The sequence below is a fragment of the Cyprinodon tularosa genome, unplaced genomic scaffold, assembly GCF_016077235.1.
Source record: "Cyprinodon tularosa strain WSP-4 unplaced genomic scaffold, ASM1607723v1 ctg353, whole genome shotgun sequence".
Classification (NCBI taxonomy): domain Eukaryota; kingdom Metazoa; phylum Chordata; class Actinopteri; order Cyprinodontiformes; family Cyprinodontidae; genus Cyprinodon; species Cyprinodon tularosa.
Window position 1 is genome coordinate 31294 of NW_024039067.1, and position 68584 is coordinate 99877.

The window sequence follows — 68584 nt, forward strand, 5'->3', positions numbered from 1 at the left end:
GACACTGGGGTTTTTTTTTTTTTTTTTGTGGGGAAACAAGGAGGAGGTGCACCAACATAAGGCTTTCCTTCTCTCCGGTGCTAAATTATTATTATTTTTTTTTTATTAGTGAATAATTTTTTTTTTGTTTGAGAAGTGGCTGACCTTTTTGACTGAGGTGGTGGAGCTCCAGGACTGAAACCGCCTGTTGGCAGCAATCAGTAAAGGGTAAAGTGATCGATTATATATTTTCTTTTCTTTCCTTTTATTTTATTTCATTTTCCATTTCCATAGACTTCCAACTATTCAAGAAAAGTTTGATAACTTTCTCTTATTAGATTCCTTTCTGCACCTTGCAATGAAGAAAATGCTTGCTGACAGACTTTCTGACTGACATGACTTTATCTATGGGAAAATGTCTAATGAGGGTGATAATGAACGGCTTGATTGCTTTCACTAAACCATGATTCTTTTAGTGTAATTTCTGATCAAATTAGAACCAACCTTAAATATCTAAACCAAAAATTATTTTTTAAAAGAGAAAAACTCAGCAGCAACTGTCTTTTCCTATGTCGGCTTCAGGACTGGAAAACAAAACGGTTTATTATCAGGCCTGTGGTTGTTTAAAAACAGGACGGGTCTCGTTTTGTTCATTTCCTGCTGTCACCATGTTCCATAATGTTATGGACGGACCTGGAGATGAAAACTTAGGCAAATCCAGAGAGAGAAAAGGGTCCAAACATGGTCTGACACAGTAGTTGTGAAATGCGCACAGGTGTTAGTCACAAACCAAATTCTCTATTTCCACAGCAGCCACTCGGAGAGATTAGCTTCATCTCTTCATGATTTTGTGGTTGTTGCTTTGTCCCTGTGCCATGAATGTCTGAGGTTCTGACTAAGACAGAGAAAAGCTGATTGTTGCTCTGACTTATGAAAATGTAAACAAAACAGCAACTTATACTGTAGATGTCCTTTATGTGTCAGTTTAATCTGAATTAGATTTCACTAAATGAAAAACTAAGAGAAATTGATTTTCCTTTCCTCCAAAAATATTATTATTTACTTATATCATTTAAAACATAAACAATGAAATCAGCTATTTTCATCCCTTAAGTGTTTAAATTAAATAAACCTTATAGTTAACCAAATATATGGGATGTAGTTTGGGGAATTGCAACTAAAATATATAAAAGCTATGAGTTTATTAACTAAAATTATAGATTTGCAAAAATAAATAAATAATTCCTGAAAGATTTGAATCAAAGTGGCATATTTTCCTGAGAGAGTGAAATAATAATCATTTTTGGCACATTTAAAACAAGTATGTTTAAAATAAATAAAACCTAAACCTGCTTAATGGATTTAAATCTAGGATGATAAAAAATTAAAAAAATCCTAACTTTCAGAATTAGAACTGAAATAGCTCCTGACATAAAGTTATAAATGGTTGGCTTACAGCAGAATAGTAACTGATTCGCTGTTTATTGACTAGAGTTAAAGTACCTGCGTATAAATAGACAGAAAAGCGTCCATTTTACCGTTGACCCAGTTACAGGAGGTTCGGTAAAGATGGGCAGGCTAAGGGCCCCCCCGTGAGAGAAAAGGGCCTGATACACATGAAGGTTTGCATGCAACAACAATTACGTTTAATCATTTATGTTATGGCCATTTGTTTGTGTTTTGTTTGTCTTATCTGTTTGTCTTATATGTTGTCTGTAGTGTCTGTGGATCCACTCTAACTATTGTATGTTGTCCATTTGTGAAATGATAGTTTAGCTATTTTTTTTTGTCTTGGTAAAATAGAAATGAGGGAATAATTAAGGTTAAACTGTAAAATAAGGACAGTTTCTAGTTTCTGTGGCTCATTCTTCCCCCTCACCTGTTTTCAAAACAAAGCAGGAGTTAAATGTGTTAAAGATAATGCACAGCTGTTTAAATTTGTAATTAAGGGGATTGACATAATGGTTCAAATATCACAACAAATAAAGTTTAATGAGACAGATTTTAAAAAATTAAATCAAATAAACAGATTATGCTTGTTTAACAATAATTGGGCATTTCTTCAAATAATCAAGGACCTGAGTCATTATTTAAATGCTAAATGCTAAAGTTTAATTTGTTAACCTTAATTCTTTAAGATTTAGATTAAACTTTAAGGGTAAATAAATCTATATGTGTGTAGCACAAATAGCTTGTATAAAAATAAATTAGGCTGATTGAATTTGCTTTTACAATATTTACAATTCTTTAAGAAGTAAATCTATCTTAAGCTGATCTGGAATAAATATGCAAATTTATTTAACATAATTATTGGTTAATAATTATACAGTGTTCAAATGACTCAATTGGAAATAATGATGATAATAGCATTATTTAATAATAATAATAATGATAACATTAATAATAATGATTACAATGATAGAGGATATAAATAACAGGATTTAATTCCTACATTAAGATGAATGGTGGAGACCTTAAAATGATCTATTCTCAATGGATCCATAGCTCAGATATATCTGGAGGTTAAATTGACTGAAAATTTATAGGTTTTTCTTCAACAGAACATATTTTATTTGTTCTGATGAAGAAAAGGGTGGAAAGAAGATAAAACAAGAGAAAAACAGCAAAGCCAAACTAATAAGGATCCATATAGATGCTGTTTATTTTTCCATCTGGAACAGTCCATGTGGAATTTGGGTTGATAATTGAGAGCAGAATAAATAAACAACCTAAAGAAACGACTGCTAGACTTCTGGATGAAGTTTGAACACCTCAGCCTGACTGTCTGATGAGCGTTTGGGAAAAACCAGCTTTGTTGATGTTTGTTGATGGTTCAGCTTCTTGCACCCCTGGTTTGGTGTTTCTTCACCTCATGAAACTCTTGTTTCTGGTTCTTTGATTTTGCTTCGCCTTGGAAACATCGTTCTTGAAATCGGATGGAAAGCCTATATTCTTCTTCCACACACATCATGTCTGGTGGAAGCAACAGAGAAGGCTGTGCTTGTTTACATTGCTGCAGCCCACTGACACAGACACTGTCCCCCTCCCCTCCCTCCTCTGCTGAGGAGAAGTTTGTTTGGATTTCTGCAGGTGCAGAAGTGATAAGGGTACCGAACACTAAGGAAGTACATTTACTGGGTAAGTTTGAAATTATGGAATAATTCAATGATTTGTGACAAAGTTTAAAGTTCAAATTTAAATCTAAAGTTCTTTAGGCTACATTAAATTATTTTGATCTCCTATTGTTTGTGAAAGGGTAAGATAACATCTGATCTTTCCTTCCCTCAGCTCCTTTAATTCAGCATGTTGGTAACTTTGACTCCCACTTTTCCTCCCCATGAGCTCATGACGGGTCGACCCGTTCCTGGACCACAGAACGAGCCAGACCACTGACCTCTGACCTCTGGCCAGACTGGGACTGACAGGTGACACATTAAAATGACCTACAGGACCCTTTTTTCCCCTTAGTCAGAGAAGGCTTTACAGAGGGACCAGGGTGCCTGGAGACCCTAATGCAGGACCATCACAGCCATACTTCCATCCTTTAGCAGGAGGAGGTGTGGCTGAGAGTCAATAAAAAAAAGGTGATCAGAGCTCATCGGAGCTCATCTGGAAGGAACCAGGAAACAAATCAGAATAAAGGGGCAGAATAATCCCCTCTGATTGGTTAATTAACACATCAGTAGTCAACCTGATGTGTTGAGGACCAGCTGTTCTGTAGACAACGTTCAAAATGTCGCCTGTATAAGGGACCAACATCAACAGAAAGATAAAGACGCCCACCTGAAGATGTCTGACATCAGCTTTGGCTTTTTGATTTTTAATCATACAACATGAATGAGAAGGGAAATGTGTTGTGATGTGTTGTATTTTAATCAAAGATTAAAATTTTTAGTATCTATGTGTTTGATTTTACTTCTTGATAATAAAAATAAAGTCCAAGTGTTAGATGACCACCTGATGGCTGATGGAAAGTATTGGCAGAGATTTCTGGATTAGAGAATGAACTCTGATGATCGGGTCTCAGCTAGCATTGGGAAAGAGGAGCGCTGAGATTAAATCCTCCAACTTTTCAATGTGTGCTTCACTTAGCCTGATTCTGAAGAGCTGAACTCGTCATCTGCGTGAAACATTTTTGTGTTATGATTTTAACATTTTGCATAGAGATTGATCTTTTTTACTTTTAATTAAATTCAGATTAATAATTTGACTTACAGTTTGTAGACATGAAGGGGTCTATTGTTTTGACTAATTTGAACTTTTCTCTTTCCAGGGAAACAAAAAGGGTAACTGATAATGATAAGAACTAAAAATTAAAATTTTCAGCAAATAGATATTTTACCATAAAAGTATCATAATGGGAAAAAACAGTAAATATTTTTGCCAACTAAGGTGTGATTCCAGGGCTCTATTTATTGGCAACATATTTTAGCTATCATAATCCTTTCCATAATTTTTCCATCTATTATAATCATTTAACATTATCCACCGACTTAATGCAGTTGTGGATTTTTGATTCATTATTTTTTAATTATCATTATTTTTCTTCTTATTATTTTTTTAAATATTTTTAATGTCTCAGATTTTAGCTTTCTTTACATATATTCAGTTTCTTAGTTTTAGCTTTCTTTACATATATTCATAATTTTCAGTTTTAGCTTTCTTTACATATACTCATAATTTTAGTTTCTTAGTTTTTTATATTCATAAATTTTCCTTTTTTTATGATATCGATTACACAAGGATAAAATCCTTTTATAATCAAAAGGGTGGACTGTTGTGGGAAAATTTATATCTTTCTCTATTTATATATTAATATTCATATTTACTCACTATAAAAGTTTTCACTCAGTCTGTTTCTCTCTCAAGGCCACACCATTCCCTGCAGAATGTTGTTTGTAGACCAGACATAGCTTCTTCCCATAACAATCCAGATTCTTTCTCAAGGTTTATTCATAACATGTTACTGTTAAGCAAAGTGTGTGTAATTTGTTATGACTCTGACTGCTTTCGATTGTTGTAACTAGGGGGGAACAAACCCTGCCCAGATCAGAACAGAGCAGAATGCTGTGCCATGATGACTGTTCTCTCTTTGCAAAGATTTTAATAAATGTGCCGACTGAGTGAAATCCATCGATCTCCGTTTATTTAACTAGGATGAATAGTTGAATACTTTTTTCCCACGACACCCTTCACAGGTTGATGATTTTGTTGATGGGGTTGCTAGTTCTCTGCGTATTGCCTTAGACAACGCAGCTCCTTTGAAAATGAAAACCGTTAAAAATAGAAAGCTTGCTCCTTGGTTTAATGCAGAGCTGCGTACTTTGAAGCAAAATGCTAGGAAACTGGAGAGAAAATATCGCTCCACAGGCCTGCGAGAGTCCTTCCTAGTCTGGAAAAATGGTTTACTGCTGTATAAGAGGACCCTTTGTAAAGCAAGAGCAGCATACTTCTCCTCATTAATAGAGGAGAATAAGAATAATCCTAGATTTCTTTTTAATACAGTTGCCAAACTCACCCAGAGCCATAGCTCTGTTGAACCATCCATTCCACCTGCTCTTAGCAGCAATGATTTTATGGGATTCTTTATAAATAAGATTGATCTTATTAAAAATAAGATCATAAGCACTCCTCTATCCGCGATTGTACCTGAGGTAGTCATGGAATCTGAACCGGGTTTAGACTGCTTTGATCCAGTTGAACTCTCTGAATTAGCAAAATTATTGTCTTCATCTAAGCCTTCAACTTGTATGTTAGATCCAGTTCCAACCAGGTTATTTAAGGAGGTATTCCCTTTGATCTCCTCCTCCATTTTAGATGTGATTAATCTATCTCTGTTACAGGGATATGTACCTAAAGCTTTTAAGGTTGCTGTAATTAAACCTCTGCTTAAGAAACCGTCTCTTGACCCAGATGACTTGGTCAATTATAGACCTATATCCAATCTTCCTTTCTTATCCAAAATTCTTGAGAAAGTAGTTGCCAAACAAGTTTGCGATCACTTCCACCATAATGAACTTTTTGAAGAGTTTCAGTCTGGCTTTAGAGCTCATCATAGCACTGAAACAGCTCTGGTGAAAGTCACTAATGATATTCTCATGGCCTCAGATAATGGACTTGTATCTGTGCTCGTCCTGTTGGATCTTAGTGCTGCATTTGATACAGTTGACCATAATATTCTTTTAGAAAGACTTGAATATTTTGTTGGAATTAAAGGAACAGCACTAGACTGGTTTAAATCTTATCTATCTGATCGAATTCAGTTTGTTCATGTTAATGATAGATCTTCAACACGCTCAAAGGTTACCTGTGGAGTACCACAGGGATCAGTGCTAGGACCAATTCTCTTTACTTTATACATGCTCCCAATTGGTAGAATTATTAGACAGCATGGGATTAATTTCCACTGTTATGCTGATGATACCCAGCTATATCTGTCTATAAATCCAGATGAAGCTAACCCATTACATAGATTACAGGCATGTCTTGAAGACATAAAAACCTGGATGACTCTTAACTTTCTGCTTCTGAATGCAGACAAAACAGAAGTTATAGTCTTTGGACCAGAGTCTCTGAAAAAGAAACTGATTAGCCAGTCACTTCATTTGGATGGGATTAAACTGATTTCAGATAATAAAGTAAAAAATCTTGGTGTTATTTTTGATCAGGACCTGTCATTTAAATCCCATATCAAAGAGGTTTCTAGAATTTCCTTCTTTCATCTGAGGAACATTGCAAAAATTAGAAATATCCTGTCCAGGGGTGATGCTGAGAAACTAGTCCATGCATTTGTTACTTCAAGGCTGGACTATTGTAATTCTTTACTATCAGGAAGTCCACAAACTGTAGTTAAAAGCCTTCAGCTGATCCAAAATGCTGCAGCCAGAGTTCTAATGAAAATTAAAAAGAGAGATCATATCTCGCCTATCCTGGCTTCTCTTCATTGGCTTCCTGTTAAATCAAGAATAGAATTTAAAATCCTCCTTCTCACATATAAAGCCTTAAATGGCCAAGCTCCATCTTATATGAGAGATCTGATTGTTCGTTATGTTCCTAACAGAGCACTTCGCTCTCAATCTGCAGGTTTACTAGTGGTTCCTAGAATTTCTAAAAGTAGAATGGGAGGCAGATCTTTTAGTTATCAGGCTCCTCTCCTGTGGAACCAACTACCAGTTTTAGTCCGTGAGGCAGACACCCTGTCTACCTTTAAGGCTAGGCTTAAAACTTTCCTTTTTGATAAAGCTTATAGTTAGAGTGGCTCAGGTTATCCTGAGCTATCTCTATAGTTATGCTGCTATAGGCTTAGACTTTTGGAGGACATAGGGACCCCCATTTCATCATTCTGCTTCATTCTCTCTCTGTTCTCCTATTCTGCAGAATCTGTTAGTTCAATCTCTAACCTTCTGCTCTCTCTGCTTTTCCTCAGAGTAGCTTTGCCTCGTCTGTTCCTGTTTGGCTGTGACGTCATCCTGGAAAGAAACATCAGCTGTGCTGCTTCTATCAACACCCTTGTTTATAGATGTTGGAGATCGGCCTGTTTTCCAGTGTGGTCCTGTTTCTCTGACCGTGACTGAGTGGATGTGCTCTCTTCGTCCTCTGGCATGGGAGCTGCCTTGGAGCTCGTCTGCCTGGCTGTGTGTTTCCTGGACGGGCCGCCTTTTACAGCTGCTTTTTGTATCTCTGCTTCTGTCTCCTTGAACCCCAGTCGGCCTCGGCAGATGGCCGCTCACACTGAGCCTGGTTCTGCTGGAGGTTTCTTCCTGTTAAAAGGGAGTTTTTCCTCTCCACTGTCGCTACAAGCATGCTTAGTGTGGGGGATTGTATTTGAGTCAATGAGTCAATGCAATCAACTGGTTTTCCTTAGATAGAAAACTTTGTATCAATTTGACTGTATGATCTGATTGAACTGTAAAGTGCCTTGAGATGACATGTGTTGTGAATTTGGCGCTATATAAATAAACTGAATTGAATTGAATTAATGCTGATGGAGGAGCAACAGGAAAGACTGGAGAAGACAGAAGGTGAATGCCATTAAACTATTTATTTTAGAGCTTTAGTTCGTATGAAAACATCAGAGAAAACATGGAAGAAGATTGTAATTAATATGAAACCATATAAAGAAGCAAATTGTTTCAATCCATGAGGTTTTTATTGCTGCTAATTCATCAGTTTAGAAGTGATTACAATAATTAAAAACATCCACAGCAGAATATATAACATAAAATCAGTTGTATAAAATAGAAAATCTACAGAATCAAGAACAAAACTATTAGAATTAATTCAAAGGAAAATTATACTTTCAAAAATCTCTAAAAAGCAGAAACTTTAAACTTCTAGAGGAGAGTCAGATTTCTTTAATACATTTTTAAAACAAAGGCTTTTTACCGAGTTAAAGCAGGTTCAAACTGATCAGTAAAATAACAGCAACATCATCAATCTTGTTTATCTTTTTAAACAAACATGTTTCATCATTTTAGGACTTAATTTACCTGAACTACAGACTCCAGCCTCTAAACTGAGTTCTTTGATGTCCCGTAGTTTAACCCCATAATCCAGAGCCTTTAAAGGCGGCTGGAGCTACTTTACAACATTAATTAGCTTGTAGCTGACTAACTCTGAGACTGACACACACTTCTATATGTCCCAAATCTTCATCTGAGACTCCTCTATAGATGATCTACTTCATTCTAATATCTATTGACCATAGCTCTAACACTGAGCCAAATAAAGTTGGAGTTTTGGTGGGCCTGGTTTCAACAACACACGTAGCAGGGCTGATTGATGCATTGCTAATGAAAGCCAACAAGACACTGAATTAGCAAAACTCTGATCATTTGCAGCTGAATTCTTAAAAAATCCCCCAGAATAATCAGCAAAACTGAGCAAAGCTCATTAAATCTGTCCTACCTTTGCTTTTATTTTCATCTGAGGATATTTTCATCTGAATGTATGTTTCTGGAATATTTCCAACCAATAGATTATCATTCAGCTAAAAGGTTCTTTTAGCTGAATGATGAATACAAACACCTTTTTTTTGTCAGGGCAACTTTCTTACTAATTTACTCAGGTCCAAAATAATTAACTTTCAAATGTTCACATCCACATATTCACCCAGGACCTGAATATTTACTAGTTTACAATAGAACACCTTATCTGTTCTAGTTTCTATGTAAAAAGAGCTGTTAATTAATGGCTTTCTCAAAACTTTGCTTGAAAAAGACCATTAACCTGTGAGTTTCTCATATAGTGAGGTGAAGGAGTTTCTAGATGGACATTTTCTCACCAGTCAAACATGGAACTAGTGTTCATACCTGTGGCGTCTAACTGTGGAGGAGAATAAATGAGCAGTACGCTGCAGAGAAAGCTGCTAAAGTTGATTGAGGCGACGTGTTTAGCACTGACGAGGGACCACTAGACATCTGTCTATAATGAGAACTACCTCAGCATTAGTGTACACCTCATTGATGCCAGCTGGGAACTGCACTCCTTCACTTTAGGTAGGCCATGTTTTGTCATTTTAAATTTCATTTTACCAAGACACCGCAAATTATTACCACATTATGTTTGCTTCTTGATGATTGCTTTGGTGAATGTGGGTAAAGTTGGATGCTTTTTGAAAATGTTGCTTTCAGTAGTATTATGTGATGCATTCTGGAAACAGGAGATGAGCCCCTGGTCTAATGCACCAGTTCAAAGACTTACTTTTAATTATTATTTAGGTACCACACACATATCATCCTTATCAGATTTTATTCTTATATCTTATTTGTACTCACAATCTAATTTTTCCCCTCTTCTGTAAATTTCTTTCGCACGGCAAGAAAAAAATTTCCCTCAAGGGATTGATAAAGTTATTCTGATTCTGATTCATGAAGCCATTTGGCAGAATTCAAATCAGCCGTTTTAATCTAGATTGATCTAGATTAATTCCAAGACTACAGAAATTAATATATGCCCACCTCAAATATAAATCATTCCACATCATGAATGAATGTCATCTGAATAACCGAATAACCGTCTTGTTTAAAACCCTTGTCACAAATAATTCAGGAGAACAACTTCTCACGTGTGTGAATTCTCATGTGTTTATCAATACTAGATTTCTGAGTGAATATTTTTCCACATGACAGACATTCAAAAGGCTTCTCACGCGTGTGAATTCTCATGTGTTGAGTCAAATTACCTTTTCCAATAAAATTCTTGTTACAAATCGTGCAGGAAAAAGGCTTCTCACCCGTGTGAATTCTGATGTGATGATTAAGACGGGTCTTAGAGGTGAAGCTTTGCCCACAAGATAGACATTCAAAAGGCTTCTCACCTGTGTGAATTTTCATGTGAGAAGTCAAATGACTTTTTCGAGTAAAACTTTTGCTACAAATCGTGCAGGAAAAAGGCCTCTCACCTGTGTGAATTCTGATGTGTGAGTTAAGATTAGATTTCTCAGTGAAGCTTTTTCCACAGGACGGACATTCAAAAGGCCTCTCACCTGTGTGAATTCTCATGTGTTTAGTCAAATGACTTTTGCAAGTGAATTTCTTGTTACAAGATGTACAGGAAAAAGGCTTCTCACCCGTGTGATTTCTCATGTGATGATTAAGACGGGTCTTAGAGGTGAAGCTTTGCCCACAAGATAGACATTCAAAAGGCTTCTCACCTGTGTGAATTCTGATGTGTGAATTAAGATTAGATCTCTCAGTGAAGCTTTTTCCACAGGACGGACATTCAAAAGGCTTCTCACCAGTGTGAATTTTCATGTGAGAAGTCAAATGACTTTTGCAAGTGAATTTCTTGTTACATGTTGTACAGGAAAAAGGCTTCTCACCCGTGTGAATTCTCATATGTTCAGTCAAACCCCTCTTGCAAGTGAATTTCTTGCTACAAATAGAACAGGAAATAGGCCTCTCACCTGTGTGAATTCTGATATGATGATTAAGTATAGATTTCTGTGAGAACATTTTTCCACAGGACAAACATTCAAAAGGCTTCTCACCAGTGTGAATTTTCATGTGAGAAGTCAAATGACTTTTGCAAGTGAATTTCTTGTTACAAGTTGTACAGGAAAAAGGCTTCTCACCCGTGTGAATTCTCATGTGTAGTGTCAAATAACTTTGAGTAAAACTTTTGCTACAAATTGTGCAGGAAAAAGGCTTCTCACCTGTGTGAGTTCTGATGTGTTTATCAAGAGTTGATTTCTCAGTGAAGCTTTTTCCACAGGACAAACATTCAAAAGGCTTCTCACCAGTGTGAATTTTCATGTGACAAGTCAAATGACTTTTGCAAGTGAATTTCTTGTTACAAGTTGTACAGGAAAAAGGCTTCTCACCCGTGTGAATTCTCCTATGTTCAGTCAAACCACTCTTGTAAGTAAATTTCTTGCTACAAATCGAACAGGAAATAGGCCTCTCACCTGTGTGAATTCTGATGTGAAGATTAAGTCTAGATTTCTGTGTGAACATTTTTCCACAGGACAAACATTCATAAATCTTCTGACCAGCTTGATTTCCCATGTCAGCCATTGACTGTTCTTTTTTTAGAAAGTTTTCTCCCCGTGTCAGACATGGGGAAGGTTTCTCTTCAATCTCGTGCTTCAGAACAAGCTGCTCTTCCTGCTCACTTATGGGGAGCTCCATGGTTTCCTCTTTTGTCCAGGGATCTTCTGGCTTTTGCTGCTCTTCTTTTATCTGCAGAGCTTCTGGTTCCTTTTGATCCAAACTGGAATTGCTCTCTTGTCCACAGAGCTGCTGGTCAGAGAAATCCTCCTCTTTTCCAAGATAATCCTGGAGGCGGTCTGAAAGACAAACACAGCAGAAAAACTTTTTATTACAGACTAAAAAAGGACACTTCACTTTATTCTTTTGTTGATCTAACTACATAAAAGCATACGTCAGAGAAAACCTCTTTTCCAACATAATCCTGAAGGTGGTCTGAAAAGAGAAACACAGCAGAAAGACTTTCTATTGGTGGTTAAATAAAGGACACCTCACATAAGAGCACCACACTCTGCCCTTGAGTTTGAGGAGCGAGTGGATCCTGCCAAGAAACCTGAAGATATGAAGTTCATTCTGACCTAAAGTTGTTTCACCACAAAGAATTATTAAAGAAAGTAAAGAATTCACATCCAACACCACAGTGACTGTCTGGCAAATGAGGAAGTAATGAGACACCCTAGCCTCAGCAGCGCTTCCTGTACACCTCTGCCTGAGCTGATCTCCAGTAGAGCCAGAGGGCTGTTTTTGCTCTTGTCTGGGTTCCTCATCACAGAAGAGCAAAGTAACTCAGCCGTATCACTCAAGAGGAGGATACTTGCTGTCACTGCTGCAGAAAAAAACATTTGAGCAAACCAATTGAAGAAACTCCAACAGACAGAATAAAGGAGGGGTCAGATGGTGAAACCATATTAATATTGGTTTTTAAGTTGATATTTTAGCGCCATTGAGACCCTTATCTATGGTCGTGGCTTCTTCATGAACTGCATTGTGCCCACTTCATGCAATTCTGTTCTCTCCATCATCCTTCTCTCCAAAAACAAAGTTTAATTTATTGATTTTTTGACTTTTTAACACGTCTCTTCGTTGACTGGAGCTGTAAACGCCGCAAGGTGACTCCCATGTAGAACTTCAGCACTATGCCACAATCTGGAGACTTGAGCAAGAAACGAGAGGAGGTGGTACACGCTTTCCTGAGACCCGCCCCCTTCTTCTTCTAATTGGCTAATATTGTTCGTTTCAGAGCGCTCCTTTGCTACCATTGGCTGACAAACGCAACAGGGATTTCAATTGTCTTTTCTTATTTTTTTTTATTTACTGTCAATTTATTTTCAAATGATTTTTTTACCCAAGGTAAGGTGACCAGATTTCTGCAATCTAATCTGGGGACATTTCCAGCTCATAGATAAAAACATTTTATGAAAATTAAAATAGGGAATGGGGAAAGAGATGTTTTCATCCATTTTTACATATTTTTTAATATTTAAACTAAAATGAAGTGTGAAATCCAGGAATGTGCCTCTCCTATTTCCTCAGATAAATAATATTAATCAATCAATAGTGTTAATTAGAGACATTTAGTCTCTCCGTCTTCTTCCCTTGTTAGAAATATAACATTGTGTTCAGGAACAGGATAGTTTGCATCAATACAGAGTCTGTGGGAATTTCCCTCTTTTTCCAATTCCAAAAAATTTAAATAAACATTTTTTATATGTATAAAAATGGAAAACATATTTTTTTCTTAACAATGATCACTATAAAATGAAATGGCCTCCAGTTGTTTCTGCTGTATCCTGGACAGCTGCAGTGCATTGGGTCGCCTCCAGCAGCCTGGATTAAATCTGTGTCACTATTAAAAAAGTTACGTCAGATTTTTATATTCAGATTAAGTTACAACCATTAAAACACATCTATAAATCTAGATCATTGTCATGAGCAGCTTGAAGCAGCCACACCAAAAATACATGTTTTGTCATTACACGTATAGATGAATGAAAAATAAGCTTCAGGGCATTAAAATATTGTGTCCTTTAATAAAGTTATAGTGAAACCTAATAGGAGTATATTTTTTACAATCATAAACCTATTTTTTATTCATAGATGCAGCTGTGCTTTTTGTTTTAAATGAGCTCTTATTGTGAAAGGATGTACATTTGTCCCTGTTACAAAAATCCACAACAAAAACTAAATATTTTGGCAGAAACTGCACATGCTGGATGCTGATGGGGATTTTTTTACTATGTCATATTAAATGAAGCGTTCATTTCCACTTGTTTTGCTATGAATTTAATAATAATGTCGCGCATGCTTTCCTCGATCTGGGAGGAAGTCGGAGCGAGACGGGAGGAACAGCGGAGGCTGCAGGCTTTTCTTTGAACAGGAGGTCTGGAGCGCAGCGGAGCGCTGACAGACGGTGTGGGATATCGGGGTAACACAGGGTAGCTGCGTCCAGCCGGCTGTGATAACCAACTTCCTCGTCTATTTTCAAACTGAAGCGCTCTGCTCCTCATCTATACGTTAACAGCTGTTTCTGTTACTATAGTAACAGTTTATATGCAACATTTCCCCTTTATTCATAAAACGGTAAAATCAGGGACATTGGCGGGGACAGCTTTAGCAGGGGACAGGTGGTCCAAAACGGGGACTGTCCCTGGAAATCGGGGATGTCTGGTCACCCTAAGCCACGGGCAATCGCTACCAGCTGAAAATCTGGCTTAGGGCCAGAATACTTTAATCCCTGTACTTTTCTGCAGCTTTCACTATTATTTGGATTTTTTCAGTTTGTGGTCTGAGCGCTATAATTGATCACTTCTACCATGAAAAGTACAAAATCCTTCTTTTTTACAATGAATGAGTCTTCTGCCATTTTGGGACGCTCCTCTAGAGATTTTGCACGGCTCATTTTCACCACTGTTGATTTGGGTCTTTCTGACTGGGATGTTGATTCTTTTTGCAGCATCAGTAAAGTTATTCCGAGCTCTAATTTCACTTTTCTTCTCTCTTCAGATCTTTTGCTCTCTTCACATCCGTGATACGCAGCAGGATGTTCTCCACCACAGTTACAGCATTTCATTTTTACTCCTTTCCCTCATTTTCCATATTTGTCGAGTAATATTCCATATTACTTTGTTATCATTTTGTTTTCCTGTAGAATTTCTAGATTGTTCATCTTAATTGTTCTGTGTTGGACTCCCCCTTTTTTGTTTTTGATTCAACTTTATTCCAATCTTCTTTGTTTTCAGCATTTCCTTCTTCCATCCCACAAGAATCACTTCCTGTTTCCTCGCTACTCAGGACCCAGGACATTTCTCCACAAGGTGCTTAGAAACACTCATCCTTGTGTCGCCCAACAACGCCCCAACAACCTGCACACACATTTATTACAGAAGGCCAAAATAAAAGGGAGGTGCTCTCCAGAAAGCCAGAGCTGCATCCCATTCTGCTCTGATCCAGCTCTTTATCCAGCATTCTGTCTTCGCTGACCTCAGTACAGAGCTAGTTGTAAACCTTCTCTAACTCCTTAGACACAATAAGTAGAGAAAGATTTAAAAGGATGGTAAAAGGACACAATGCTCCTCTTCTGAAGACACAATATGGGTAATGCAGAACATCTTAGAAAAACAGGGTGAAGTTAACATAGATGACATTTTCCATCACATTATTCTCCCAAAGAAATATTGATTTCCATCACAAAACACAGTTTCAATCTTTTCCCTCCCCGGTTTATTTCTGCTTCACTTTAAAGGCTAGAGTGAAAACTAATCCACACTACATTCCTGAGACAAACTTTTTGTTATTCTCATGACAAAGATTCATGCAGTTCAAGCTCCTCCTATTTAATGACTCGGTCTGAGGTGAAGCAACTGTGCATCACTGTGATAAACCTGAAGTCTAAAGCATTTAGATATTATAGAGGATGACAATAGAAATATGATAAAGCCAATTGTTCCTTTTGAACTATTTGAAATGCAGAGACCTGGATGACGACATGTCAACCAGAGGCAGAAGGCTGAAGAAAACTAAAATGTCTGCTCCTGTTTTAGCTGGAATACCTCTATTACTTTAGAAAAATGAGCAAAAGGACACGATTTTTGCCTTTGTGGATGGAGAAGATGTTTGTGTTTTCCTCTCAACCGGATTTGGTAAGAAATTGATTTATCAGTTAACACTGAAACAAATGAAGAATGTGATTGGTCAGCTGCTACTGCTGCTGTGATTGGCTAAAAGCTGGACATGAGAGATGGATACCCAATCAGCTGGAAGAACTGTACTGAATGATCCTCCCTTTTGCTAACAGCCTCTACAGAACGATACCCAGATTCATACGGTGTAGGAACTGAATTTAACTACATGTCAATCTGGTTTATGCCAGGTTAAATATGTGGCCCAGATGCAAAAAATAAAAATAGGCCCTTCCAGGGCTCTTTATTGAATTTCACAAAGCAGAAAAAGCTTTCACAAAACCAAAAGGGAGTTTTAAAAATTCTGCTTTTATCTTGAAATAATATAAACCAGTTTTTAAGCGTCTGAATGGTTTAGATTTTAATGAAGAGCAGATAAATGACACTTAAGGCTGTAATAAAACAGGTGGAATAGCCCTTTAGCTTTTCACTGAACCGGTGTTACGAGAAGAAGAGCATGCCTGCTGAGAATGACCTCACCTGCTGCTCTCTAAGCTCTCACACATTTATGATCAAGTGTCATGAAATGGCCGCTGTTTTAGTGAAGGAGGCCGTGGAGACATTTTATTTTAATGGAGAGAAAAAAAAGAATCAATATGAAAGATAGAGAAAATGAAGCTGACAAAGGATAATGCAGAAGTGCTTTTAAGAGGTTTGTAGGAGGCTTTGATGTACCTATCAAGTCTAGATTTCTTTGTTAACATTTTTCCACAGACATTCATAAATCTTCTTACCTGTGTGAGTTCTCATGTGATCCATTAAATGTTCTTTTTTAAGAAAGTTTTCTCCACATGTCAAACATGGGAAAGGTTTCTCTTCAGTCTCCTGCTTCAGAACAAGCTGCTCTTCCTGCTCACTTATGGGGAGCTCCATGGTTTCCTCTTTAGTCCAGGGATCTTCTGCTTCTTTCTGCTCTTCTTTTATCTGCAGAGCTTCTGGTTCCTCTTGATCCAAACTGGAATTCCTCTCCTGTCCACAGAGCTGCTGGTCAGAGAAATCCTCCTCTTTTCCAATATAATCCTGCAGGCGGTCTGAAAGACAAACACAGCAGAAAGACTTTCTATTGGTGGTTAAATAAAGGACACTTCACATAAAAGCACCAAACTCTGTCCTTGATTTTGAGGAGCGAGTGGATCCTGCCAAGAAACCTGAAGATATGAAGTTCATTCTGGCCTAAAGTTGTTTCCCCACAAAGAATTATTAAAGAAAGTAAAGAATTCACATCCAACACCACAGTGACTGTCTGGCAAATGAGGAAGTAATGAGACACCCTAGCCTCAGCAGCGCTTCCTGTACACCTCTGCCTGGAAGAGACAGACCCCAGCTCAATGTGTCAGAGGCTGAGCTGATTTTAAGTGATTCATGAAATTCTCTGTTCTATCGTATCAAAAAGAAGCATTATGGTTAGAAAGAGAAAAACAGGCCTAAATGATAAAGCCGTCTGGAGCAGCTTCCTCATTTTTTGCTAAAATGTAGCAATCAGCAGGGCTGTTTTTGCTCTTGTCTGGGTTCCTCATCACAGAAGAGCAAAGTAACTCAGCCGTATCACTCAAGAGGAGGATACTTGCTGTCACTGCTGCAGAAAAAAACATTTGACCAAACCAATTGAAGAAACTCCAACAGACAGCATAAAGGAGGGGTCAGATGGTTGAACCATATTTATATTGATTTTTTATTTATATATTTAGCTTGAGTCTTGCTGCTTTCTTTGCTCTGTCAGAGTTTGCTAATAAAAGATCATTACACATTAGCATATGTGTGGAAAGAACATTTCCTGAGTGAATTTCCTGATGGTGTCCTGTAGAGAGGAAAAGCAATGCGTGTGGGTTCTAGAAAATAAAATAGGAGCTTATTAGGGTTTGTCTGAAGCTAAAACCTATTAATCACCCATGGAGCTAATATGGCCACAAAAACACTGATGACCAGTATTCCAAGAGCCATTAGGATCATTTTCATGGCCTCAGATAATGGACTTATATCTGTACTTGTCCTGTTAGATCTCAGTGCTGCATTTGATACAGTTAATAAAATTATTATTTTAGACAGACTTGAATATTTCGTAGGAATTAAAGGAACAGCACTAGACTGGTTTAAATTCTATTTATCTGACAGATTTCAGTTTGTTGGTGTTAATGATAGATCTTCCTCATGCTCAAAGGTTACCTGTGGAGTACCACAGGGATCAGTGCTAGGACCAATTCTCTTTACTTTATATATGCTCCCAATCGGTAGAATTATTAGACAGCATGGGATTAATTTCCACTGTTATGCTGATGATACCCAGCTATATCTGTCTATAATCCAGATGAAGCTAATCCATTACATAGATTACAGGCATGTCTGAAGACATAAAAACCTGGATGACTCTTAACTTTCTGCTTCTGAATGCAGACAAAACAGAAGTTATAGTCTTTGGACCAGAGTCTTTGAAAAAGAAGCTGATTAGCCAGTCACTTCATTTGGATGGGATTAAACTGATTTCAGATAATAAAGTAAAAAATCTTGGTGTTATTTTTGATCAGGACCTGTCATTTAAATCCCATATCAAAGAGGTTTCTAGAATTTCCTTCTTTCATCTGAGGAATATTGCAAAGATTAGAAATCTCCTGTCCAGGGGTGATGCTGAGAAACTAGTCCATGCATTTGTTACTTCAAGGCTGGACTATTGTAATTCTTTACTATCAGGAAGTCCACAAACTGTAGTTAAAAGCCTTCAGCTGATCCAAAATGCTGCAGCCAGAGTTCTGATGAAAATGAAAAAGAGAGATCATATCTCTCCTATCCTGGCTTCTCTTCATTGGCTTCCTGTTAAATCCAGAATAGAATTTAAAATCCTCCTTCTCACATATAAAGCCTTAAATAACCAAGCTCCATCTGATATCAGAGATCTGATTTTATTGTCGGTGAAACATGTCAAGCTGAAAATACCAAAAGGCCTTTTTCTAAAGAGAAATGGAACTAAAGATGTCTGCCATTAAGGTTTTAAGCTCAGACATCAGAAAGGGCATCTTTAAAATATCTTTCTGTTATGTTAGCAGAAAAGGCAGTGCGCATCATAAAGTCCCGCCTCCTGCGCTGTGATTGGTCCATCAAGATCTGGCTGAAGTCAACAGCGGTTTACTATAATTGATTCATAAAGTGAATGTAAAGAAAAAAAGAAAAACTTGCAAGAAGGGCTGTCAGAGTTACAAGATTAATGTGCAAAAATGCAATGTTCTTTAATCTTAATCTAATCTTAAAGCAGGATTAAAGCACTTGCTTTGGTTCTCTGTGGAATTGGTTTGGTTTCCTAAAAAGCTCTGTAGAGACCGGTCCACTGTCCACCTCATCCGCGCTCTGACCAGCTGACCAACCAGAGGTGATCACAGCTGATCTGAGAGGAGAGAAACAGGACCAACCTTTGGATCCTTTAACTGCTGGAGACTAAAGAATAAAAGAGCAATTAACAGCGTCTGTTTACTGGAATTAATAAGCAGAGGATGAACCGACTTTGAGGATGTTGGCTTCTGATAAGAGCTAATGTTTCTCTCCATTAAATTAATACAGCAGCTTCTCTTTTTTCATAGTTTCACTATAAAATACATGTATTGTCTAATAAAGCATACTTTTCATATTTGTATTCTTAAAAAAAAAAAATTTCAGTGGAACTCAATATTTTTAGTCTTGTCCTTTAAGGGCTGATGAAGCTTGATGTATTATATTCGGTGTTTAAAATGAGCCGTCTGTCATAGCGTCTGCAGCTTTACCCTCAGATTCCAGATCCTCCATCCGCTGTGAGTCTGTGTAATAGGGATAATTAGGATCATAAAAAGTTGGTTTGTTCTCTACTTCCTCAATCAGCATCTCTTCATCCATGCCTGCTATAAGAAGTTTCTTTGGAAGTTGTGAGATTCGCTCTTGGAAGTTGTTATGACTGGATTTTATGAAACTTTAAGCCTCTCAGTATAAAATAAATGTTTTGATGGAGATGAGAAATCTGCTTCCTGGTATGTTGAAGTATCAATAATTCTAATCCAACAATTTAATTAAACTGTCTTAATTTTTTGGAATATATAAGAATTGCTCTAATCAATCCATTGTTACTATATTTTAATTTGACAAACCGGATCTTTTCCACGTTCTTTTTCCTGTTTGGTGCGATTGCAAATTTGCATCTTGACCTGGCCGGCTTCCTGCAGACTGGAGGGAAGAAAAAAAATAGCTCTGCTCCGTATTTTGACAGTGAAGGATGGAGAAGACGTACATGGACGGTGACGTTCAGAGGAGTAACGGTGGATGTGGAACCCCCAGATTCCACATACTCTGTCAGCGCTGCGCTCACGTACGTCCTGAGGAGTATTTGTCTGTCATGTTAATCAATGAGAGCTGTTCCACATCCACCGCTACTCCTAAACTCGTCACCGTCTACGTGCGTCTTCTCCGTCCTTCACCATCTAAATATGGAGCCGAGCTATTTTTTGCTCCGCTCCGGCTGGTCCGTCAAGGTCAAGATCCGTAATTACAATCGCACCAAACAGGAAAAAGAACACAGAGAAGATCCAGTTTGTAACGATCGATTGTTAACGACAAATCAGAGCATAATTGTATATATTCCCCAAAACTAATAGTGTTTAAACAAATGATTGGATGCAAATTATTGGTACTTCAACATACCAGGAAGCAGATTTCTCATCTCCATCAAAATATTTATTTTATACAGAGAGGCTTAAAAGTTTCATCAAATCCAGTCACAACAACTTACAGGAGCAAATCTCACAACTTCCAAACAAACTTCTTATCTCAGGCATGGATGAAGAGATGCTGAGTTTGGAAGCAGAGAACAAACATAGTTCATCCAAACCTTGGATGATCCTAGTTATCCCTGTTAGAAAAATCCACAACAAAACGGAAATATTTGGACAGAAACTGAACATATGCTGGATGCTGATGGGGATTTTTTTTATGTCATGTTTAATTAAGCGTTCATCACCGCATATTTTGCTCCTATGAATGTATTAATAATATAGAGCATGCTCTCCTCGAGCTCAGAAGAAGTCTGAGCGGAGCAGGATGGGAGGAACAGCGGAGGCTGCAGGCTTTGCTTTGATCAGGCGGTCTGGAGCGCAGCGGAGAGGAGCGGAGTGCTGATAGAGGATGTGGGATTTCAGGGGAACAGTTCACATTGATTAACATGACAGACAGGGACCCCGCATGACGTCCCTGGGCAAAGCCGAGTTCTGAAGGAGGATGTAGAATCTGGGGGTTTATACTCTGCATGGCTTCCCCCTACACAGAGTAAATCAGTCAGTGAATTATCTTTGTCAAACCCATCTTTAAAACCCTATATTAGTGAGAGCATTGTTGCTATTTTGTAGGCTAACTGTTAAATTTAAGCTTAGCTTTCTAGAAGCTGCGAGTAGAAGCTGAGGAGTTGATCTGAAGAGGGAGAGACGATTACTGCCAGTTCATTCTCAGTGCTCTAATAATAATAATAATGATTATGTACTGATGTCACTCTCTGTTTCTCTGTTCCACATGCTGAGGCTGCACCGCATCACTAAAGTGAAAACAATCAAATTACATTTTAGTAACACAAGAAAGAAAATGTTCTAAACAATTAATTTTAAAGGATTTTACAGCATTCCCTTTACAAATGTGTAAAAACTCAGTTCTAATAAAGAATAAACCTAACAGTTTAGAATGGGTTTATTTGCCTCCAAATGTCTTAAAAGAAAAATCAGATGTTTATTCCTGTGAGGATTATTTTGGGGGGTAGGCTGTGTGGGAGCTGAATTAATCTACATTGATATTAATCTGTTGATAAAAACTTGTTTTTCTTTTCTTTCTACTAATTTACTTCCATGGCTGTTATTGATTCTTTTTTTCTCAAAATTCCCCAAAAATAAATCAAAATGAGATATTTTTATTTATTTATTTAGGAGGGGGGATTAATCCAGATTAATTTATCTATTAATCAAGTAACTATCAGTGATTTTTACACCATGTTGTTTCTGTTAAACTGATGATCAATCAGGTTGTTGTAGTTGTCTAAAAAGCTGTAATAAGCTGTTTAAAGTTCTTGTTTTTAAAGAACATTTGTGTTTGGATCACTGAGAGCAGCTGATAACACCACACTACATGAGGAAGCAGAAAACAAAGCAGCTTCTAACTTTTCATCCCGTTTTAGAGCGACAGTCATTTGTTTCCTGGAGTTTTTCTCCAATCTGTTGATAGTGGTGATATTAATGAGTTCAATCACAGGATGTCTCTAAATGTTTCCATTAGAGAAGCATCGCCAGCAGGAGCTGCTGCTGCTGCCATCATTAACACATCTCCTCTTCTTATTCTAGAAGAAGAAGGAAAACACAGAGAGTGGAAGCCCCAAATAAACCAAGCTTTAGCCAATCACACTGGAAAGGCTGCAATGACCAAACATGATGCAGATTTTAGCCTTTAGTCAACCTCCGCTTTAACCGGAAGTTAGCTTTAGCTTAGCATCTTGATCTCCTCTAAGCCGTTTTCCAATCAGATGAGGCTAATATTCACAATGTGCATCATCAGGGAATCGTTTCTATCAGGTGTTTCCTACCTATCCGGTGTAAGATGATCTGGGGGATCCTGGTGAAATCCAGCAGTAGATGTTGATCGTCCATCTTTTCCTCCGAATTGACCAAACTCCCTTTAAACTCCGTGAATGTTTCTTCAGCAGGAGTTAACTGCTCGGTAATAAACTCTCCTTGAAGCTGGACTGAAGACATTCTCACTGCAAACACTCCCAGATTATCAGCCTCTCTACAATGACTCCACACACATGCTAAGCTAATGCTTCTAGCTACCAGTTCTTCTTCTTCTTCTTCTTCTTATTGAGTTTTATTGGCGGTTGGCAAAAAACGTTAGGTGAGCATTACCGCCACTAACTGGTATATGGAGTGTGGACTACATGGCAAAAAAAAAAAAAAAAATTAAAACTATACCCTATTATACAACCTAATCTGTTTCAAAAATTCAAATATAACCTGATATCCTCTGCTTCCTGATTCCTTCTGCAATAAATCGACAATGTCAAGTTTCATTTTCATGTCACTAAGTTTCCTTATCGGTCTCCGCCAGTCACGTGACTTTTGTTTGACTTTAGTTGGAAAAGGTGTAGTGTAAACAACCGCAGCATAGCTAAACGAAGGACTAAAGGCCTGTTTACATAGCAGCCTGTCCAAGATAAGTCATTACAGTTAACATAAGCCTGAAAAAAGGGGCGGATTTAGGAAAATCGGTCTCCGCCAGTCACGTGACATTTGTTGCTAAGACGCCATTTTAAGTGGAAAAGGCATAGTGTACCGCGCCCGAGGTAAACAATTGACGTCACTTGGCGGAGACCGATTAACCTGTTTCTCTGTATCGAATATTTACTACAATTTAAAATGACATGTTCCACAGTCTCATCTTCCCCACAGTCACATTTCCCTGTCTGATGTTTCCCTATCAAAAATAACGATCTATTCAATCCAGTGTGTCCTATTCTAAGTCGAGAAATAATAATCTCTTCTCTCCTGTTCCTTTCTAATCTTCTCATTGGTCCAATTCTCTTTCTTCTTCTTCTTCTTCTTCTTTGATATTTTTGGCGGTTGGCAAACAACAGATAGATGCATTTCCGCCATCTACTGGAATGGAGTGTGGACCAGAATGACTCTCAGGAATTAAATTCTATTATATAAATGTGTTATTTTTAGATATCGAAATACTATACTGTAAATATTACTATCTGAATAACTTCTGAATAATTGAAATAAATCTAATTTAACTTTTACTTTACTCAAATTTTGAATGAATTGCTTTCTCTCCTCCTCATATTCGTTACAGTATAACATCACGTGCTCAACTGTTTCATCTACCCCACAATATTCACATTTCCCATTCCTATGTTTTCCTAAGATAAACAGAGTACCATTTAATCCGGTATGACCAAACCTCAATCTAGAAATTATTGTTTCTTCTCTTCTTGTTCTTTCTGTTCTTCTCATTTCTCCAATTTTCTTTTGAATTTTATAAAACCAACGTCCTTTATTTCCTTTCTCCCATTCGTTTTGCCATTTATCCTTTATTTTCTGTTTAATTAACATTTTAACTTCAGATTTGCTAAAATTAACAAATAAATCCACTGACACATTTTTAGCAGCTTCTTTTGCTGCCTTATCTACTTGTTCATTTCCTTTAATTCCATAATGTGCCGGTATCCATACAAAATTCATAACTAAACCCATCATATTTATTCTATATAGTGTCTGTTGAATTTCTATTAAAATATCTGGCCTGCTTTCTGAGTGACTATACTGCAAACTAATTAAAGATGAACTAGAATCTGAACATATGACTGATCTTAATGGCTTAACTTCTTCCACCCATTGAACAGCTAATAATATTGCAATCATTTCTCCCGTATGAACTGAAAGTCCATCACTTATCCTTTGCCTAATTTTAACATTAAATTCTGGTACGATAAAGGCTACTCCTATTTGATTTGTTATATTTTTAGAGGCATCTGTATAAATTTTTACATACTTATAATATTGATTAATATAATCCTGTACTATATATGAGTTTAATATGAATTTCTTACCCTTTCTTCTTTCCAACGAAGTAAAATCTACCCTAGCATCTGTAATTATCCATGGTTGTATAACTGATAATGGAACTGTTTGGCTTATACTAATCTGATCTATTTTGAATTCTGTTATTTTTTCTTGCACAGTCCAACCAAAATTTCTAATATCTTTTACTTTTTTTTCCCAACAGGGTTTTATTACTTGCAGAGTTGGGTGATCATTTCTATGACCTTTTAAATTAGCCCAATAGTTTAATGTTAATTGCTCTCTTCTAAATGCAAGTGGCATTTCTCCCATTTCTACTAACAATGCTGCTGTTGGAATAGTTTTAATTGCTAGTTGTTCTTCTTCTTCTTCTTCTGTTGTTTTATGGCGGATTGGCAGGCCAACGTAAAAGGTGCATTTCTGCCACCTACTGATCTGGAGTGTGGAGTGCACAATTTTGGAAGACTGCGCTATACCCAAAAGAAAAAAAAAGAAAAAAAAAGAATCCTATAACTTAATCCTATTAAAGCTGCAGTCTGTAACATTGAGGAGAGAGCAGACTTCGACTGAAAATTTGAAGAAAAACAGGTTTCACGCCACTCAAAGTGATCACAAAGTGATTTTTAAAAACTTACAGACTTCAGCTTTAATTGTTCCTGTATCTTTTAGATATTTGAATAATATTTCATTAACTCTTGTTTGTCTTATCTCGTTTCCTAACAGTGCTTTTATTGAATTCCCATTAATCCCTATTTTTCTCAACTCTTGTATGAACTTCATTCTCTCCCTTACATACGCAGTACACTCAAAAATAATATGTTGTACTGTTTCTGGATCTCCGCATTTGTCACAATTTCCTGTCTAATGTTTCCCTATTTTAAAAAGACTGTAGTTTAATGCTGTGTGACCTATTCTTAGCCTTGAAATAATTATATTTTTTTTCCTATTTCCATATCTTTTCCTCTCCTTTCCAATAAACTTTTGAATCTGATACAAATGTCTTCCTTTTGACTCATTATTCCATATTGTTTGCCATTTCTTTCGAGTTTCAATTGTTATCAATGTTTTCATTTCTGATTTACTTAAAAATACATTAATTTCTATTTGCTGACGATTTAATGCTTTCTTTGCTAGCTTGTCCGCTTTCTCATTTCCATCTACACCCACATGTGCTGGCACCCAGAGAAAGTATACTAGTATTTTTAACTGCCTTATTCTAAATAGACTTTGCAATACTTCAAACATTAAATCTTGCCTAGTTTTAGATTTTCCACTTAGAAGACTATTTAGCGTAGCCATTGAGTCGGTACATATTACAGTTCTTAGTGGTTGAACTTCTTCGATCCACTGTAGTGCTAATATGATAGCTAATACTTCAGTTGTAAATACTGACACATGATTAGATATTCTTTTTGCAATTTTTATTTTGAATGTCGGAATGTATACTGCTGCTGCTGTTCTTCCAGACTCTGGCTCCTTATGCTGCGTTCACACCGGGGGCAGCAAAAGCAGCAAAATCGCGTCTGCTGCTTCATTTTTGCTGCTTGTACCAGTGAATTCTGACGCGCGTCTGATGCAGCTTTGCTGCTCTCGCTGCGCGGTCCAAAAGTGTGTCTGACGTGCGTTGGGCGGAGCTTCACTATCCTTTCTCTGCCTTGCAGCTATATTTGCTGTGATCAGTGGGAATAAAGTAGTTTTAATGTTTTTAAGTGAGAAAATACACCTGAAAACTTCATCAGTGCAGTCAGTTCATCCAGATTACAATCCTGCCTCCCAATGTTATTTCTGTCGGAGCCGCTCAGACCCCCACATACCGGCGGTGCGCCGACAGAAGGAATCCATTCAACAGCAGCCTCTGGACGGGTCGCCTCCTCGTGGCGGCTGGTAGGTGTTTTTCATCTAAATAATCCGATCTGCAGGCACCAGAATAATAAAAGCGAACATATTCTGCCGGCAGATGTATATATTTTAAGTTAATTATGCTTTAATAAACTGTTTAAGAGAAGTGATCAGAGCAGTCTGTGTCATCAGCGCTGTGTCTCTCTCCCAGCCAGCTCCCAGATCAGCTTCTCTGATTGGTTGACGCGGCACGTCGAGCAGCAAAAATTCAATTTTTCCATCTCGAGCAGCAGCGCGTTTGCGGCGCGTCACGCGCGTCAGATGCCAAAACGCGCCCGACGCGCTGCTTCAGCTGCTCAGACGCGCTGCGCTTGCTGCTCGAAACGCGCCGCGGGACCTTTTGCTGCGCCTTGACGCGCGTCAACCATTGACTTTGCATGTAAACTCGCTGCTTCTGTCGCGCCAGCTGCCCACGGTGTGAACGCAGCATTATGCTGCGTTCACACCGGGGGCAGCAAAAGCAGCAAAATCGCGTCTGCTGCTTCATTTTTGCTGCTTGTACCAGTGAATTCTGACGCGCGTCTGAAGCAGCTTTGCTGCTCTGGCTGCGCGGTCCAAAAGTGTGTCTGACGCGCGTTGGGCAGAGCTTCACTATCCTTTCTCTGCCTTGCAGCTATATTTGCTGTGATCAGTGGGAATAAAGTAGTTTTAATATGTTTTTAAGTGAGAAAATACACCTGAAAACTTCATCAGTGGAGTCAGTTCATCCAGATTACAATCCTGCCTCCCAATGTTATTTCTGTCGGAGCCGCTCAGACCCCCACATACCGGCGGTGCGCCGACAGAAGGAATCCATTCAACAGCAGCCTCTGGACGGGTCGCCTCCTCGTGGCGGCTGGTAGGTGTTTTTCATCTAAATAATCCGATCTGCAGGCACCAGAATAATAAAAGCGAACATATTCTGCCGGCAGATGTATATATTTTAAGTTAATTATGCTTTAATAAACTGTTTAAGAGAAGTGATCAGAGCAGTCTGTGTCATCAGCGCTGTGTCTCTCTCCCAGCCAGCTCCCAGATCAGCTTCTCTGATTGGTTGACGCGGCACGTCGAGCAGCAAAAATTCAATTTTTCCATCTCGAGCAGCAGCGCGTTTGCGGCGCGTCACGCGCGTCAGATGCCAAAACGCGCCCGACGCGCTGCTTCAGCTGCTCAGACGCGCTGCGCTTGCTGCTCGAAACGCGCCGCGGGACCTTTTGCTGCGCCTTGACGCGCGTCAACCATTGACTTTGCATGTAAACTCGCTGCTTCTGTCGCGCCAGCTGCCCCCGGTGTGAACGCAGCATTAGACCCATCTGTATATACCTGTAGAACTGAATAATATTCTTTACTTAAATGTTCTTGTACTGATATCAGTTGGTGTATTTTTCCCCCGTTTATTCATTATTTTTTGTATTTGTAAATCGATCACTGGTGTAGAAAACATCCAAGGGGGAATTGCCGGTATTGGAACAGTTGGGGTTATTACATAATCTTTCAAATTCAAACTGCTTGCCTCTTTCTTTACTACCCATTCAAAGCTTTTTATTTCGTTATATTCATATTCCCAACAATCTTTCAGAAGAAGTCTGACCGGATGATTTTCTTTATGTCCTTTTACACTAGCCCAATATCTCATTCTCAGTTGAGTCCTTCGTTGTTCAAGTGGCATTTCTCCCAATTCAACTAGTAATGATACTACTGGAGATGATCTAAATGCTCCACAACAAATACGTAAAGCCTGATTTTGTATAACTTCTATCTTATTAAGTAAGGTTTTATTTGCAGAGCTATAAACTATACTACCATAATCTATGTTTGACCTAATCACTGCATAATAAATTCTCTTCAAAGACTAACAGCTTGCTCCCCAATCAGCTCCTGACAAGCATCTTAACACATTTATTCCTTTTTTGCATTTTTCTATTAATTTCTGAATATGAACTCCAAAACTTAATTTATAGTCCATCCACACACCTAAATATCTCACTACTTTCACTTGTTCCAGCAGGTAACGTACATTTTGATATTTAAAGTAGGATTTTGTTTTTTATTTGAAAAGCATATTGCATACATCCTCCGCTGTAGAGAGCATGCGCGAGATGAACTAGGGTTTCCGCGGATCAATAAAAATAATAAAAAATTCATTCATTTTTTTTTTAAATCAAGGCCTTAATTGGCACTAAAATTATTTAAATATGTTTATCGAAGTATTTAAAATTCTTTAATAAAAAATGCTTATAAAAACAATTTCGTCAGATATATTATATCGCTCCAGGCAGAGAAAAAGCTAGAGGATATATATATACGTTTATATATGTGTGTATGTGTGTGTGTGTTTACATACATACAGGAGTCATGGAACTCTGCTTACAGCTCCTTCATATTTCATGTACACTAATAACTTGTGTACATGGTTCTTGTTGATGGCATTAAAATCATTTCTAATAGCATTAAAATAGCATTAAATTAGAGTCACTCATTCCTGTATGAACCCTGTGAGCGCTTAATTTAATATGACATATTAAAAAAATCCCACCATCATCCAGCATATGTTCAGTTTCTGCCCAAATATATATTTATATTTTTGTAGATTTTTGTAACGGGGATAAGGATAATTCAAAACTGCTTTATTTGAATGAACTTGTTCTCTTCTCCCAAACATCTCTTTTCATTCCTGTAATAAGAAGTTTCTTTTGAATGGATTTGATTAAAGTTTAAGTCCCTCGGTATAAAATAAATATTTTGATGAAGATGAGAAATCTGCTTCCTGGTTGGTGAATAACCAATAGTTTGGATCCAATCATTTAAATAAACGGTGTTAGTTTTTTTTTTTTTTTTATATATATATATATAAGAATTGTGCAATAATTTTTAGTCACCGATCTGTTGCTGCTATATTTTAATTTGACGAACCGGAATTTGTCGATGTTCTTTTTCCTGTTTGGTGCGATTGCAATTGCGGATCTTGACCTGGCCGGACCTTATGACCACAGTGTACCAATCTTCTGATGGCTACTTCCAACAGGATAATGCGCCATGTTATAAAGTGAATCATCTCAGACTCATTTCTTGAAACTTTTCCACTTAAGTAATTGTGAATTGAGCATATTGACAGACAACATTTTATTTTTTATCTTAAATGCAATTTTTTTTTTTTTATAATTACTGCTCTAAATGTATTGCTCTGTCAGCTAAAGATCTGTTTTGGTCTCTATACTTTAATTAAATAAATCAATTCAAGCTAAAATGTAAGAGGCTATACTGAGCCTGATCTCTTTGTATCAGAGATTTTCTTACCTTTTAGAAAAATGTCACTTGGAGTAAAACCCCCCCTGCAACCCTGATTTGCATTTGTATAGCTCACAGCATGTTCATTTACATGTTAAAGCCTCCCCTAGAATTCCATGGGGGGGAGGCATGGGGGGAACACTGCCTAAGAAAGTCCACGTCAATTTCTGACAATTTACGGGAGTTTTCAGCGAAGCCTGCAAATTGCCGTAAACTGCCGCTAACCTGAAGTTCCACGACAATCTACAGTGCCGCATATTGACGAAAATCCCACTTTTCATGCAGTGAAGGTTAAGGCTCAGGTTGACAAAAAACTCAGTTTGACTCAGCAAAACTCAGCTTGGCTAGAGTACCCAAAACTGGCAAACACTCTGGCTTCGAGGTAGTGGCAGTCAGCAGCTTAAGAATCCTCCGGTAATGAGGCAACCATCTGCAGGTGTGTGAGACGGCCAATGAGAGCCAGGCGCCACCTGGTAGTGGAGGGAAAACACACAAAAACACAACCCACACAAACTTGATTCCTAACAATTCCCAGATGGATGGATGGCTTCCATTTCATCTGTATCATTGATTATTACCCCCCTTCACAAGCAGCAAAATCTAATTTAGAGTTTTTTTCCCCCACACATATCTTTGACAAATTCTGTATATTGAAGGTTTTATTTTAATTCATCGATGATTTTTACTGTATTGTTTGTGCTTTGAATCTTGTAGGTTTCATATATTTCAATTTTAAGTACTGCTGCTGCAAGTCTGGCTCTGCAGCTGAGTTGGTTGGTACAGCTATTTAATAATTGAACATTACTGATCTTAAATTGAAGAAATTTACCTCTGCATTTAGCCCATTTCCTTGGGAAGTGGTGGGCTGCCATTGTGGGGCGCCTGGGGAGCAGGGTCTTGCTCAGAGAGCCAGTCTGTAAGGGTGGGGCTCGAACTCAGAGTTCAAGCTCTATGCCCCGACCAATTTGCCGCCACTCCCCACTGAGTCCACTTTCTGAGTCTCTAATGATTTACAAAGGACAAAAGTATAACATTGCATGATTTCTGTCATCAGTTTGCAAGGAAATATGGAAACGTTTTCAGTCTTCATCTCTTTGGGGAAAGAGCTGTGATCATTAATGGATACAGACACGTGAAAGAAGCTCTTGTTGAAAAAGGAGAAGACTTCATGGATCGTCCAACCATTCCATTGTTTTCTGAGTTTTTTAAGAACAAAGGTGGTTTAATTTATGGGTGATTTTATCTACACAAGAAATTTAAATGCTGCTTTTAGAGAATATTAGTATATTAGCTGCAACTATTTTTTTAAGGTATTGTTTTCTCAAATGGTTACCTATGGAAGGTACAGAGGAGATTTGTTCTTCATACAATGAGGAACTTTGGTCTAGGAAAGACAACCATGGAGCAATTCATCCAGCAGGAATGTCAATACCTCACTGAAGCTATTGCTGATCAGCAAGGTACAAAATAATCAAATTTTACTGGATTTTCCTTTTTTTTTATTAAGTATTTAATTGTAATTGTAAATTCATCACTGCAAGCTTTCTATGTTTTTGCCATCTGTTTACTGCTTTATTTTTGACAAATTGTGTTTTGTGTGCAATCTGATTTTATTTGATAGGGAAACCTTTTTCTGGTCAGAAAATGATTAACAGCGCTGTGTCCAACATCGTCTGTTGTTTGGTCTTCGGCAGTAGATTTGAGTACAATGACAAGCAGTACTGCACAATTCTTGAGACCTTTAATGAGATAATACGCTTACAGGAAGGTATTTGGGTACAGGTTAGTCTTCTGTGAAAAAAAATCCATCTTTATATTGTGTGTGAAGTCAGCTATGGTAATTATAGTCTGCACTGCAAAAAAAATCACTATCACTAAGGCCCCAAAACACCTACAGATGGACTTTGCTGTTACTTATACAGGAACCTGTATTTATCTAATGTTGATAAATGTATCACATATTTAAATATTTGTCATTGGATAATATTTAATGTTTCCATGATTGCATGAGATGGGATATTTTGTTTCTGGGTAATTTATATAAATTATGTTAGCATCATAACTATTTATTGCCCTGCAGATGACATTTATCTTTACATTTGCAGATATACAACGCAATTCCCTCTGTGATGAAGTGGCTACCTGGACCTCATAAAAAACTATTCAACTATCTACAGAATGTAATTGATTTTATAGAAATTCGGGTCGTAGAACATAGAGAAAACCTTGACCCCTCATCTCCAAGAGATTACATTGACTCCTTCCTGATAGAAATGGGAGACGTAAGTGCCGGTTTCTTTTGTAAATTACTAGAGGTCATTTAATCATTCTTGCTTATAGTTCTGTGATAACTGAAGGAAGGAAGGAAGGAAGGAAGGAAGGAAGGAAGGAAGGAAGGAAGGAAGGAAGGAAGGAAGGAAGGAAGGAAGGAAGGAAGGAAGGAAGGAAGGAAGGAAGGAAGGAAGGAAGGAAGGAAGGAAGGAAATTTATTAATTGTAAATTAATAGTTGATGAAGTAAATCTCCACTAAAATGTAGCCAATGCTTGATTGAAAGTACATAGTGAGGGTTTGCCAGGGTTCTCTCCTGAGAACAGAACACAGATCCAGAAGTGAGTCTTCAGGTTTGGCTCGTGAGGGCAGGCGGACAGGTCTAGGAAACAAAGAGCACAGCAACAGGTTAGAACACAAAAATGTTCAGAGGCACGTAGAATCAGACTAGCGGGCTTGGCTCAGGTTCTGCTAACCATAACTTGGCAACACTCCAGCGCTGAAGACACATCTGGCTGCTGCTTATGTAGTTGGTCTCCTGATCGGCTGATGAACTTCAGGTGTGCCTGAAGCTCCTGCTCAGGAGACCCAAGGCGCTCTCTGCTGGAGACAGATGTCAGAAAACTCCAGATCCCAACACTGGGTTCACTTATGTTGGTATACATAAAACCCCCTCCCTCTCTGGTATTTATAAAGCCAATTTTGTATCTTTTATTCATAAAATTAAAGAGGATCTAGCATATTGGACTAGTCTCGCATTATCTCTTATAGGAAGGGTAAACCTTTTTTAAGATTAATGTACTTCCTTATCTGCCTTATGTGCTCCAAATGGTCCCGATTCTTCTGACTAGAAAGTCACTTTCTACCTTGAATAGTTCTTCATTCTCCTTTTTGTGGAGGAGGAAAAGGGTGAGACTGAATCAACAAAAGTTAAAAACTTTGCTTAAACCCGGTGTACACTGTGCGATCTTCGGGGCGATTTTCCAGTCGTGCAAAAATCTTTCGATCGGGCCGACTTTCAGCCTGATCGTGAGTCATGTAGTGTGCAGGGGGTTACGAGCGGCGATCAGCCTCACACATCCACCTCCAGATCAGGAATCAGGAGAATATCAGACATGTTTGATTTTCTCCCAACCGTTGTGGGCAAATCACTCAGGGCGCAAAGAAGGATTCTTCTTTTTATTCCTCCTCTCAGATGTAAACACAGCAGCGTGGCGGGGATGCAATGAGTGAAATGTAGCTCCATCTGCAAAATTGACGGACCGCAGCAGCCATGCCTGCTCAGCCACGTCCTTTTTCCAAATACGTTTTCGCCATTTCTTTCTAGGACCCTCAGCACAAAATTGCACAAATTGCCAAGGCAGCGCGGTTCACTATGGTGAGCTTTATATTCCCCTTCTATTTGTTTGGCTTCAGGATAGAGAGCTACGGAGCAGCTCCATCTCACTGCGGAGCTGAGTCCGACGTGGTTTTTAGTCGTACAGTGTGAGCAGGTAGATCGCATCAGAGCGTCGGGCCGAACATAAATCGTATGCTGTGAGCTCACACCGTACGACTAAGCCCTGTGTTTAGTCGTACGGTGTGAGCGGCAGATGCGTGCAACAATTGAAAAAAATTGCACAGTGTATGCCGGGCTTTAGCGGCGAGGGGGTTATCCTTGCCAAATATTAAATAGTATCAATTAGCTTGCCTTCGTCGCTATCTCTGGGAATGGTTTAGAAATGATCCCCAATCCACTTGGCTTGGCAGTGAGACTGCCCCTCTGGTTCAGTTCACTTTCGCAATATTTGATATGTTTCTAAAAATTGTGTGTCAAACAAAATAAAGGGTAATTTCCTCCTCCAAAACATGTTAAAGGTTTGGAGAATTTTCAATAAGATAGGAACTTAGGATGATTGACTCTCTCTTGCCATCCCCATTCATTTTAACCCAGAGTTTTCTCGTGGCCTCAAAGACGAGGCATTTGTTTTGTGGTCAGAGAAGGGTATTTGTACAATTGGAGCCCTTGTAGCTGATGGCATAGTCAAATCCTTTAACCAGCTTACTGATCAATACGTCCTCCCCTCCAGACATTTATTTAGGTATTTGCAGGTCCATAGTTTTATATCTTCAAAAGGAAGGTTATGTCCCAGTTTTTCTAAAAGACCTTACAGAAACATTTGAAATGCTGTCATGAGGTTCAATCTGCAGCTCCATTTCCATCGTGCCACCACTGGCAGTGTTTGGTTCAGCTTCCTTACTTTCACTCTCATTGTCTTTCATATCAGGCACACCAGTTGAGCAACCTTGTGCCTCAGTCAACCATTTATGAGTAGCAGCAACAAAATCATGAACATTCAACATTTTAGCTTTAAACCATACATCATGCTTCTGTGCTTCATCCACAGGCAATAAACCCAACAAAACATGGTGTACCTTTTGTGTTTCTTCAGACAAACCCAAAAACCTTTTAAATTCTCCCTTAATATCATTCACACACCCTTTTTCATTTTTCAACACTGTAATAGTTTGTCTTAACTTTGTGAGCTTATTTAACTTTGTTTTTCGTTCACTTTCTAAGTTATGAATTTTCACCAACAAAGCCTTGGCTGTTAATTTCACCTGTCTTTTTTCAGTCTCCCATTGAGGATTTTCCTCTTGACCCACAATGTTAATTTGACCCTCCTGATTCAGGTCAATGTTTTCCTCTTCTGCCATAATGGCCGACAGTTTATAAGCTTATTTATTTATTCGCAAATTGTAGATTGTTTGTTTATAGAGAGCTCTCTTTGCTTTAAGCGGTCTTCAGTCTGTTACCAATGCATTGGATTTAAGTTTGAACCTTTGTGTGCACACATAATCTAATAATAATGGCCATTCATAAATATCAGCGCTGACTCACATACCCCAATGATGCGTTGGCCGGCATTGATGATCTGCGCTCCGATTTCGGCTGCTACGAATCTCAGTAGCTCCAATAGCACAATCCATGCAGCTCTGTTCTCAAGCGTGCAGAGTCGATTGCTCCTGTGCGGCTTCGATTCTGGTTCCGACGTCAGATGTCCAGATCGCTCCTCTGCGGGTCCAGTTCCGACGTCAGGTGTCCGGTACCGACGTCAGGTGTCCCGACCGCTCCTCTGCGGGTCCGGTTCCGGCGTCAGGTGTCCGGTACCGACGTCAGGTGTCCCGACCGCTGCTCTGCGGGTCCGGTACCGACGTCAGGTGTACTGTCCGGCGGCTCCAATTGCCTGGTTCTGTGCGGCTTTACTTGTCTGCCACAAAGAATCCCAATACAGCAGGATCGGTGGATCTTCCGAACGAGGAAGTTTTCTACCTAAATGTAGCGGCTAAAATCCTATATTTTGGGCTACTGGTGGTTTCTGTTGGAAGGCATTGGTTTTACGTGCGCTAAATTAAGATTTAGAATGCCGATCTTCCATTTGACATGAAACAAAGTCATTTATTTTCAGCACAAGTCCATTATCTTACTGTTTTCCTTCAAGATCCACATAAATACGACATAAATCCAACCAAGCACAGTAGAAAACTGTTTGCCTCAGCCTATTAACCACACCTGAACAGAATTGATGGTTGACCTTAAATAACCCATCCCCTCATCAGACACTCAGAACTCAAAAATTACATATGCCCCCTCGTGGCGACAAACACCAAAGGATAATTGGCTCCTACACCCACTGTCTTGTATCCTTGGTTTACACCCTGCACTGAACTTAAATTCTTATAGGTGGGGACTGCTAGATGTTCTTCTCTTTGGTGCCAGACAGTGTGTTCTTCTTCAATGGATCTCTTACAAACCTCCTACGCTTTCACAATGGTTGCAGAGAGTGAAGGAACAAACTCCCTTAATATAATGAGCATCTACGTGGAAATATGTGAACCTGTTGTTACCTTTGTCTTTTGTGTCTTTGACAGAAGGAAGACAAAGATTCTGGGTTTGATCTGTTCAACTTGTCATCTTGCACTCTTGACCTTTTGGCTGGTGGAACTGAAACCACCACCACTACGTTACACTGGGGGCTCTTGTACATGATTTATTATCCTGACATACAAGGTGTTTGAGGAACATTTGGTACACTTTACCTGATCCATTTTGTTTCACTGTAAAATGTAATTTTCCCACTAGACATTGAGTTTCCATTGTGTTCAGAACGTGTCCAGGCTGAGATTGATTTTGTGATTGGACCATCCAGACAACCCACTGTGGCTGACAGAGAAAACATGCCTTACACTGATGCTGTTATCCATGAGATACAGAGGATGGGAAACATCATTCCTCTCAATGTGGCCCACAAGACGACCAAAGACACCACCCTGGATAAATACTCAATTCCAAAGGTGCATTATTACTGGGGTGTTTGGAGTTTCTTACATTCTTTTTACTCATCACACAGGCAAAATCCTTTTCCCTGGCTGACCAACACACTGAAGAAAACAGAAAGAGACATTTAAAATATTAACTGATTACTTTAAATAAATATATTTAATCCTTTTCTCCTCATGAAATATTTTTGAAATATTTCTTTATCGATGAAAATACTCAAAGAATACTGTATAAATACCTGGAAGGTATTGTGTGTGTATCCTTTAACTACTGAAGCTGCTCCATATGTTGGCAATAAATTGGTACAGTCTTCAAATAGATATTTATTGGCTACCAGACTTTTTTTACTCCTTGCACTGATAAGAAATGAGTAAAAAAATGCAACATGATTTTAGGTGAAACTGAACCTTGTGTCTATTTTCAATCTTCAGGGCACCTTGGTCATTCCTTCACTCCACTCTGTCCTCCATGATGAGTCGATGTGGGAGACTCCACAGTCCTTCAACCCTCAGCACTTTCTATACAAGGATGGGAAATTTAGAAGGAGAGAAGCCTTCATGCCTTTTTCTGCAGGTTAGTAGGTTGTTTCAAATCTGTATATGTAAATCCCTTTATTGTCCCACGGTGGGGAAATTCACTCTGCATATGATACGTTCTTTCTTGTAGACTCAGACTTTTTTATTTTATACAAAAACTACATTCCACTGTTGACCCTTCACATACTATTAGGAAGTTGGTAGGGAAGGTGAGAAGGAATTCCCCTAAGCTCCCTTTTGTTGGACAGCTGCAAAGAACTACAGCAGCATGCAGGGTTTGTCAGGTCTCCTTAAGGCTGATATACTCAGAAACCAGGTCTTCTGCGTGGGAGTTGCAGTGAATACAAATGTGCCTCCACCCCTGCTGCAGACACTCTGGTGCAACTCTCAAAAATTGTAGGTGACCGCAGAAAGTGCCGCAGACAGGAGACATGTGATTGGTCAAATCTACATCTGCTCTACACTATGCATATTTCCTGTTTGTTACTTTATCGGCTTGTTTTGTTTTTATGACCGCCATTGTGGAAAACGACTAATGAAGTTGGACTAGTTAGAAGTGCGATATGCGCAAGAACGCTGGGACCCTTTTTCCAACTGGATACCCGCTCTTTTTCACCCTCATGTCCCTCCGTTGTTGGACAAATTTGCCTCGAATTCCTTACCGCCTTGGCCGTATCTAAACCCATAGCTTGTTCCTGATTGTCCCTCTTGCCTTGTGGCGTGGAATAACATAATGCAGACCACGCTTCAATATTGGGCATAAATCAAAAATATATGCGACAAGACTGCGACACACTGCTGCGGGGAGTATAACCAGCCCTTTAAAACTCTTATGTAATGTAAATCCCTTTATTTGCCCAAAATGGGGAAATTCTCCATTTTGGGCCAATAGGGGAGTAGAGTGGAGGCTTTGGGGATCAAACCGAGTACTTGCAACCTTCTCAGATCACAAGTGCACTGCTCTAACCTCTAGACCAACACTCCCATTCACATTAGACTAGAAAAATTGTTTCCATTGGTATTTTTGAGAATTTCGGTTAAATTTCCACCACTATGTGGCATCAGAGAGGCTGCTGGGTGAGCGTCCGTAAGTAGTTACCATCAGACGTTATCACCAGAGGGTTAAAGGGAGCTAGCACTTCAGCACCTGAGTGTTATCTACCACTGGTAAAGCTCTCGCTCCTCTCCTGTGTATGTAACTCTGCCTACCTTGTCCTGCGCTCCCTTTTGGGAGATTCGCTTACTGGATCCTGTTCCTGTTTCATTCTCTGTCTCCTTCAAGCTTGTGTTTCAAAAGACCTCCTGGTTCTCAGTACTGGCTAGCAATGATCTGTTCCTCCATTTTGGTAAACCCTGTGTGTTGAACCTTTCTCACCCCCTTCGCTTTTGCTCCTTGCTCCTCCTCTAGCTGAAGCCAAAGCTCATACAGATAGGGTGTACTTGCCTAACTCTGGCACAGAAGCAACGTTGCAGGGATGCCAAGCACCGAATCTACAGCGGAGCTCCAGGCCTTTACGTCTTGTTCTTCCCTGTTCTGCAAAAAGACAGGGTCCATCATTTGTAAAGAGGAATGATGGAATGATCCACCCTAATCAGACCCTCACAGATTAATATTCCTGCTAATTTCCGAACCCATAACAACTATTATGTAATGTAAATCCCTTTATTGGCCCAAAATTGGGAAATTCACTCTGCATTTAACCCACCCTTTTGGTGAGCAGAGGGCTGCTACTGTGTGGCGCCCGGGGAGCAATCAGGGGTTGACGGTTTTGCTCAAGAGCCCAGAGTGGAGGCTTTGGGTATCGAACCAGGTACTTGCCAATGACTGTACCCCATGAGGGCAATACCTGTTTTTGAATTTACAGGTCTGATTCTATTTCTGTAAAACTGAGGATTGTAATTTGTGTTTTCAGGTAAACGTGTGTGTCTTGGGGGGCAGCTGGCCAGGATGGAGTTATTCCTCTTTTTCACTTCCCTCCTTCAGAGGTTTAAAATCTCACATCCCCCAGGAGAGCCGCCCAGCCTGGAGTACAAATTAGGAGCAACTCATGGTCCTAAACCTTATCGTCTCTGTGCTGTACCACGTTAAACCACAAGAGTCGTTGACAGTGTTCCTCCATCTATTGCATTGCCTCTGAAATCAAAGACCCTGTTAGTGAAAAAAAAAGTTAAGTTGTAAAGACTTTAATCAGGTACTTTGCTGTAAATCACACTGAGCACAAAAGAATCAAATGCTTTGATCACTATTGTCATAAAATGCCTTTGGTATTGTAGAAGCAGTTTTATTGTCTTATATATCCTTACACGTGGCCCTATACTTACTAATCAACAAAACAGTACATGCTGGAGGTCAATAATAAAGTCCCTAATGCCTTATTCGTACGCCATTAGATGATATATTAAGAGGTTTGGCATAAACAGAGAACATCTGTATAAACATTCCTCCGAGTGTCAAAGCAACCACTGGCGTCGTCCAGCACACGTGAATTCCAGTAAGCTTTCGACATGATATTCCTGTGCATGTGCAGTTACGTAATGCGATGTTGAGACTATAAAACAACTGAGAAGACATGAGAGTTTCGGGGGAATTATAACTGAGATGTGACGATGCAGTGCTGAATGTATGAAGTTTTTAAGACAGATGTATGAATTTGCTTTTGTAATTAAATGTTTCCCCCCTCCGGATGATAAAATGGTGTGAATCGTGGCCTTCTTTCTGTCATAAGGGAATTCTACCAATGAGCTTCCATAGTATCGTCATTGAAATCCTTTAGTTATGATGGAAAAAGTAGCAGAATAAGTCTATCTATAATAATAAGTCTAGAATAATATCTCTGAAGTTTTATTTTAAATGACCAAACATTTTCTCAAATATTAGTACAAAATTCTTTACATTAGTTGTGTGCAATGTTCGCATGTCTAACCTGCTAAAAAAAAGGTTATGTAATAAGTGTTTTAATGATTTGAGTGAAAAATATTTTACATGGGATTATTGTCTAAAGCAACCTAGGGTGAAGTGAATTTAAAACATTGTTTTTAACTAATTCCCCCTTAAGCGAGAAATAACTATTTTTTTTACGTTCCTTGTACCATAATGCTCTACAGATTAGTTGCATTTAAGAGATCATTGGATAGCATTTAAAATTTTGATCAGAAAATGACTGAATCACAAAATTGCAGAGATGGATTTTACACATGCTAATGAGAAACGGCAGCATTTCTCTACAATCAAAAGTTTTATTTCTCATCTTTGCAAATTTAGCACCCAAACTCTACAGGAAAAAAATTGATATTAAAGGAATAGTACACCCAAAACATGATTAGCCTTCATTTTCTACTCACCCCCATGCTGAACAACACTCTGGAGTAATTTTTTGATATCTCAAATGCATCTGGAGATCTGGGAGGCTTCTTGCTGTCTGCTGACATTCAAATAATGGAGGTGCCCAGCGCTCGAGGCAGAAAGGTCCATAAAAGTCCACAAAAAACGTTTCAATATTCCTCCATACTGCTCGTCCAATGTATTCCAAGTGTCCTGAGTGGGTAGCATCCAGAATTTACTCGAAACGAAGTCATTTAGAATGTTTTTAGAGCATAAACAGTAGTGTATAGGATTTCCTGAAAGCGCGCACATGCGCGATCACGACACTACGGAAGCCGGCAGACCAAACCAGCGCATTCAGCTCGGCAAAGAACTCATGCTCTTCCTCAACACTGAAGTCCTCAGACATTTTTCTTTCGTTGTTTCTTTCTTTGCACAGGTAAACGGCGCATTTCTTCTTCTACGCTTGCATTATTGGAAGAGCAGACGCTGAATGCGCACTTTCATCTGGTTTGGTCTGCCGGCTTCCGTAGCGTCGTGAACGCGCCGGCGCACGCTTTCAGGAAATCCTATACACTACTGTTTATGCTCTAAAAACATTCTAAATGACTTCGTTTCGAGTAAATTCTGGATGCTACCCACTCAGGAAACTTGGAATACATTGGACGAGCAGTATGGAGGAATATTGAAACGTTTTTTGTGGACTTTTATGGACCTTTCTGCCTCGAGCGCTGGGCACCTCCATTATTTGAATGTCAGCAGACAGCAAGAAGCCTCCCAGATCTCCAGATGCATTTGAGATATCAAAAAAGTACTCCAGAGTGTTGTTCAGCATGGGGGTGAGTAGAAAATGAAGGCTAATCATGTTTTGGGTGTACTATTCCTTTAAGACATTTCTGCAAATTTATCAAAAAAGAAAAACCCAAATATCACACTACATCATTTTGTAACATTGGCCAGATCTGTACCTTGCCACAATTCTGCCTCAAAGCTCCTTGGACAGGACTCCAACAAAGGAGTAGAGCCATCCCGAAAAAATTTAAAAACAATCCACTGGACTTGATTTCCAAGTTTTAAGACGTTTCGCTTCCTATCCAGGAAGCTTTTTCTATTCAAAATGTCAGGAATAGCATTGAGTTGGAGGTTTTATACAGTAGCCCAACAAAGGCTTGTTTTTGTTTTGAAAACATGCAAATTGGAACCGAGGAAGGGGTCCACCCATTTGGAATGGGGGTCGTTGGCTTGTTTTGTTAGACTGCAATGCCCCATACCCATCTAAGTGTCTGAAAGGTTGAAGTCCAGTGGATTGTTTTTATTTTTTTCGGAATGACTATGACCTGGATGACTAAGAGCCTTCACCATCTCAAGGAGGATCAGAAGAAATGGACATTATGTGGTTTAGAATAGATGTCACAGCAAATGGTCTAAATACTTATAACAAGTGATGTCAGTTCGTGTTCTTTAATAAATGAACAGAATTTTCTAACTGATTTCGGTCAAAATGGGGTGTTTTTTTAATAGGATTTTTTTTATATTAGCAAATGGCTGCAATGAAACAAATGGCAAATTTTAAAGAAGTCTGATTAATTCCTGTACCTACTGTATATACTGTATATTCCCTGTTAGGGATCCTCTAAAATATGATCATCACTTCCTTTTAAGATTTTACAGTTAAACAATTTCAATCTGATGTTGACTTCTTTAAAAAGAAGCATGTTGTAAATTATCTGAGGGGTGGTAATAGTTACCACAAATGACTAAAGAAACAGTTTTGGGATTAAGAATGATCAAACCACAGTTTCTGGTGTTTAATTTTTATGAGCAAATTTCTGTTTTCCCTTTAAATGAAAGGCTAGAGGTCTAATTCTGTTTTGAAAGCCACGGACACTCATGTGATGATCGCTTATCTGTTCTTTAAAAGTTAATGTTTACCAGCTCCATGGCAGGCAAAATGGAAATATGTCGATTCAAATAAAAGTAAAAATATATTCATAAAAACAAATAGATAAAAACTATTGTGAAATTCAGGCTGCTGTAAGTCAGTGGAGGTGTACAGTTTCAAAGGTAATTTAGAGATTGATAAGATAAACCAGATCTACCACTAGGAGAAATGTCACTGATAACTGCAAGTCATTTGGGTGAAAGACTATCCATGACAGAGTTGAATGAGTGTAATCAGTCAGAACTTGCCCCTGCTAAAACCCTCAAGTGTAATGGTATTCACATATATCAATAAACTGAGTTATAATTAAGCTATTTACCAGAAGCCTCAAAGGTCTACTTTGCTTATGCCTTAAAGGAATAGTACACCCAAAACATGATTAGCCTTCATTTTCTACTCACCCCCATGCTGAACAACACTCTGGAGTACTTTTTTGATATCTCAAATGCATCTGGAGATCTGGGAGGCTTCTTGCTGTCTGCTGACATTCAAATAATGGAGGTCTATGGTGCCCGAGACAGAAAGGTCCATAAAAGTCCACAAAAAATGTTTCAATATTCCTCCATACTGCTCGTCCAATGTATTCCAAGTGTCCTGAGTGGGTAGCATCCAGAATTTACTCTAAACGAAGTCATTTAGAATGTTTTTAGAGCATAAACAGTAGTGTATAGGATTTCCTGAAAGAGCGCACATGCGCGATCACGACGCTACGGAAGCCGGCAGACCAAACCAGATGAAAGTGCGCATTCAGCGTCTGCTCTTCCAATAATGCAAGCGTCGAAGAAGAAATGTGCTGTTTACCTGTGCAAAGAAAGAAACAACGAAAGAAAAATGTCTGAGGACTTCAGTGTTGAGGAAGAGCATGAGTTCTTTGCCGAGCTGAATGCGCTGGTTTGGTCTGCCGGCTTCCGTAGCGTCGTGAACGCGCATGTGCGTGCTTTCAGGAAATCCTATACACTACTGTTTATGCTCTAAAAACATTCTAAATGACTTCGTTTCGAGTAAATTCTGGATGCTACCCACTCAGGAAACTTGGAATACATTGGACGAGCAGTATGGAGGAATATTGAAACATTTTTTGTGGACTTTTATGGACCTTTCTGTCTCGGGCACCATAGACCTCCATTATTTGAATGTCAGCAGACAGCAAGAAGCCTCCCAGATCTCCAGATGCATTTGAGATATCAAAAAAGTACTCCAGAGTGTTGTTCAGCATGGGGGTGAGTAGAAAATGAAGGCTAATCATGTTTTGGGTGTACTATTCCTTTAAGGCATAAGCAAAGTAGACCTTTGAGGCTTCTGGTAAATAGCTTAATTATAACTCAGTTTATTGATATATGTGAATACCATTACACTTGAGGGTTTTAGCAGGGGCAAGTTCTGACTGATTACACTCATTCAACTCTGTCATGGATAGTCTTTCACCCAAATGACTTGCAGTTATCAGTGACATTTCTCCTAGTGGTAGATCTGGTTTATCTTATCAATCTCTAAATTACCTTTGAAACTGTAAACCTCCACCGGGAGGCTTCTTGCTGTCTGCTGACATTCAAATAATGGAGGTCTATGGTGCCCGAGACAGAAAGGTCCATAAAAGTCCACAAAAAATTTTTCAATATTCCTCCATACTGCTCGTCCAATGTATTCCAAGTTTCCTGAGTGGGTAGCATCCAGAATTTACTCGAAACGAAGTCATTTAGAATGTTTTTAGAGCATAAACAGTAGTGTATAGGATTTCCTGAAAGCGCACACATGCGCGTTCACGACGCTACGGAAGCCGGCAGACCAAACCAGCGCATTCAGCTCGGCAAAGAACTCATGCTCTTCCTCAACACTGAAGTCCTCAGACATTTTTCTTTCGTTGTTTCTTTCTTTGCACAGGTAAACAGCACATTTCTTCTTCTACGCTTGCATTATCGGAAGAGCAGACGCTGAATGCGCACTTTCATCTGGTTTGTTCTGCCGGCTTCCGTAGTGTCGTGATCGCGCATGTGCGCTCTTTCAGGAAATCCTATACACTACTGTTTATGCTCTAAAAACATTCTAAATGACTTCGTTTAGAGTAAATTCTGGATGCTACCCACTCAGGACACTTGGAATACATTGGACGAGCAGTATGGAGGAATATTGACACGTTTTTTGTGGACTTTTATGGACCTTTCTGTCTCGGTCACCATAGACCTCCATTATTTGAATGTCAGCAGACAGCAAGAAGCCTCCCAGATCTCCATGCATTTGAGATATCAAAAAAGTACTCCAGAGTGTTGTTCAGCATGGGGGTGAGTAGAAAATGAAGGCTAATCATGTTTTGGGTGTACTATTCCTTTAAGGCCAATTTATGCTTCTGACGCATAGCCTATGCAGCCGTCAAATCTGTCTCTGTGTAGAGGTTCTGCAACTGTCATCGTGCACCTCCAAAAAATCCTGACAATGCGTTGGACGGTCGCGAACCCACGCAGACCTCAAGCAGAAGTGCGCAGAAAAAAAGCAGCTGTGATTGGTCATTGGTATGCCTTTCTGGCTGTCTGTGTGGTCGTCCTTCTCGATTCGTTGCAGGGGCGCGCCATTTTTAAAAACCAAGGAACAACTATATTGGACAACCTATGAGTCCTCCTTTGTCTTTTTGCCAACTCCATTAACAGTACCTGTTCCTCTTCGATGTCTAGCAACTCTAGATTCATCCCTGTGATCGTGAAATCTTGCAGACGCGGCATTGCTGTTTTGGTAAATAAACACTCCGAAGTTGCCGAAGTTCTTGTGACCATTGGCCGAAGTTCTAGCGAGTTGCAGAAGTATAATCTGTCCTTTAGGCCTGAACAAAGTAGGTAGGCTACTCTGCGGCCTCTGCTTTACAAATTGGCAAAACCAGGATTGCTTTGGAAAAATAAGATGCTAAGAGTTATTAATGTAAGAGTAATTAATTAATCTAAGGGCTAAGACTAATTAATCTATTTCAAAATAGTTTTAATTTCCAAAGAAACTTTCCACATCAACGAGCAGGCTATGTATTTATGATATGCTTTAATTATGTTTGCATATCTTTGTATTGCCATTCTGACAATACGGAAGAGGATTAGGGGCACTGAAGAAATAAAAAAGGTTAACTGATTTTTAAATTTTATTTCAGTATAATGTGACAAAAAATTCTTCATTCTGACACCAATCTCAGAATATGAGTTTTTTCTCAGAATTCTGACTGAACTTGTCAGCTAACAAACATGTTAGCATCAAGCCGTAGCCATGACTGTTTTAGAGACTAAACTAGCTTTCTTGTTTTAAACACCTTCTGCTCTTCCATTAATTAAATAGCATCACCAGGGATCCCTCAGGGACGTAAAAAGTCACCTAATTCCCTGGTTTTCAAAGTGGGGGCCGCAGGAAGATGGAGAAAAAAAAAAGTTATACATGAAACTATTTTATTGAATAAAAATAATTTAAATATTCCGGTCTGGGTATAACTGCATTATGAAAACCATTCACCTAAAGCTTACAAATAATAATTTCTTGCTGTATGTAAGACAAGAGTTTCCCACCGTAGCTGAAAGGGCTCTGAAATGTTTCCTTCCATTTGCAACCACTTACTTGTGTGAGTCTGGCTTTTCCACTTTAAAAGTACTGAGAACTAACCACAGATCATGTTTGAATGTGGAGAATGACATGCATGTTGCTCTGACAGACATCCAGCCCAGACTGGACAAACTGTAGAAGCCATCAGGCCCACTGCTCCCATTAGCATGGTATGTCTATGTATCTCTCATGTAGCCTACATTTGTTGTTAGGCCTGCATTATAAAAAATGCATGCATGTTTAATTTGGGACAAACTTTTATTTTGCTCACAAATCTTTCTGTTTTTGCAACGTATAAAGAGGTTCATGGTTTAAAAAAAGGTTATTAAAGTGGTGGGCCTATGTTATTGTTATATTTTATTCATTAAATTAAATTAATGAATTAAAGTTTAATAAAATATAATTGTGACTTCATCTTTACAAAATAAATGTGGTTTTATTTAGGTGGTTTGTTCACTAATTTTTTTATTCTGTCGCTGTAGCTTACACATGAGTGTTTACGCATGTTTCATATGAGGGGGGGCCTCAGCTGACAATGTACTGGTGTAGGGGGGCCTTGGCATGGTAAAGTTTGGGAATTCCTGACCTAATTCCATCATTTGTTTACTGGCCCTCCCAAACAACTGACATCTTTGTCAGAGAAGCTGAGTGCTCCACATCTCTGCCTTCACAATGCCCATCTACATTAAGACCCAAAAGTTTATCAGATTAAAGTCAGAATTCTGAGGAAAAAAAATTATGAATTCTGAGATTAAAGTCAGGATTCTGACTTTTTCCCTATATAAAACTGAAATAATATTTAAAAATCAGTTAACTTTTTTTGTTGTTTTTTTTTTTTTCAGTGGCCCTAATTATCTTCCATATGACAAAGATTCACTTGTTTTAAATGTTTGTACTTTGCTCTTTTTCTCTCTGCCTGTTGCTGAAGCATTCAGTCCATGTGAACTCTGCTTCTTGGGTTAAAGTCAGTGATTATTGCCCATTTATGGAGGAAATCTGTCATTTTAAGTTTGCGCTTGGTAAAGTTCAAAGTGTAGGATGTGTTAATAATTGCATTGGCGCTCTACTTGCGTATCTTTTATTATTTTATGATAAATCGTTGCAACACAACCGATCGTATGATCATGACGTCACAGTATAAATTAGGATTGAAAATTGCCCCTGTAATAAATTAAAAGAAAATCTGATTAATTTAATGTAATAGATGACGTCAATATGTTATTGTTATTATTTTAAGAATTTTTAGAAGTTAGATGATTTTTTTTTTTATTAATAGAGTTTGCAGCTTTTATTTTGAAAGACAGCACTAGTACTACGTCGTGCTTCGGGTTTTTTTTTTTACTGCGTGTTTACATGTTTAAAGAGTAAATCCATGGTAATCAGCTTCAGTTTAGTCAGAAGATGGAGTGTCTCTCCCGGGTTCTCGGCTTGGATTGGGTTGACAGCAGGGCTCTCCTCCTGTTTGTGGTTGTTTTTCTGCTGGCGGCGAATGTTTTTAAGAACAGGGTGCCCAGAAACTTCCCCCCCGGACCCTGGTCGCTGCCGTTCATCGGAGATCTCCACCGCATCGATCCCTCCCGGATGTACCTGCAGTTTACTGAGGTAGTTCATGGAAATGAGACTGTCACTGATAAATAAACAGAGGTGTCAAGTTACTAAGTACAAATACCTCGTTGCTGTACTTAATTACACTTTTTAGGTATTTATACGTCACTCCATTACTTACTTTTTTTTCCTTCTTCTGACTTCTACTCATTACATTTTCACACAAGTGTCTGTTCTTTCCTTACATTTTAAAACAAACGTTACTCGTTACTCTTGGCTTCGGTTTAAGCAGAGGTTACGGATTAGCCAGGGGCGGAGCTAGATGGGGGGCCATGGCCACCCTTTGCCAATCGTTGGCCACCCCTACCATTTTTTCCCCTCTAATACAGATGGTGGCAGCAGTGATATTTAAGTGCAATATTGGAAAAAATAAATAAAAAATGTTTTGTGGTTATTAAACACATAAATATACTAACATTAAAGATGATAAGTACAGAATTGATGCTCTTTTTCAGAACTAGATTCTGTATTATATGGGGTAAAGAGGAAATTGTGTCTCTGCAAGCCATCTAAGAGTCTTCAGTGAAATCAAAGATAAAATAGCTATTTTAATAAAAACGTATCAAATGATCAATTTATGTACTGTATATACAGGGCTCGATGTTAACCATCGCCCGATCTTCCGGGGCAAGTAGTCTTTATTGTCGGGAGAGTACAAATTTCATTGCATTTGCCTGCTGGGCAAGTGCAATGATCGCAAAAAAAAAATATTTATCACTCAAAATTACTTTAAAATCACCGACATTCGTTGAAAACGACCTACAAGCGTTGCCGGCGCCATCTTTGTTGTTTTGTACACATTCTCGCGTGATTTGAATAAGCTGCGTGATTTTACGCTAGATGGCATGATTCAGCTCCTGGGGAGAGAATTCTGCAGAGCAGCAGCTGGATGATGAATTTAATCTATACTATAATACATGCTAGATTAAAAAGGATCAGTCAGGGATTAGGAAAATGATAATAATAATTGTATGCGCACAGTGTAAATGTTTCTATCATATGGCAGGCTTCTGTACAGTGGTAACACTTTAAAAATTTTTCATAAAATATTTTTCTCTTAGACATTGGAGTGGTGCATTTAAATGTTTTAGAGCTAAACATGTTAAATTGGTGAGTAGTAGTAGTGTAAGTTTTTAACCTGTCAAGTTTTCTTTAGATTTTTAACACTTCAATTTATATTTTTCCAAGCACACAACAGTTTAAAGCAAAGTTTAGTTTGAAAAGAATGTGCAGGAAGTGAACTTGAACTTTTCACAGGATAGTAACAGCACACATGGGAACTCTACTCCTCATTATGTTGGATGGAATGCTGCCCGGGAGCAGGAAACAAAAGTGTCCTCAGTCTCTTGAGATTTTTTTTCTTCTTTGTGTTGAATGATTCACCCATTCTTTATGCTCAGTTTGCAGAAAAGTACGGGGATGTTTTCAGCATTTGCCTCTTTGGTGAAAGAATTGTCATCATTAGTGGCTACAAGTTCACAAGGGAGGCTTTGGTCCAGCAAGGAGAGAACTTTGTAGATCGCCCCGGCATCCCAATCTTTGAAGACTTAATTGGAAAGAAAGGTGCTATTTTTGGAAACATATGCCTAATCTGGCAGGTTTTGATAAAAAGTCATTATATATCTTCACACAAAAAAAGGTATAAAGATGTTCCTTAATACAACAAGTCCTTCATTCACCTTCTATGCAACACTGTTTTTGTTTTCAGGTCTTGTAGGTTCCAGTGGTCATTTATGGAAGACACAAAGGAGATTTGCTCTTCAAACACTCCGAAACTTTGGCCTGGGCAAGAAAACCATGGAGAGATCCATCCAACAAGAGTGCCAGTACCTCACAGAGGCTTTCGCTGAACATAAAGGCAAAGAACTGCATTAATATTTTTATAATCATTTGGAAATCTGTTTCTTCTATAACTTGTAACTGTGTTGCATAAGATAAAAAGCACATATAGTGAAACCCAAGTAGTTGTAGGATTCATTTAATAAATAAACCAATGTTCAAATATGGGTTCAACTTATTCAATTAGAAAAGATAAGGAATACTTGATTTTCCCATCAATTTATTACCTAAAGAGATATATTTGAAGTTTTTGTTTCTGTTCATTTGTAAAAAGATAACCTCAATATATATAGAGTTATCTGGCTCAATACTTCAAATCAAATTTAATAAATACTTGAAATATATCCTCCTGTATGGAGAAGAATGTGTGTAATATAGTTTATCTATATAAACTAACATTTAAATTATATGACAAATTATTTTTGATGGTTCTGCAGTGTAGGAGGCAAAACGTCAAAGAAATAGTTTGGCCAGGGTGCACAGATCTGGTAACAGACTAACGAAACCAAGCAACAGAAGGGAGGGTGATCTGTGAGGAGTGAGCAAGATTAGAATATAAATCAGTATAACTAGTAACTGCATAGGAAGCTCAGATCATGAAAAGAAATCTGATAAACCAAAAAACATTCAGAGGGTTTCCAATAACAGGCACCAAGCATAGCTGTCACATTGGTTTGATAATGCAGAATAAATTATCATAAATCCATTTGCATTTATTTATTTTGTTTGCTTTTTTTTAATAAATGTTTATAAGCTTAGTAGAAGTTTTCTCTCTGTTGCAGGCCAGCCCTTCAATTCCCAGACACTTGTGAACAATGCTGTGTCCAACATTATCTGCTGTTTGGTCTTTGGGAACAGATTTGAGTACAGTGACATGCAGCAGCAGGTGATTCTCCAAAGAATCAATGAGACTGTTCGTTTACAGGGAAGCATGGCAGTGCAGGTGAGTTCTCTTAAAAGCTCATCTTTAATTCCACTTATGGTCTATTTTAATACAACATTTGTATCACTTTTTTTTTACAAGCTTCTTGTTTTTCTGAAGGTATTCTTTCAAGAAAAGTTCTTTTTCACACCTGTAGTAGCCTGTTAGATACAATGAACTGGTTTCAACTGAATAAAAACAATGTTTTTGATTATTACATAGTTCTAAAAAATATAAAAAAAACACAACATATATATTCAGAATTCAGATTTTTTTTCTATGAAAAAAACTTTAAGTTTTTAACTTTTTTCGGGGAAGGGACTTAAGTGATGGGTGAAGTGCGCCCAGCATTCTCCCAGACCGCTTCTGAATCACCACTGCTGCCTCATCCATGGAAAATTGCCTGTGATGAGCCAAACCCCAGGAGTTAAACCACAGAGAAGCAGCTCTGGTTGACCTCATGGAGGAAGGAAGTTGTCCGGACCAAGACAGAACAGGAAGGAACACCTTACTTCAGTTCCATTCAGTTTATTTCTATAGCGCCAATTTCCAAAATACGTCATCTAAAGGAACTTTACAGTTCACCATTCAAAGTTTTCTATCTAAGGAAAAACAGATGATTGCATCGACTCATTGACTGGAAGGCAATCCCTCACACTAGGCATGCTTGTAGCGACAGTGGAGAGGAAAAACTCCCTTTTAACAGGAAGAAACCTCCAGCAGAACCAGGCTCAGTGTAAGCAGCCATCTGCTGAGGCCGACTAGGGTTCAAGGAGACAGAAGCAGAGATACAAAAAGCAACTTTAAAAGGCTGCCCGGTACAGGATTGTATAAATAAAATAACAGGTTATGACTGCTTTAAAAAATATGTTTATTGTTTTGTTTATTGTATTGTCTGTTGCGCAATAAACAGACAGGACATAAACAATCAGTAAGGCCCAGAACACATTGCTTTTTGCACAACAGAAAACAACGTATCAACGACTTTGGTTTGAATGAATTTAAACTTGTAAAAAGCTGTTAAAAGTGATCTGAATATAATATTTTTATGACAAAAAATGGCAAATCGGGAGTACAGTTCCTCCCAGTTCAGATCAGATCGCAGCCCTGTACTTTCAGTTCTAAGAAGCTCCTTGGAGGTTTATTGAATGCTGGACATTATTTTTTTTTTTTTGTGACAGACCTCGCCCAAAGTGCTTCCCACTGAACTTTAAACAGACATATCCACAAGAAGAGTCGACCTTCTCATTACACTAAAGATCTCTCCAAAACGTTTATCATGGGCTTCTCAGCCAACAGACTATGCTTACCAATTAACTATTTGATCTCTCTAAAGGAGATCTGGACTTATACTTGGGTATCCTTTTGAATTAACGAATTCAAATGTAATCAGACAAAATAAATCAATGGACCTCTGATATAAACAACAAAATGGATCTCTGTTTTAATTGATCTGGTGTTTTCTTTCCTTGTAGATTTATAACATAATGCCTTGGCTGATGAAGCGGCTGCCTGGGGCCCATCAGAAGTTATTCTCTATCACAAAGGAGTTAATTGATTTTATACAAATCAAGATTAGAGAACACAAAGAGAACCTTGACCCATCATCACCTAGAGACTATATTGATTCCTTCCTCATAGAGATGGGAGGGGTGAGAGGTTTACTTTATTCTACTGTGCTGATGCTCTTCTAATACATGCAAACAAATGTTCTCATCTGACTCTAGTTTCCTCATTTGGCTCCTGTTTTACAGCAAGAAGACACAGATTCAGGTTTTGATTATACGAATTTGTGTTTTTGCATCATGGACCTGTTTGGTGCTGGAACTGAAACCACCACAACCACTTTACACTGGGGTCTCCTTTACATGATCTACTATCCTGACATACAAGGTGTGTTAGAAGTCGAACTGTGTCTCTAAAAGCATCTAGCTAACACCACTCACCAACCTGTCAGTCCTGCTTTGGTTCAGATGGTATTCATTGGGCATTTCAATGAACCACTGGAGCAGCTTGTGATGTTCTCTCTGTGTGCAGAACGTGTCCAGGCTGAGATAGACGCTGTGATTGGTCCATCCAGGCAGCCCTCTATGTCTGATAGAGATAACCTGCCCTACACCAACGCAGTCATCCATGAGATACAGAGGATGGGCAACATCATTCCCCTCAATGTGCCCCGAACAGCAAACAAAGACACCGTCCTGGATAAATACACTATTCCAAAGGTACACAGATATCATTTCATACTCTGGATGTGCTGGTTTGTGCAGCAAAAATTTGTGCTGCTTTGGCTGAGAAGATATTAATGAAAATGTAAAGGTCAAAAGGTCAACCAGCCAAACGTTTGTGCTACATTTGCGCTGGTTTGTGCAGCAAAAATTTTTGTTTTATGCCGCTATCATTTTAAAGATATAAAGAAATATTTGTAGAGGTCATCAAAGGTCAACCAGACCCCCCCACACCTTCTTCAAATCAGACGAAATGGGTGCCAATTAACTCAGCTCCGTTGGTGCTGGTTTGTGCAGCAAAATTTGTCGTTTGTGCTGCTTTGGCTGAGAAGATATTAATGAAAATGTAAAGGTCAAAAGGTCAACCAACGTCAATTTTTGCTGCACAAACCAGCACAAACGTAGCACAAACGTTTGACACTAATTTTGTCTGATTTGAAGAAGGTGGGGGGGGCAACTTCACTCAGGTCGCTGTTATTAATGATACAGTAGCAGCCATTCAAAATCACCATTCCCAGTTAAATGCCAGCCGAATGGCAGCCAACTTCCAGCCACTGGATTGAACCCTCCTTTCTTCTGGATGTGAATATTTTTATACTCTGACTCCACCCTTTAACTGAACTACAGGGTCTGACCAGCAGGTGGCGCTTCTCTTTGGCTCTTAAAGGAATAGTACACCCAAAACATGATTAGTCTTCATTTTCTACTCACCCCCATGCTGAACAACACTCTGGAGTACTTTTTTGATATCTCAAATGCATGGAGATCTGGGAGGCTTCTTGCTGTCTGCTGACATGCAAATAAAGGAAGTTTATGGCGCCCAAGGCAGAAAGGTCCATAAAAGTCCACAAAAAACGTGTCAATATTCCTCCATACTGCTCGTCCAATGTATTCCAAGTGTCCTGAGTGGGTAGCGTCCATAATTTACTCGAATCGAAGTCATTTAGAATGCTTTTAGAGCATAAACAGTAGTGTATAGGATTTTCTAAAAGCGCGTTCACGAGTCTACGGAAACCGCGGCAGACCAAACCAGATGAAAGTGCGCATTCAGCGTCTGCTCTGCCGATAATGCAAGCGTAGAAGAAGAAATGTGCTGTTTACCTGTGCAAAGAAAGAAACAATGAAAGAAGAATGTCTGAGGACTTCAGTGTTGAGGAAGAGCATGAGTTCTTTGCCGAGCTGAATGCGCACTTTCATCTGGTTTGGTCTGCTGCGGTTTCCGTATTGACATGTTTTTGGTGGACTTTTATGGACCTTTCTGTCTCGGTCACCATAGACCTCCATTATTTGAATGTCAGCAGACAGCAAGAAGCCTCCCAGATCTCCATGCATTTGAGATATCAAAAAAGTACTCCAGAGTGTTGTTCAGCATGGGGGTGAGTAGAAAATGAAGGCTAATCATGTTTTGGGTGTACTATTCCTTTAATGTCCACAAATCATGACAGAATATTTTAGTACAAAGATTGGTGCTTAAAAAATGAATCTTAGAGGACCAGCCAAGGGCCCATCAAAGAAAGAGGGAAATTTTAAATGGCTGCTACTGTATGCAAACTCTTTCCAGCTGCAGCTTTTTTCCCCAGTACCACCGTGCAGCAGAAATGTATCTACTTAAATTTCAGACAAAAAAAAAAAGGCCCAATCCAAACTATTTTAACTCAATTCATTTCAATTCAGTTTGTTTCTATAGCACCAATTCACAACACATGTCATCTCAAGGCATTTTACAGAGACAATTCAATCAGATCATCCAGTCGGATTGGTTAAAGTTTTCTATCTAAGGAAAACCAGCTGATTGCATCGACTCATTGACTCTTCAGAAATCCCTCACACTAAGCATGCTTGTAGCGACAGTGGAGAGTAAAAACTCCCTTTTAACAGGAAGAAAGAACCAGGCTCAGTGTGAGCGGCAATCTGCTGAGGCAGATTGCGGTTCAAGGAGACAGAAGCAGACAGAAAAAGAAGCAGAGATACAAGCCAGAGAACCTTTATTTGTTTTTTTTTATTTTAAACAACCGAACCAGAACCAGAGAGAGGCAGTTTTATTTTAAGTGTGTTTACAGACCACTCTGTCAGTCAAGGATTTGATTTCATCACAACAAATACAAAATTAAACAACACAGAAATAAAAAAGGGGCATTTTCTCCTCCAGTGAGGTGAGGCTGTCGCTTTCCATCAAAAGAGAAAAAAATTCTCTGCCCCACTTTTCCGTCTGTTCGATTTTGAGCATTCAGATAAAAATGTGCTGCAACAGACTGGCGACCTGTCCAGGGTGTACCCCACCTCTCGCCCACTGACTGCCCGAGATAGGCACCCGTCCCACCGGGACCCTGACAAGACTACGCAGGAGAAAACGGATGGATGGATGGATGGATGGATGGATGGATGGATGGATGGATGGATGGATGGATGGATGGATGGATGGATGGATGGATGGATGGATGGAAAAACTATAATGTTCAATAACATAGTCAGAACAACTGGAAAAGAGGAAACTATTCCCAGGGGGTTTTAGCAGTTGGCGCAGGTTGTTACCAATATTAGCATCAGTGCAGAAGATGCACTCTCACTGGAAAAGATCAAAATCTAGATAAGTCATTTTTTCTTGAATTGAGAAGGTAAGGCAGACACTTTGCCAGTGGAAAAAGACAATTTACATTTAAAATAAGAAAAAAACAATTTAATTGTCTTGTTTCAAGTGTATGTTATCTAATTACCTTATTTTAAGAGTAAAGGTCCTCATTGCATTGGTAAATACACTTAATTTAAGACATTTTAACTTATTTAAACATAATTTTTGCAGTGCTGTCACCTGCATGAAGAAATCTTCTATCGCTATTTGTTGGTCTGTCTAATATTGGTTGGGAAAATTATAGATATGGTATTGATATAAAGTGTTTATGAGGTAGTAAATTATTTGCATTTCTCATGATTATTACTGAGCAGGCCCTGATCCAAAACTATAAACCGGTCCTAACAGATTTATTTATTTTGGGTTGTTTGGTGATTTTTTAACTGCAGCAGCATTAACTCTGCCTGCTTAAATCAATTATATATGATTCACCCACAGTTTTATCCAATTAACCATAATAATTTATCCACAGTATTTCTACTGTATAATCTAAATGCATTTTTTAAAGAACTTCACTGTATATAAGGAAACGCACCTAATAAATAAGAACATTTCTCTTTTTTTTATTTTATTTTTTTTATAAAACACGCTTGTGGAAAGAGGCTGCGTTGTTTCTAATTTGGTCAGGATGCATGAGGTGCATCCACTGCAGCACCTAGAGGTCCAGGCTGGAGGTTAACGACCGATGGGACAAACATCCTGCTGTGAAACCCAAAATGCTCAAGAAAGTTTTTGAAGTTAATATTTTGAGCTCCAATATAAACTTGGGTCAACAAAATATGAATGTCACGGATAGGGACCCATTTTGAAATGTTTTGTCCAGGCTAAAAGATGTCTGCTGGCCTGCTGGTGTGTATCTGTGCTCATGAACACAGATCAAGTTAGAGTGAAAGCCATTTATTTTCTGTTTGTCTTGTTTTTAGGGAACCATGGTTTTGGCTGCACTGAACTCTGTCCTCCACGATGAGTCGCAATGGGAGACCCCACATTCCTTTAATCCTCAACACTTTCTGGATCAGGATGGTAAATTTAGGAAGAGGGACGCCTTCCTACCTTTTTCTACAGGTCAGTCTCATTTTCAGGTTCTTTTAAAAGTTTGCATGTTTGCTTGCATTCAGTTGGACTCTTAAAGGCGTAGTCCAGGCAGCAAGGAATAATTAATGGATCATTATTTATACCTAAAACTAATACATTCGCTGTGTTTTAATTAATTTAGCGTTAATCAGTGAAATAATTTTTGTTGCGATCACTGATTCTGGGAGCGTCCATTTTTGCCTAAATATAGTAGCCTCTCCCTGCTGCCATCTTCCGGCAGTGACGCCACGGTGCGGTAAGCCTAGCGCCATTCTCCCTGCTTTACAAGCAAAATCAATGGGAACTACTAGACCAGGGGTCACCAACATGGTGCCCGCGGGCACCAAGGGGCCCTCAAGGACCACAAGGAGTGCCCTTAGAGTCTTCTGAAAATAGAACAACTCAACAGTGAGCTACGTTTTAAATTTAATTGTATTCTGTTGCTCCTCTTTTTTTAATCAGTTATAGCTCATTTCATCATTTAATCATATATGGCATTTAAGCATTTATAGAGATTTCAAAATGAAAATGTCTAAAAGAAAATTAGAAATTTAAAGAAACGATAAAGATATGTTTATAATGTATGAAGTTTAGGTGAACGTTGACCCTTGAAATTCATAGGTCAGTATTGGTAGCCCTTCCTGTGACTCAGTGCCCCTGAATTAGCCCTCAACTGTTAAAAGGTTGGTGACCACTGTACTAGACACATCTGCAATCAACATCAATTATTGAAGATTTCCAGAGGACTTCACCATTGAAATTCACCAGAGCTATAGTGAAGTATAGTTGAATTAACATAAAACACCAACACTGGAAATTTAACACATTTGATTTTACTGTGTGCTAAATTTAATTGTAAAAGCATGTTATATGATTAGGCTTTGAGCAAGGTAAGACCTAAGCTGGTATACCGATCATTTTTGAAATGACAAAAAAAGATAGATTTTTTTTCTCTCCTAATTCTAGCTACTTATATACAGAAATTACAAAAAGAGAGAAGGAGACTTTAGGTGTTGGAAAGAAAACACCAGCAAGCCTGAAATAGTGCAACAAAGTGATTTTTTAACAGAACAAAAATTAACAATCAAAACAGTTAAATTCTCAAAATGTAAAATAAAGTATAATAACTATGTTAAAGGAAGCTTATATTTAGTCAAAGTTTTAGCACATTAGGGTTAGCATTTTTGAGGATTATGTGTGGCTGCAATTGTCACCTGAAGCAGTTTGTGCCAGGCTTTTTTTCAGTATACAATAAGATATTTGCTTTTTCTATCTAATTTCTAATTTATAGAATGTAATTAATATATATATATATATAAACTAAAGACTAAACTAAAAACAAAACTTAAGAGCTACAGTTAAAACTGTTTTTATTTTAAGCCATTTTTTTTATAATTAAAAAACTGCGTAGAAAGTACTAACTAAGTTAAACACTGACATAAATCTAAATTTAAAATGTAAAAAAAAAACTCCAACTACTTTTTCAGGTAAAAAGGTTATGCTAAATTTGTAATGATTGTTGACCAATCCTTCAATGAAGCATAGATGGTAGCAATATTTTATGTAACTCCACTGTTTTCTTGAAGACATTAAACATTTTATTTTTAAGTCTGAATATTTGGACTTTTATCAGCAAATTATGTTTTTGTGACTTTTTAATCACAATTCTTAAATTTAGCTTTTTTAATTTAATTTTTGAAATTGTGACTTTGAGGATATATTTTGCAGATAATCCTCAAAATTTTTCTTTTTATGCTCAAGTGAACCTGATTCTGTTTTGAAATAGAAATGTTCATACAGGCCTCCTAATGGCTACTACCATCTTTCTTTATCATTGTAGCAAAATATAACAGTATGTTGAATGGTGTACTTTTAGGTAAGCGAGTGTGTCTCGGAGAGCAGCTGGCCAGGATGGAGTTGTTCCTCTTCTTCACCTGCCTCCTTCAGAGGTTTAAGCTGTCGTATCCTGCAGGAGAGCAGCCCAGTCTGGAGTTCACGATGGGCGGAACACGCGCACCCAAACCTTACCGACTCTGTGTCGTACCACGTTAAAGGCTGGTTTATGCTCAGCAACCAGGTCATCTGCTTGTGTGTCGCAGTTTACGCTGATATGCACCCCTCCATTCTGCAGACATTCCGGTGTAGACATTCTCCAAAATTGTAGGTGACCGCAGACAGGAGGCCTCTGATTGGTCAAATCTACATCCGCTATACACTATGAGGATTTCCTGTTTGTTACCTTAATGGCTGACCGCCATTGTGGAAAACAACTCGTGAAGTTAGACCAGCTAGAAGAGCGAGGTGCTAGGTACCTTTTTTCTAACTCTTTTTGGCCCTCATGTCCCTCCGTTGTTGCACAAACTCGCCCCTACTTCCTCACTGCCTCGGTCGTATCTAGACCCACAGCTAGTTGGTGATTGGTGGTGCATTGTGGCGTGGAATAACATAGCGCAGACCACGCTTTAATATTGGGCATAAATCAGAAATATTTGCGTCATACCTGTGACAAGCTAACTGCGACACACCTCCATATAACCAACCTTTAAGCCATAGAAAATAAATATCACATGCAAACTTGGTGTGAGGGATGAGTTAATCAACTGGTTTTCCTTAGATAGAAAACTTTGAATCCATCTGACTGTATGATCTGGTTGAATCGTCTCTATAAAGATGAGACGACGTGGTGTGAATTGGGGCTGTATGATAAACTGAATTTAATTCTGTTGAATAGAAAATGAGTACAATCAATTACATTATTCTGTAATAGTTGCCTTATTGTAATTCTTACCTTTTTTAATGCAATGATTACTGGGAGGCTGGTGAAAATTAGCCTGTTTTTGGACAGAAAATAAAATTTGCCTAACTTTACAGAAGAAGAAGTGTATTTAGGACAGTTAAAGTAATATACGTTAATTTGAATGTTTTTTTTTATCTTATACTTTTTCTTTGATTTTATGCTGATTATGTTGTATGTTACCTACTGAGTTGACATGATATGAGCTTTCATTATGTTCTGAAACAATAAATAATTTTGAATTCCTCCTTAAGCTTCCATTTATTTATCATGTTGAAGTAAGAATTTATTATAATTTTTTTTTTAAACATGTTTTTTATTACTGCAAAATGAATGTGCTCAGTTAGTAGCTAATTTAGATTTGTCTGGTGTCTTTAATGCAGCTCCTTCTGACACTTGTGTTAAACCTGTTTTCATGTTGTGTTGGGGTGGTACGTTGTGATGATATTTTGATTACTGTAAAGATGGGGTTTTATCTATTTATGTATTTTATTTTTTATTTCTTTTTTTTTAATGAGTTTTTTCCTCTCAAAGAGTTGATTAAATATGATCATTATTGTGGATACTACAGTGGCTGCTGTCTCAGTCCTGGTGGCTGCTGGGCCAAGGCCTGCTGGCACTGTGGGGTCCCCACTAGGGGGCAGTCCGGCTTCGGGCCTCAGGCCCCTGGGTCTCATGCAGGGTTTTTTTATGCTTACTTTGGTTGTCTGTAGTCTCCTTTTTGCTGTTATGTTCTCTGTTCTCTGCTCCTCTCATCTCATACAGGTATGGAAGCAGACTTGTAGGAGTACTGCATATTTTCTGTGTTTATTTTTGCTGTTTTGTTTTTTTCCTCTTCATGCACTCTTTCCTGTATCTATCTCTCTCTCCCCTTAGTTCTTATCCAAAGTCCAAAAACATGACTGTTAGGTTAATTGGCTTCTCTAAATTCTCCTTAGGTGTGCGTGTGTGTGTGTGTGTGTGTGTGTGTGTGTGTGTGTGTGTGTGTGTGTGTGTGTGTGTGTGTGTGTGTGTGTGTGTGTGTGTGTGTGTGTGTGTGTGTGTGTGTGTGTGTGTGTGAATGGTAGTTTGTCCTGTTTGTCTCTGTGTTGCCCTGTGATGTACTGGCGACCTGTCCAGGGTGCCTCGCCTCTCGCCTATAAACAGTTGGAGCTAGACACCAGCTGATGTGGATTTATTCTGTATTTTCTTTTGAAGATATAGAATTGTTCAGAGGTAAACACACCCTTATTTTTTCTAAATGCTCTTTTTGTATCATAAAGCAAAGTAAAATAATACATTCAAGGGACGGCAAATAAATGTACTGTATTTACATGTACATATGTGCATACGAGTTTTTCCCACCAGACGTATACCAAAAACCAATCAAACCTATACTAGGTGATCACAATGGTAAATTAAAAGAATGCCAAGAACAAAAACACTGTAAAAACACTTTATCAAACGTACAGGTTTACTTTTTGCACTTTTATATTGCCCTTCTGAGGCTTTGTAAAGGAAAATTAGAGATTTGCATGATCCAATATGGTGTCACAACCCTAAAAAAATAATATAATAAATAGTAAAATAATAATGGAGAAGCTATTTCAATCTGAAAAACTCACATGAAGAGAAAAGACAATTAGGAGAAATTTATTGATACAATTACTCCCAGACCTCGGCAGGAAACCAAGCGCTTAATTTTGATAAATATGCATGGACAGGAGTAAAGAACAAGGCTGTTTCCCCCCCAGGGATGAAACAGGTGGTGGAGTGGAGATAGATGAAGTTGGTCAGTCTGTAGACTGCTGGTTAGTGAGATTGTATGCAGAGCTTTAAGGGGAGATCCAGTGGACTGGGTGAGCTGATACTAGAGCTTCACTCAGGAACCTGGAAGATGGAAGTCCAGTTGGATAACACAGGTTAAGAAAACCTGTCCATGATGAGCACACATGAAGCGACAGTGGAGAGGAAAAACTCCCCATTGGAAAGAAACCTCTGGCAGAACCAGGCTCAACATGGCGGTCTTCTGCCGGACCGGTTAAGATGAGACAGGGAACGCAGTAAGGGCCAGATCTATCAAAGGTTTGCGTGTATAAAAACGTGAGCTATTTCACTGCGCACGCTAAAAAATGTACAAACTGATCTATCAACAGCGTGCTAAAAGGATTTGGTCTTTAAAATGTGCAAAATAGCGCCTCTTATCCATTTAGTACTTTTTCTGCAATGAATATGCAATATGGGGCGTTTACACGCAAAAGTGCGTCTTGTGGGAGGAGAACATGTAAATATTTTAATTTAGCACTCGCAAAGTGATTTATTAAACCTGAAAGCAATTTTGCTAACGGTATCTGACTCTATATTTAACACGTTTCAAAAGAAGGTGCAAATGGTCTGTATGCGTAATTGCGCACACATGGCAGCGGTTATTGTCGCAAGAAGGAGACATTGAAATGAAGCAAGGAGACGCAGAGAACGCATTTTTTCACTCCGTGTGAATATTTTTGGAATGAACGAGGAAACGATCATCAAAACATTTAGTTTATCCAGCATTGCCATTTTGGAGCTGCAATTCCAGTGATTTGCTCCTCACAGAGCGTCAGATGTACTTGTTCCTCAATGCTGGTCAGAGGCATCTCATCTACTGTGCCCTCTCCTCTTTTGTTCGCAGATGTTTTGTTATATGCCAGTTTTTCTTTGGTTCGCCTTCTAATATCCTGGTATCTTCTTTTTACTTCATCCACTGTTCGCAAGGTTTCACCAACAGCGTTTACTTTATTACAGATTTGTTCACATATAGCGTTCCTCTGTGTGACAGGCACGCTTCTTTGCTGTAGCTCACTTAAATGTTTGTTGGCTTTATCCACCAATACCTCCATTTCCATGGGGTCGAATTTCCTTTTGCACCTTCTGCTGTCCAAACTCGCCATGCCGCAAACCAGAAAACGCGCAAAACCATCATTTAAATAGGGCGTCTCCAACAGTTTTGCACCTGCCACCAGTTACGCAATCGCTCTTGTTAAATCACCCGCAAACCATGGTTCAGCCCCTCGCGCAAAATTCCAGTTTGCGAGCGCAAATTACTGCACGCAAAATTGGATCTTGATAAATCCGGCCCTAAGAGTCTAGGAGGAATGACGCTCTGATGAAGCTTTAGCTACGATGGTGGAGGAGGGGCTGGAGGTGGGTTGAAACGGGGTCATTTGAATGAAGTCACACAGCGCATCCGCTGAATGCGCACAGAAGCAGACAAATGCGGATCGGAGGCCTTTTAAGACGAACTTTGGATGCCGATTGGCTTTGTGGAGGTGTGGTTGAAAGCTGATTGGCTGTGTCGCAGGTGGACGTAGGAGAGCAATCAGTTTCTTCACTTGAACTTCCGCCTAGGCTCCATTAGTCAGCTTTATATTTTTTCAATATATAAAAACTATTCTCTGAGGATGTGTTTATTTAAGAATAACTATGTAAATTAACAAACACCTAGAAAAGGTACACTATATTATATTACTTTCCGTGTGAATTCCAGATTGTTCATGCTTCTTTGCCTTTTCTAAAAAGTGCTTTAAATCAGTCCTACCTGTCTTTATCCATGCTGGGTCAGATCCTGACATTTCAAAAAGGAGGCAGGGAAAGCAGGATAAAGCTTCAGCCCCGCTGCATGCAGTTAGCCAAGCCTAGTAGCTAAACCAGGTCCTGGAAAAAGACAGAGTGTACCGCCTCCATCTGTCTTTGGACTGCTGATTAATTTTGATGTTCGGCTGATAAGGTCCAAATGGTTTCACCTCCAGCTTCCACAACTCAACCTGTCAATCAGCCGCACTACGACTGTGAAAAACTCTTCCTGTCAGGTCGCTTGGGACACAGCTCTCCTGTGCTCCCAGCTCTCCTATCCTTTTGCATTGCAGAGGCACTATGTACTATGTGTATGTACAACTTTTAAAGAGAGTCTATGGCCAAAGATTTTTGTGCCCCAGGGCGGAAATATGTTACCAATCTGACGATGAACAAAAAAACTTTACTCATCATTAAAGAATAAATATTTACCTTGAACATCTAAAAACTATATGAATATATTTCAAAGTATTTTAATTTCATAATTTGATTTTTATTTGTTTTTTATGTGTTAATCAAGGTCATTTGGTGGGTGGGGCGGCACCCTAGCGTCCTTTATTGACCAGCCACCTCTGATGAATTGTAAAAACAAACCACCTGGTGTTTACGACCTTGATGATAATTTGCTTAAACCAATATGAGGAGAACACTACCATGAATTACTGTTAAAAAAATTGGTGTAATGTGCTCAGAACGTAGGGCCCAGCATCCAGGCAAGACTGACAGTGGAACAACTTAAAATGCTTATTTAAACAACGGCTGTGGAGCCATGGTATCAATGGTCAGGCCGTCTATAGCAGGAACATCTATAAGAGAAGAAACACAGGTTAGTGACCACGATAATCTGATGGAGGATGATTATGAATGCGTCAGTCACTAACCTGGTTTGAGAGTTCAGTCCGTGCCCAGAGAACAAGGACGATTTCAGCCGGTCGGCTGGCAAGACGCAGCGGACGCTGCCAGAGAGTTCCAGATGCAGAAGCCTAAAAGGCTGCAGAGCTGACAGGAGATCAGAACCAACTTCACATAGGAAGGCAGGCCAGGCAGACAAATCAGACGGGGCCAGACTGGCTCAAAGTTCCAAATACAGAAACGGATCAGGATCAGGCAATCAGAACACGAAAGAAATGCTAGAGAACTCTTAACACCAAAGGCTCAAGTATAATCTGGTGCTGATGGCTGGAAACAGGCAGTATAAATAGGAGCAGGATCGGGTCGATCAGTTGAACAGTGATCAGAAAGCAGGGCAAAGCTAGACAGGTGAAAGAAATGAGCAATCAAACCAGCCATCAGCGCCAAAATTATGACAATTGGAGTATTATGGTTTTTCACAAACTGCGTTACATTGGATGTAAAATTAGGAGAAACGAAAATACAGAGATGCTGGGCACCCTCGTCTACTTTAGGACCTGTACTACGCCTGTCATGATCTTGACCTTTAGGCGAGGTTTTGCTCCTTGTTGCTCCCATCTGCTTTGCTCCGCTCTGCGCTCATTGTCTCTCATCAGGGCCGCCTGTTCCTGCTGCTATTTAAGCCTCCCTATCCCAGCCTCTGGTGCTAGATTGTTCTAGACTAACTCTAGAGTTCCCTGTTCCTGACCAGTTTCTGTCCACATACCTCTGAGTTCAGTACATTCGGAGCTGATTATAGAATAATCTGGCCAAAACGTGAACCAATCAGGGCTGCCACTCACAAATGTCTGTTTAAAAGTGAGTAGACCAGTAAATGGCCATTTATCACAAAATGATGCCTGAAAACACGTTACTGGTGTTCTGTCTGTCATGTTGAAAACCTTTGTTGGAGATGTTGTGCAACAAATTACATCTAAAAGCCACCAAAGCAAACAGCAGCTTCAATGCACCTTAAAGTTTGATCGATTTTCTGTTCCTATGTCCTCTGTTGGGAGAATGTTAAATCAGGAGGTGAAGGTATGCTCCATATGTCAAGGTCTTATCAAAGTGTGCAGTTTTATTGAAAGGTTTTTTATTGTTAAATATATTTCTTTTGTCTTTAAATATTTTTTAACAGACGGGCTGAGGTTGAAATAGCTGCAGCTACAGTCCAACACAACATTTAGGCAAACTTTATTGTAATTTTGTATACACCAAGTGTGTACAAAACAAAATTACGATGCTTACACCTTACCATATTGAAATGAACATTACGTAAAGGGCAGCAGTGATCATCATGTAGACAGTATAAGAGAAAAGCGAAACCATTAAAAAAAATAATGGTACAAAAAGGGCATTAATATGGAAAGGTTCAGTGCAGTGCAAAATAAATTCTATTCATTTAATTCAGTTTATTTCTTTAGCGTCATATACCATATAACATCATCTTTACAGTTCAACCAGATCGTACAGTCAAAGTGATTGAAAGTTCTCTATCTATGGAAAACCAGTTGATTGCATCAACTCATTTACTCAAAAGCAATTCCTTACACTAAGCATGCTTGTGTTGGGCCCACTGGATTGTGTGTTGAGCTGTTTTAGGGCTTTTCTTACCTTTTCCTCCTCAGAGACTCCAGCCCAGACAAGCCTCCAGCTGGTTCCAATTGGAAGCAATCAGGGAGCAGTATTTAGAGGAGTGGATTCCCTGGGACGGACGCCAGTCAGTTAAAATTCCACATAGTGGTAACCTACCTGCTAGCCCCTCCTATAGACTGAACTTTATGCTAAGACTCAAGCTTACCTCCTTCTCTCCTAGAAGCCTTGCAGTCTCCAAGCCGGTTCTCCACTCAGTCCTCCTGGATCCATCCTTGATTGCCTGTTCACCTGCCTGTTCACCCTCTGGAGCTCTCAAGCCGAATCCCCCCCCCACCCCCCCCCCCCCACCCCCCCACCGCCGCCCCCCCATCTCAGCCAAACTCAATCTCAGTGAGCTCATCCAACCTCCCCTACATCAGCTCCGCTCTCCAAGGAAATGTAAGGAATCAGCATCATCTCAAAATTACTCCGTTCCTCCTGCCAGTATCTAACTGATCTCTCTTCCCGTGCAGTGCCAGACTAAGCAGCAGTTCCCCGAACCACCATGCTGGGCCAAACTATCTTTCTGTAAAACTTCTCAATAAACATATTAAACCGCTTCCTGACTCGTATTGTGTCTGCACCAGAGTCTACTATAGAATCATGTCAGCTTGAAGAGAATGTGGAGAGGAAAAACTCCCTTTAAACAGGAAGAAATCTCTAGCAGAACCAGTCTTAGTGTGAGCGGCCATCTACTGAGGCCGACTGGGGTTCAAGGAGACAGAAGCAGACAAACATTAAGAAGCAGAGATACAAAAAGCAACTGAAAACCAGCTTCACAGGCGGCCCCATCCAACAAACACACAGCCAGGCAGACGAGCTCAGAGCCAGCTCCCATGTTAGAGGATGAAGAGAGCACATCCAGTTAGTCACAGCAAGAGAAACAGGACTACACTGAAAAACAGGCGGATCTCCAACATCTATAAACAAAGGTGTTGATGGTAGCAGCACAGCTGATAATTCTCTCCAGGATAGAGTCTCAGCCAAACAGGAACAGACCAGATGAAGCTACTATGAGAAAAAGCAGAGAGAGCAGAACGTTAGAGATTGAACTAACAGATACAGCAGAATGGGAGCATAGAGATGAAATAAAGCAGAATGATGAAAAAGGGGTCCCTATGTCCTCCAGCACTCTAAGCCTATAGCAGCATAACTATAGAGATAGCTCAGGATAACCTGAGCCACTCTAACTATAAGCTTTATCAAAAAGGAAAGTTTTAAGCCTAGCCTTAAAAGTAGACAGGGTGTCTGCCTCACGGACTAAAACTGGTAGTTGGTTCCACAGGAGAGGAGCCTGATAACTAAAAGATCTGCCTCCCATTCTACTTTTAGAAATTCTAAGAACCACTAGTAAACCTGCAGATTGAGAGCGAAGTTGTTGGGATCCTGAGGCTTGCCCACCAGAGGGCGCCGAGGATCCTCTTCTGTTTTATGTTTTCTGTTAGTGACTGGGGTTACTGTTGGGATCCGGAGATCCACCATCTGTCTCCAGCAGAGAGCGCTGTGGGTCTCCTGGGCTGGAGCTTCCAGCACACCTGAAGCTCATCAGCCCATCAGGAGACCTTCCTTCATAAGCTGCAGCCAGACCTTCCTTCGACGCCGCAGTGTTGACCAAGTTTGGTTAGCAAAACCTAAGCCTCTGTTAATTTATAGAATCCTAGTAGACTCTAGATTCTAACCTGCCTCTGTCTCCTCTGCCTTATAGGAAACCTGATCAAAGTCTGAAGCTCTGGGTGAGCTTGTCTGGAAGCCTGCCTGCCTGCCCAAGGAAGCCAAACCCGGAGACATCAGTCTGGATTCCTCCAACAGCTCTCAAGGAAGAGCTAGGAAACCAAGTCAAGGTCTGAAACTCACGAGTCAGAAGCTAGACGCTGCTGCCGCTGAGCTCCCTGCTGAATCTACTGTCTCCGGACCCAACCGGTTCCCCCTCTCTCAAAGGATCTGCTAGAACCTCATCTAGGTACATTCAGAAACCCACTCATCAATCCATCTAACTTCCTGGCTAACCAAACTCTCAATCTCTCCAGATATCAGTAATCCCAGACCCGGACCTGTACCAGAACCAGTCCATGTTTCTCTGTGTATCTCCCGTTAATAAACACTGTTAACTTTTCCTCTGTCTCCAGTCTGGTGTTCTGCATGTGGGTTAATTCCTTTAGCCAATCATGACAGAAGTGCTCTGTTAGGAACATAAGGAACAATCAGATCTCTGATATCAGATGGAGCTTGGCCATTTAAGGCTTTATATGTGAGAAGGAGGATTTTAAATTCTATTCTGGATTTAACAGGAAGCCAATGAAGAGAAGCCAGGATAGGAGAGATATGATCTCTCTTTTTAAGATCGATCAGAAATCTGGCTGCAGCATTTTGGATCAGCTGAAGGCTTTTAGCTACAGTTTGTGATAGTAAAGAATTAGAATATTCAGCCTTGAAGTAACAAATTCATGGACTAGTTTCTCAGCATCAATCCTGGACAGGAGATTTCAAATTTTTTGCAATATTCTGAAGATGAAAGAAGGAAATTCTAGAAACCTCTTCGATATGGGATTTAAATGACAGGTCCTGATCAAAAACAACACTTGTTTTTTTTTTATTATTGTTAAAACAAATTTAATTCCATCAGTCCTCGCTTTCACTCCAGTAAATCCCACAGTCTGTGTCAGAAACAAAAAAGTGCAAAAATCACCTAATCACATTTGACAGAAACACCCATTTCTGTACAAATCAGTGACCCTATTTTCCTTAGAGTAATTTTATCAAAGAAACACAGAGCAAAGCTTTAAATAAACATAAGATATTTAAATCTACTTTTTAAATGTTTTGTAAAGGTACAGGGTTTCAAAAGCTTGATATGTTTAAGAAAGAAAGCTTTTGTTTTCTAAACTGAAACATCATATTTAAACACTGGTGCTACCTGTTTGGTCTACCATCAGATGTTTATCTCTTCGCTTGTGCTCTGCGATGCAAACCACTTATCTGCCATAAAATCTGATGCAATACCTGGCAAACTAAAATTTGACACTTCATGACTAAAACTCTGTTTCTGTGTGACAGTTTGTTATAACCACAGTGAGTTACAGAGAGAGTTCTAACTTATGTTGTCCCAGAAAGCAGAGGATGTTTATGTGTGTGGCTTAAGGTGACTAACAAAGGTCTTCTGTCACTGCAGAACAGAGGCTTTTCTTTACATTTTGTTAATGTAGTTGTTGCAAAAATGAGACATCATTATAGGCCTTCATCATTACTGTTATGTTTTAGCGGTTACTTCTAGAAACAGGAATCTGCACATGCACTAATATATACCTGGATTGTGAAAAAATATTAAGCTAGTCTAAGTTAGCTCGTAAGCGCTTTACCAAATAACTATTTAAAAAATTCTAAATTAATCTCAGTGTTGCATGATACCATGCAACATGCATGAAAGGCATTGCCAAAATGTGTTGAAAGGAAATTGCTAGTTATCACATTCTTATTCTCCTTTGAAATGCACAACAGAATGTTAAGATATTATAAATTTCTTTCTGAGTTTGGTTAAATGATGTCGAGATTCAGGTCCCTCTGGATGATGTGTGACAGAAACTGCAAACCTGTAAAAGTTTGCTGTGCTACTTTGTTATGGAAACGGCCAAAGCAGCTTGTTGTTTTCTTTTAGTTTTCTTCTGTGTCTCACCTCCTTTGCTGATTGGACACAGTTGAAGCTCATCTCTTGCACTACTGTGTATCCAACAAAGCTGAGCTGTTTGCCAGAGACAGACAACACGTGTTTTTCCCACCTGGTGTGGTAACAGCCATGTCCTCTGCTAGTTCTATTAACTGACCTTTGAGATTCTTACCGGTTCCATTCTTGAACGATTCTACTGAGCCTGGATTTCCCTATGTTTGTCCTCTCGTGTCAGCCTTCTGAAAAGGTTTAGTTCTGTCTCTCTCCATCAGATTCTCAGGCTATCTACACCAAGGGTCTAACTTTGTAATGAAATTTGGTGGGGACAGTCGGGTGGTGACTGATGGACCTACAGCTATTAGACCCGCACACTTTCATTAGG

The 68584-nt window shown here is 39.0% G+C and overlaps 3 protein-coding genes across 3 annotated transcripts; 2 read left to right on the forward strand and 1 right to left on the reverse strand.

Moving 5' to 3' along the window:
- Window positions 1-9007: 9007 nt before the first annotated feature.
- LOC119790044 (gastrula zinc finger protein XlCGF8.2DB-like) lies at window positions 9008-22241 on the reverse strand. The gene is made up of 4 exons (XM_038295353.1): window positions 22215-22241; window positions 16381-16677; window positions 11387-11767; window positions 9008-10465 (listed from the first exon to the last, which is right to left on the reverse strand). Exons 2-4 carry the CDS (start codon window positions 16517-16519, stop codon window positions 10026-10028), a joined length of 960 nt encoding a protein of 319 aa, XP_038151281.1. The 5' UTR covers window positions 16520-16677; window positions 22215-22241; the 3' UTR covers window positions 9008-10025.
- Window positions 22242-29828: 7587 nt separating this feature from the next.
- On the forward strand, window positions 29829-39042 carry LOC119790019 (cytochrome P450 2J2-like). The gene is made up of 10 exons (XM_038295303.1): window positions 29829-29849; window positions 30395-30593; window positions 30687-30836; window positions 30998-31158; window positions 31482-31658; window positions 35467-35469; window positions 35558-35696; window positions 35793-35980; window positions 36398-36539; window positions 38416-39042. Exons 1-10 carry the CDS (start codon window positions 29829-29831, stop codon window positions 38589-38591), a joined length of 1356 nt encoding a protein of 451 aa, XP_038151231.1. The 3' UTR covers window positions 38592-39042.
- Window positions 39043-46639: 7597 nt separating this feature from the next.
- Window positions 46640-58003, forward strand: LOC119790034 (cytochrome P450 2J1-like). The gene is made up of 9 exons (XM_038295335.1): window positions 46640-46935; window positions 48339-48501; window positions 48647-48796; window positions 49560-49720; window positions 51175-51351; window positions 51454-51592; window positions 51737-51924; window positions 55480-55621; window positions 57507-58003. The coding sequence occupies exons 1-9, from the start codon at window positions 46735-46737 to the stop codon at window positions 57680-57682; spliced, it is 1497 nt and encodes a 498-aa protein (XP_038151263.1). The 5' UTR covers window positions 46640-46734; the 3' UTR covers window positions 57683-58003.
- The last annotated feature ends 10581 nt before the right edge of the window (window positions 58004-68584 follow it).

What these genes read in the sequence shown, in the direction of transcription:
- LOC119790034 (XM_038295335.1), top strand. Translation starts at nt 46,735, where the DNA reads ATGGAGTGTCTCTCCCGGGTTCTCGGCTTGGATTGGGTTGACAGCAGG. An exon ending in GGCTTTCGCTGAACATAAAG is followed by an intron (nt 48,797 to 49,559) that starts GCAAAGAACTGC and finishes TCTCTGTTGCAG; the next exon opens with GCCAGCCCTTCAATTCCCAG. An exon ending in ATAAATACACTATTCCAAAG is followed by an intron (nt 51,925 to 55,479) that starts GTACACAGATAT and finishes TCTTGTTTTTAG; the next exon opens with GGAACCATGGTTTTGGCTGC.
- LOC119790044 (XM_038295353.1), bottom strand. Translation starts at nt 16,519, where the DNA reads ATGGAGCTCCCCATAAGTGAGCAGGAAGAGCAGCTTGTTCTGAAGCAG. An exon ending in TCACATGAGAACTCACACAG is followed by an intron (nt 11,768 to 16,380) that starts GTAAGAAGATTT and finishes TTTGTCTTTCAG; the next exon opens with ACCGCCTCCAGGATTATCTT. An exon ending in TCACATCAGAATTCACACAG is followed by an intron (nt 10,466 to 11,386) that starts GTGAGAGGCCTA and finishes GAATTCACACAG; the next exon opens with GTGAGAGGCCTTTTGAATGT.
- LOC119790019 (XM_038295303.1), top strand. Translation starts at nt 29,829, where the DNA reads ATGAGAGCCAGGCGCCACCTG. An exon ending in TGAGTTTTTTAAGAACAAAG is followed by an intron (nt 30,594 to 30,686) that starts GTGGTTTAATTT and finishes TATTTTTTTAAG; the next exon opens with GTATTGTTTTCTCAAATGGT. An exon ending in ATAAATACTCAATTCCAAAG is followed by an intron (nt 35,981 to 36,397) that starts GTGCATTATTAC and finishes TTCAATCTTCAG; the next exon opens with GGCACCTTGGTCATTCCTTC.